At 40.7% G+C, this 72,089-nt stretch overlaps 2 protein-coding genes across 3 annotated transcripts in view; both read left to right on the top strand.

The window, feature by feature from the left end:
- Positions 1–21,874, top strand: part of sobpb (sine oculis binding protein homolog (Drosophila) b) — a 33,321-nt gene extending 11,447 nt beyond the window's left edge. Inside the window, exons 5-7 of one of the 2 annotated variants that reach the window (XM_060902807.1) lie at positions 196–297; positions 6,343–8,173; positions 21,789–21,874. In XM_060902807.1, the coding sequence (XP_060758790.1) occupies positions 196–297; positions 6,343–8,166 (1,926 nt within the window). In that variant the 3' untranslated portion in view covers positions 8,167–8,173; positions 21,789–21,874. Of the gene's footprint in view, positions 1–195; positions 298–6,342; positions 8,174–17,917; positions 17,983–21,788 lie in introns of those variants that run through there. The other variant, XM_060902808.1, reaches the window with a different exon arrangement.
- A 10,446-nt stretch (positions 21,875–32,320) lies between these two features.
- Positions 32,321–61,660, top strand: mapre3b (microtubule-associated protein, RP/EB family, member 3b). The gene is made up of 7 exons (XM_060902806.1): positions 32,321–32,430; positions 41,892–42,019; positions 42,331–42,476; positions 42,839–42,995; positions 43,419–43,564; positions 49,363–49,515; positions 58,220–61,660. Exons 2-7 carry the CDS (start codon positions 41,899–41,901, stop codon positions 58,283–58,285), a joined length of 789 nt encoding a protein of 262 aa, XP_060758789.1. The 5' UTR covers positions 32,321–32,430; positions 41,892–41,898; the 3' UTR covers positions 58,286–61,660.
- Positions 61,661–72,089: the final 10,429 nt, after the last annotated feature.

Genomic DNA, 72,089 nt, shown 5'->3' with positions numbered 1-72,089 from the left:
ATCTGGAGCAGTCACTATACACACTCACAGTAACACACAGTGGGTAGTCACCATCCACACATCTACCCAGAGAGCTGCTTTTCACCAGGAATATTAAAATTCAAGAGCTCTGTATCCACACATTATCACCTATTCCAACTTTAATCATAAGCTCATGAGCTGATGATTTGCTTTTTTAATTTTTATTATTTTCAGGCTCAAAATGAAAATCGGCATGGTGATCAGTCTTCTCCTCCTCCTGGTCAAACAGAGGAAACACCTCCTCAGCTCATGCTTAAGATGAACAGCAACACACGAGTAAGTGCTCATAAACATTATGCATAGCTGCCAACTACTACGAATAAATCGTATTTATTACGATTTGTCGTTTTGATTACGAAAATACGAATTTACTACAATAAAATACGATTTTGCCAATTTTCATGGGTCATTTTCAAAGTCTATCACCGGTGGGATTCGTATTTGAACCCGCTCTGACCAATCAGCGCAACAGTGACTGTGACGTAGTCAGAGCGACAGAAAGCAGTGGGGGAGGGTAAACCATAGACATATAAACATAGACGTCGCATTATGCGTAGAATCATACGTCATCCTCGCCGCCATATTGACTGCGTTTAACTGTACCAACAGGTTTACCGTCCAAATGAGATCACATGGGATTACCTTTCACAGGTGAGACTGGAAAAATACTTTTCAATACTGTTCCTTCAGTTTCCCAGCTCATCTCCACCGGGTAGGTGTATAGTTATAAGCAGTGAGAATTAAATAATACAGTGCCACACTATGATGAGCGTTTTTGAACGTATGATGAATGTTTTTAACCTTTCTGAATGTGAAGGAATCAGTGATGTATTTTGTTTTGGTATGACGTGAGAACCTGGCCGAACTCAGTTTGGCGGTCATTCAGCTCACTTTGTGGCCTCAGGTTTTGGTAGCTTGCTACGGTATGCTGACTGATTAGCTTACCTGAGCTATCTATCACGTATCTGTCGCTAGTTTGCAGTGTACAGGGTATTTCGCACACTATTTATAACCATCACATTAAAAGTTATATATGTTGTTTTGATGCCTGTTTGTTTCCCAAATATATACGTGTGTGTCTTAATGGGTGAATAAAAGGCATCGAGTTAAATATTATTGTAGAAAGGGGCTTTATGAAGTTCAGTCCATTTACTTGCATTGGTTTACGGGGAAGATTTGCCACATCCAATATGGCGGACACTCTGACGTATCCCAGCAACGGGGCCACCAGCTCAGTGCAGCGTCTATGTTTATATGTCTATGGGGTAAACAAACAGCATGTGGAGAGGGACACCACTGGAGCGTCGAGTGTTTTGGTGAAGATTCAGCGATCATGGAATGAGTGGAGAGCCTCTTCCTGCTCATGTTTCAACGAAAACTCCTAATTCTTCTAAAACTGATTCCAAAGTGGAGTCAAACGAGTGCTGTTCAATAGCGCTTTCTCCAGCGTCGCGCAGCCTTGTCGTCACTCCTGCAAAAGCCCGCCCAAAGAATCCAAACAAAAACCTTGCGTTGTGATTGGCGGGTACGATTTGATGCCCGGGGTGTGTTGTTGATTCTGTTCTTTTTGATTTGTAGTCATGTGAAGAAGCAAGTTGAAATTGACACTTTTTTTGAGCTGTTTCACTTTGTGCCAAGCATGTTTTGAGGCATTTTTATGTTTGGTGTTGATTGCAAGAGGTTCCTTTTATGTTTGATCTGTGCCAAATTGCTTTGATGATATGTATTCTAGTTCCAGGTAAATTTGTTTCCATTGTTTAAAAGAACTTTGCAAATTAATGTAAGATGATAGTTTAGTTTGTAGAATAAATTTTGTCAAACTATTTTGTTTTAGTGTGATTTTTCAGGGTAGTTTTGCTAGAAAGCTTTGGCGGCGGGGGGGGCTTCGTCCCCCACCGAGACTCAGTACCCAACCTTGTATTACTATTTACAACTTCAGAATGTTGGCAGCTATGATTATGGTTCCTATACGTAGTAAAAAACCAAACAAAATAAAACAACCCAACAGACATGTAGGAATATTACCAATTTTACAAGAAGAAGAAGCCTTTATTTGTCACATGCACACTCAAGCACAGTGAAATTCATCCTCTGCATGTAACCTGTCCGAAGCAGTGAATACACGTATGCACACACACAAGTGAGCAATGAGTACACGCACATACCCAGGGAGCAGTTGGGGGTTAGCTGCCTTGCTCAAGGGCACTTCAGCCCAAGGCCACCCCATGTTGCATGTCTTTGAACTGTGGGGGAAACCAGAGCACCTGGAGGAAACCCATGCAGACACGGGGAGAACATGCAAACTCCACACAGAAAGGTCCCCGTTGGCCACTGGGCTCGAACCCAGAACCTTTTTGCTTTGAGGCGACAGTGCTAACCACTACACCACCATGCTGCCCAGTACAGTATAGTGCAGTTTTTAATATGCATCATAGACATTGCAAAATGGTGGCACTACTCTGTAGTTGCTGTCATTTTGGGCAGCATTTGCATTCTTGAGTGAAAAGCTATCCTGTTCATAAGGGGAAATAAAGCTCACTGGCCACTTTATGAGGAACACCCATACACCTGCTGTTTAATGCTGGTGGGTTTAATGCTGTTTAAACTTCCGGGGTGTGGCGCCGGTGAGACGGCAGCCTGTTGCAGCAGCTGTGTGTGTAGTGTCTTGATAAGCATTGTGGATTATTGAGTGCTGAACCAAGAACCAATGAGTGGTGGCAAAAGGAGTGGACATTATGTGTCTATTAACCGGGCGAACGGGGCAAACGGCTGTGGTATATACCCGTCAGGAACTGCTAAACATTGGGCATTTCTCAACATACGGGATTAGACATGATATACCAAGGGAATTATTGAAGAGGAGGCATCGGGGAACGCGTGCTGGTGTTAAAAGAAACAAGAGGAGGCTAGCCAGAACATGGAGGGCGACATTTAAACCAGCTGTTCCATCCATCACCATGGGAAATGTTCGTTGCTTAACAAACAAATTAGATGAACTGGAAACCCTTATTAGGAACCAGAAAGAGTACCGGGAGAGTAGTTTAGTATGCCTGACAGAGACATGGCTGACGGACAACACGTCTGATTCTCTGATCAGTTTTGCCGGCTTCAGGACAATACGAGCGGACAGGGACACTAGAGCGAGTGGAAAGCAGAAAGGAGGGGGGCTAATACTGCTCGTCAACAACAACTGGTGTAAACCTAATCATGCTACCATCAAGGTACGTATATGCAATGAAGACATTGAACTTCTAGCGGTTAGTTTAAGACCATATTATTTGCCCAGGGAGTTCAGTGTGGTGGTCGCCATTGTTGTTTACATACCTCCTTTGGCTAATGCAGAAATCGCGTGTGATGTCATTCATACTACTATCGCAGGACTTGAGTCAAAGTACCCAGAGGCATTCATTGCTGTGTCTGGAGATTGCAATCATGTCTCTCTATCTAAGACTTTGCCTACATTTAAGCAGTTTGTTAACTGTACGACAAGAGGTGATAAAACTCTGGACTTGTTGTATGCAAATGTTCAGAATGCATACAAATGCACTGCACTGCCTCCTCTTGGCCGATCAGATCATGACATGATTCACCTTTCTTCCTCTTATATTCCAACTGTTAAAAGGTTACCTGTCATAACCAGGACATCAAGAGGTTGGTGTCCAGAGGCTGAGGAAGCTTTAAGGTGCTGTTTTGAGATAACAGAGTGGGATGTGTTCTGTGAGGAGTATGGAGAGGACATTGACGGTCTAGTTGAATGCATAACCCAATATATCATCTTCTGTTATGACACTGTCATGCCATCAAAGGTAGTTCATTGCTACCCAAATAATAAGCCATGGATTACCAGTAGTTTGAAGGCCTTATTAAATGAGAAGAAAAGGGTGTTTAGGATGGGCGACAGGAACAGATTGAAAGAACTTCAGAGGGAACTGAGGGTGAAGATAAGAGAGGGGAAGGAAGTATATAGGCTTAAGCTAGAACAACAGCTGCAGCAAGATGGAGTAAAGCAGGTTTGGGCTGGAATGCGAAAGATCACAGGCATGGAACAGAAAGGTGGGGCACTGCTTGCTGGTGAACAAGGTCTGGCTGATGATCTTAATAACTTCTTCAACAGGTTTGACTGCACCAAACCAATCCAGTCTCCCCCATCTGGTCAGCGGACAGTCAATGCTTTCTCTTCTTCTTTCCCTCCTCCTGTTACTCTCCCTCTTTCCAACAACTCTGAGATGCCATCTGTACAGAGCCCTCCATTTCTCCACTCACCTGTGACATTGAACACTGCACAGGTCAAGAGGATGCTTAAAGGACTGAAGCCAAGGAAAGCAGCTGGGCCCGATGACATTAGCCCAAGGCTACTGAAGGCCTGCTCCGCAGAGCTGTGTGGCATTTTAACACACTTGTTTAATCTGAGCTTGTGTCTGCAGAAGGTCCCAAGGCTGTGGAAAACATCTTGTCTGGTTCCTGTTCCAAAAAAGTCCCATCCTACTCAGCATAATGATTACAGACCAGTTGCGCTCACCTCACACATAATGAAGACATTTGAGAGGCTGGTCCTCTCTCACATCAGGACTAGTGTGTCAACTTATATGGATCCCTTGCAGTTTGCGTATCAGCCCAACATCAGTGTCGATGATGCTCTCATCTATATGCTGCAGAGAGCATATACACATCTGGACACCTCTGATGCAGCTGTAAGGATTACATTCGTTGACTTCTCAAGTGCATTCAATACCATCCAGCCACAACTCCTTGGTGAAAAGATGGAGAAGATGGAGGTGGATCCATCGCTTGTATGGTGGGTCCTGGACTACCTTCACCTCAGACCACAGTATGTGCGCATGCAGGACAGTGTCTCCAGTACCATCTTGAGCAGCACAGGGGCTCCACAAGGAACTGTGCTGGCTCCATTTCTGTTTACAATATATACAGCAGATTTTCAATGTAATACCAACAGCTGCTTTATGCAGAAATTCTCAGATGACACTGCTGTTGTAGGCCTCATCAAAGGAGGCGATGAGTTGGAGTATAGAGCCACTGTGGATGACTTTGTGGAATGGAGCGCACACAATCACCTCCTGCTGAACACCACAAAAACCAAGGAGATTATTGTGGATTTCAGGAAAGGGAGGAAAAGGACTCAACCAACACCAATCACCATCAGAGGCACTGAGGTGGAGGTGGTTGCCAACCATAGGTACCTGGGAGTGCAGCTGGATGGTGGGCTGGACTGGAGGAGTCATATGGAGACTGTGTATAGGAAGGGCCAAAGCCGACTTTATTTTTTAAGAAGGCTGCGATCTTTTAATATCTGTCAGCCCTTACTATGCAGTGTCTACCATTCAGTGGTGGCAAGTGCCCTCTTCTTTGCTGTTGTTTGTTGGGGTGTGGGAGTCTGTGCTGCTGACAACAAAAGACTGGACAAGCTAATTAGGAAGGCAGGATCAGTGGTAGGGACTGTTTTCCCAACAGTTCAGCAGGTGACAGAGGCTAGATCACTGAGTAAATTGAGGGCAGTTTTGGACAACTCTCAACACCCACTCCATGCCCTGAAATTGGTTAACAATAGCAGTTTTAGTCAGAGACTGATTGCACCAATATGTAAAACAGAGAGATTCAGGAAGTCCTTTATACCAGCTGCTATAAGGTTCTATAATGCACAAAAGTAACTGCACTCCTTCTGCTTTAGTATTTTTTTTAATCTATTTTAACCTATTAATAGTAGTATTCAATTATTAGAGTTATTGGTGAGGTAATGTGTGATGTGATGTCTGAATGTTGTGCTGCTGTGACACTGTAATTTCCTGTAAAGGATTATTAAAGGATCTATCTATCTATCTATCTATCTATCTATCTATCTATCTATCTATCTAATGCAGTTATCTAATCAGCCAATTCCTTGACAGCAGCACATTACACAGATGTTTCTACGCACAGAACTGTTGCTCCACTCACTGTTTTTTTGTTTTTCGCACCATTCTGTGTAAACTCTAGAGACTGTTGTGTTTGAAAACTCCAGGAGATCAGCAGTTTCTAAAATACTCAAACCAGTCCATCTGGCACCAACACCCATGCCACAGTCAAAGTCACAGAGATCACAATTTTTCCCATTCTGGTGTTGGAAGTGAACATTAACTGAAGCTCTTGACTTGTATCTGCAAAATTTTTGCAGACACTTTTTGATGAGAAACTATACAGCTATAACACTGAACTAATATTTGTTAATTTTCTTCTTTTGTGTATGTAATTTAAGCTTTTTTTTTACTTTACACAATGAAATTATTAAAAATAAAAGTGATAACACTTATCTTCCAAACTCTACAGGTATGTGATTGGTGCAAACACGTGCGTCACACCAAGTACCTGGACTTAGGTGCAGGTGATGACAGACTGCAGTTCTGCAGTACCAAGTGCCTTAACCAGTATAAAATGGACATTTTCTACCGAGAGGCCCGGGCTGCACTTACATCTGCCTCTAGTCCAAGCCAACCAGAAAACGAGAACCATCCAGCCGGAGAGAGTGAGACTCTGTTGACACCAGAATCATGGAACAACCCTTCCATGGAGGGAGACAGCAAAGAAACAGTGTCACCCAAACTTTCCACACCTGTGTCATCATCCTCTTCAACATCATCCTCCACGGTTAGAGCATCTGTCTTGGCTCAGCATAAGGAAAGAGAGAGCTCTGCTCCTTCTCAGCTCCAAACTGGCACTCCAAGGCTGTCTACTCCTCCACCTCATGTTGTTGTAGAGCAACCATGGGTGATACAGAAACCCCCATCCTTTAATCGAGGACTAATCCATGCACAGCCCCAAAACCCAGGCTCCAGCCCACACCAGAGACCCTCACACACATCTCCGCAGGTACACACACCCTCGGTTCGCCCAGTTCCCCCACCACAGCTCTTACACCCATACCCACCATCAATGATGCCTTGTGCACCCACCTACCCTCACCCCATTCCATCACTCATACCAACTCTGGGTCTGCCATGTCCACAACCAACTGTCCTTGTGCCATATCCAATTGTTGTTCCTCTCCCTGTTCCTGTGCCAATTCCCATACCAATACCAGTGACCTCAGGGACTTTGGGATATGCTGCGGTTATTCGTAACCACAAAGAGAAAGAGAAGACAGGAAGAGATGCAGCTTCAGTCACTCCTGAAGACGTAGGTAAAGAGCGGATGTCTGAAGATCAGGAGATTATCGATGGCATCTTAGTGGAGCACAAAGTAAAGACTGAGCAGGTTTCATCTCCAGACCCGTATTCTCTTGCTTTCTCATCACACACTTTCCCAAACTTATCTGCTCATCCACAGGTCAGTCCTACCCCTCCTTTGCCAGAAGATCAGAGACACGAAAGTAGGGAGCGACAGGTGATCCAGAGAGCAGTATGCAGAGTGAAACAGGAAGGTGAAACAGACTTCGACCTCAATAAGCAGACAGAGGTTGAACAGGAGAATGGATGGAGCAAGAATGGGGATGAAGATAATTCATTTGCACAACAAAAATCCCCTAAATCTTACACAGGCACTTTAAAGCACACATCCAGTTTAGCCCCTGAAAATGCATCTTCCCCAGTGGACATGCCAAATGCACGGGCTTCATTCACTCTCCAGAAAACACTCAACACAACTTCTGTAGTCACTCCCACAGTGTCTATCCTATTGAACAACACAGTTGCCACTTCCAACTCAAGTCACTCTGTTTACCCCTCAATGTGCGTCACTACAGTTCAGTCTGACCCAGAACAAAGAACAAGCTCCAGCCAAAATTCATCTCCACTTCCTGAATCTGAAGATGTAAAAGAGAATGTCTCAGGAGGGCAGGAACCTGGATTAAACTGCTCAGAGCAAACAGACTGCCAAACAAACCAATCAGAGGAGAGCAGGGGAGGAGCTGTAGACAGTGATGCTGTCACAGCTGATGAACACGCGTATGCACGATCCATCCCACCAAAATTACGAGAAAAGAATGCACACATGATCACGCTGACAACTGCACACACACTTTCTCACATGGTTGCGCACAGCTGGGACAAGAGCTCACACATGCATGTGCCCACTTTCGAGCAAACTGGTGTGCATCCTGAAATAGAGCCAGCTTTGAAGAGGAGATGCCTGAGGATCAGAGACCAGAACAAATGAAGCACAGGTATTCACACGCACACTGTATACAACTGCACAAATGCACCCAGTATGTACAGACTCAGTGTTAAGCACAATGTGGTGATAAATCTACAATCAGGTCCACTGTAAAGAAAATCAAGTATATATGTATGTGTTTTTGATGGGACAAATATTTGTTCACCAACACATTTATTATAAAACATTTTTATCCCAACCACAATGACTGACTGGGCTTGGGAATGTACCATCACAGAATCACAAGGCATTACAGCAAGATATCTGGCTAAACTTTTAATCTTGGTTCATAATGGTTCTCAGGGTAAATTTTCTCATTAGTTTTCCAGTATGGAACAAAATAAAAGAAGCGCATCAATGACTTTTAGCACTAAGGTGCAAAACACTAGTCTACCACATCTCATGAAATATCAGCATGTGCTCCTGAAGGCTGCATTGTTAACTACTTGGAATTAACACATTATGTTATTGAGCTAATTGTTAGGGTTTTGCTGGGATTCGAACCTGGTTCGTTGGTGTGATAATCCAGCAAACCCCCACTAGGCCACCAGGGGGATGACTCAAATGCAGAGGCGTGAGGCGGAAGTAGAAAAAGAATCAAAAGGTTTATTTAAACTATATACACTATATACAGGGCAAAACAAAAGACAAAAAAAAACCAAAGAGTATAATCCAAAAGAAAAGCAAAGTGCAAAAATACAAAAGCTAAGAAGATCAAAAAACACAGTACAAAGGAAACTGGAGATAAACATAACAGCACAAAGACTCCGTGACAAGAGGACTGAACTCAGGGGTATAAATAGACAAACTAATTAAGGACACAGGTGAAGATAATTAGGCAATTAACACAAACACAAAACACAGGAACAGTGGCGGCCTCTAGAGGCCAAAATAAACACGACATGAAAAGGAAATAACAGCGGCCTCTAGAGGCCAAAACAGTCCTAGTCCTAACAGGACCCCCCCCTCTAGGAGCGTCTCCTGACGTTCCCAGGGCGATCCGGATGGGCCGAATGGAAGTCCCGACATAGTTCTTTATCAAGGACATCCCGAGCAGGAACCCAGCAGCGCTCCTCAGGACCATAGCCCTCCCAGTCCACCAGATATTGCAACCCGCCGCGGACCCGGCGGGAGTCAAGCAGGCGATTCACAGTGAACACAGTCTGCCCCTGGAAGATGCGGGGGGGTGGGGGGTTCCTAGGGGCAGGGGCATACGTAGACGTCAGTACGGGCCGTAACAGGGAAACATGGAAAGTGGGGTTGATCCTCAGAGTCCGGGGCAACTGGAGCCGGTAGGAGACAGGGTTCACCCTGCGCACCACCTTGAAGGGGCCAATGTAGCGAGGAGCAAGCTTGCGGTTCTCCACCCGCAGTGGAAGGTCCTTAGTGGACAGCCAAACACGCTGCCCAGGGCGGAAAGCATGGGCAGGTCTTCTATGGCGGTTGGCCTGAGTCTGGTTGGTTCTGGAGGTCTGTATGAGGGTCTTCCTGACCTTGCTCCAGGTCTTGCGACACCGTCTCACATATTGGTTGACCGAGGGCACCCCCGCGTCCTCCTCCTGGTCCGGGAACAGAGGTGGCTGGAACCCGAATTGGCACTGGAATGGCGACAGCTTGGTGGCCGATGACTGCAGGGTGTTGTGGGCGTACTCCGCCCATGGCAGCCAGGTGCTCCACGATGTCGGGTTATCCATAGCCAGGCCTCGCAGGGTGGTTTCCAGGTCCTGGTTGAGCCTCTCCGTCTGACCATTGGACTGTGGGTGAAACCCAGAGGAGAGGCTGGCAGTGGCTCCGATGACCTTGCAGAACCCGTGCCACACTCGGGAGGAGAACTGGGGCCCTCGGTCTGAGACGATGTCCTGTGGAAGACCAAAGACTCGGAAGACATGATTAAACAAAAGTTTCGCAGTTTCAAGAGCAGAGGGGAGTTTGCACAGTGGTATGAAGCGGCAGGCCTTGGAGAATCTGTCAACTAAGACCAAAATGACCGTGTTACCTTGTGACTCAGGGAGACCCGTGATAAAGTCGACTGCCACGTGGGACCAGGGACGCCGGGGAATGGTCAGAGGATGCAGGAGACCCTGGGGACGCTGTCGTGGGTTCTTGGTTCTGGTGCAAACCTCACAGGACAGGACAAATGACCTTACTTCCTTCTCCATGTTAGGCCACCAGAAGCGTCTTTTCAGGAAGTCCAGGGTCCTCCGAGCTCCCGGGTGGGCGGTGAGAGGGGAAGAGTGACCCCACTGGAGAACCTTGGCCCGGGCTTGATGTGGGACGTACAAGAGGCCTGGTGGCCCCGTCCCAGGACCGGGGTCCTGGCGTTGGGCTCGTCGGACAGCCTCCTCAATACCCCAGCGGACAGGGGCCACAATCCGGGACACAGGGATAATAGGCCCGACTTCATTCTCCCTGTTAGTGGCAGAGAACAGTCTGGACAGTGCGTCAGGTTTGGTGTTCTTGGAGCCGGGGCGGTATGAGAGGGTGAAGTCAAACCGACTGAAAAACAGGGCCCACCTAGCCTGTCGAGGGTTCAGTCTCTTGGCTTGCTGGAGGTACTCCAGGTTCTTGTGGTCAGTCCAAACCAGGAATGGATGTTGTGCTCCCTCCAGCCAGTGCCTCCACTCCTCAAGGGCCAGTTTGACCGCTAGCAGTTCTCGATCCCCCACATCGTACCGGGACTCAGCAGGACTCAGGCGGTGGGAGAAGTAAGCGCAGGGGTGCAGCTTTCCTTCCGAACGTTGAGAGAGCACCGCGCCGACACCACTGTCCGAGGCGTCCACCTCCACGATGAATGGTTGGGAGGTGTCCGGGAGAACCAGAATGGGTGCCGTGCAGAAGCGGTCCTTGAGGTCTTTGAACGCCTTTTCTGCCTGAGGAGACCAGCCATAAGATCCACCTGTCCCTTTGGTGAGGTCAGACATGGGTGCTGCCACAGAACTGAAGTTCCTGATGAACTTGCGGTAGAAGTTAGCGAATCCTAAGAACCGCTGAACCTCCTTAACGGACTTGGGAGTAGGCCAATCCCGGACGGCCAGGGTCTTGGCAGGGTCCATTTGGAGTTGGCCTGTCCGTACAATAAATCCCAGAAAGGAGACCTCGGGAACATGAAATTCGCATTTCTGGGCCTTGGCGAACAGATTGTTCTGTAGCAGCCTCTGGAGAACCTGGCGGACATGGTGGCGGTGCTCCTGCACGGTCTTGGAAAAGATAAGGATGTCGTCGAGGTAGACAAAAACGTATAGGTTAATCATGTCCCTTAAGACGTCGTTGATTAGGGCCTGAAAAACAGCTGGTGCGTTGGTGAGTCCGAAGGGCATCACCTGGTATTCGTAGTGCCCAGACGGGGTGTTAAAGGCAGTCTTCCACTCGTCTCCCTGTCGGATACGGATGAGGTGGTATGCGTTCCGTAGGTCCAACTTGGTGAAGACGGTGGCGCCTTGGAGCAGGTCGAAAGCTGTGGACATCAGCGGAAGGGGATATCGGTTGCGCACAGTGATCTTATTCAGGCCCCTGTAATCAATACATGGTCGGAGCCCCCCATCCTTCTTGCCGACAAAGAAGAAGCCGGCTCCAGCAGGTGAAGTGGAGGGTCGAATAAACCCAGAGACCAGGGCATCTTTGAGGTATTCCTCCATAGCCTTGCGTTCTGGCTGAGAGAGTGAAAACAGTCTGCCACGAGGAGGGGTAGTCCCAGGGAGCAAGTCGATGGCACAGTCGTAGGCCCGGTGCGGAGGAAGAACGGCGGCCCTGCTCTTGCTGAATACCTCCTTGAGATCCCAGTACTCTGTGGGAACTTGAGATAACTCGGTGAGATCAGGGGGCTCGGCAGGAGACACAGGAGAGCTAGAGAGCAGACAAGAGGCATGGCATGCAGGGCCCCATTCCACAACCTGGCTTGTTACCCAGTCTATGCGAGGGTTGTGGCGAGTAAGCCAAGGAAGGCCTAGAATAACTGGGAACTCAGGTGAAGGAATCAGGTGCAGGGATATTTCTTCCTTGTGACCTTGAGACTGGAGGAAAACTGGAGAAGTAACTTGGGTGACTCTTCCATCACCTAACGCTTGGCCATCGAGGGCAGACACAGACAGTGGGACTTCAAGAGGTGCAGTCGGAATATTGATGCTTTGGGCGAAGTGAATATCCATAAAGTTCCCAGCCGCCCCTGAGTCTATCAAAGCTTGACAAGAGTGGACAGACTCACCCCAGGAGATGGAGACCGGGATGTAGATTCCTTGGCCAGGGAGTCCGGGAGAGAGGGTAGGCCCCGTCACAACCCTCCCTCGGCTGGACGGGGCGGTCCTTTTCCCAAGAGTTCGGGACATGATGCTCGGAAGTGACCAGGCTTGCCACAGTAGATGCAGCACTTGTCCCTCCTTCTGCGCTCCCTCTCAGATGCGGAGAGGCGAGTACGACCCACTTGCATGGGTTCTGGACAGTCACTGAAGGAGGTAGACGGTCTCCAGGTAGAGGTAGGGAGGCTGGGGGGGCTCAAGGCTTGGTGGCGTTCTCTCATCCTGTTGTCCAGACGAATAGCATGTGAGATGAGGGTTTCGAGGTCACTTGGGCATCCAATAGAGGCCAGACCGTCCTTGATGGGGTCAGACAGACCATGGTGGAAGGCTGACACCAGGGCAGTCTCGTTCCATCCACTTACTGCTGCGAGTGTTCGGAACGAGATGGCGTAATCTGCGACGCTTCCTCCTTGCCGGATGGACATGAGCTTTCGGGCTGCGTCGGTACTGATGTCTGCCTGATCGAAGACCCGAAGCATCTCTTCAGAAAACAGCTGGAAATCAAAGCACTCAGGTCCCTGTCTTTGCCAGATAGCAGTAGCCCAGGCTCGCGCCTTGCCAGCTAATAAGGTGATCACAAAGGCAATCTTGCGGCGATCCGTAGTGTAGGTGGTAGGCTGAAGCTCAAAGGTGAGTTGACACTGGGTAAGGAACTCTCGGCACTCACTGTGCTTGCCGTCATACCTCTGTGGTGCAGGAAGGCTGGGTTCGCGAGGTGAAGAAGGCAGCATTGCAGGAGGCACTGGAGCAGGAGTGGGAGCTGGATCAGGAGCAGGAACTGGATCAGGAGCAGGAGATGCAGGCAGAGATGTCAGCTGTGCCAGGGTTTTCCCAATTTGCTGAAGCAGTTCCTCGTGGCGAGCGAGGGCCTCACGTTGGCTGGTGAGCGTACGTCCATGAGCGTCCATGGTCGCTCCGAAGCGTGTCAAAGCTGCCATAATTCCCTGAAGGTTGGCCGGGTAGACAGTTGAAGCAGCCTCTGCTGAGTCGGTCATGACGGAGTCTTTCAGTTAGGGTTTTGCTGGGATTCGAACCTGGTTCGTTGGTGTGATAATCCAGCAAACCCCCACTAGGCCACCAGGGGGATGACTCAAATGCAGAGGCGTGAGGCGGAAGTAGAAAAAGAATCAAAAGGTTTATTTAAACTATATACACTATATACAGGGCAAAACAAAAGACAAAAAAAAACCAAAGAGTATAATCCAAAAGAAAAGCAAAGTGCAAAAATACAAAAGCTAAGAAGATCAAAAAACACAGTACAAAGGAAACTGGAGATAAACATAACAGCACAAAGACTCCGTGACAAGAGGACTGAACTCAGGGGTATAAATAGACAAACTAATTAAGGACACAGGTGAAGATAATTAGGCAATTAACACAAACACAAAACACAGGAACAGTGGCGGCCTCTAGAGGCCAAAATAAACACGACATGAAAAGGAAATAACAGCGGCCTCTAGAGGCCAAAACAGTCCTAGTCCTAACACTAATTACACCTTGTATCCTCACCCTAATCACTAAGTGCCTATTCAACCACATGTACATTACCTGAAAAGGTAATAAAAGCTTTAATAGATAAGTTAAAACCATAGGCATTAGATTACTTGTGTTAATACTGTAGTATCAATATCAGTTCCAACATAAATTTTGTTATAACTTCTAGAACGTAAACTATACAGTTTGTTCATAATTTTGAAGATCAACTAAAGAGGAAAATGTAGCTAGCAGGCAAAGCCTACATTGTAAAGTTAGTGTAAATTTGTTGCAGTTTGGTAACATAGAAAAATACAAGTTTTATAATATTACCTATCATTTTGTGAGTCTTCATGACCATGTAATTTATTTTAAAAATACTCAAAATAATAAGCATTGAGCGACACACAAAATAGAAAAATTGGAGTAAAAGCTAATGCAAGAACATGCTCAGGGCCGTAGGCAGCATTTTAAAATCACCGAGGTCCGTGATGTGCAAAGTGCGTGCCAAAAAATTTTCGACATATTTAAATGAGAGGGGTGAATTACACGTCACACAAGAGATCTATTCCTGAAATTACTTTTAATGGTGTTTGAACTGAATATCATCAGTTTTGAAAAAAAAAATCATGTATGTGGCAAGAGTAAGAATAATTTAAGCTTGTTTAATGGTTTGATCTGGCCCAAGCAATGAGGACAAAAGATACCGTAACCATGTAGCCTATGTAACTAAGATACATTAACAATCTGGCATCCGTTATGCCTACACAAAAAAAAAAAAAATTCTGGGAAAAAAAATCAGTATACACCACCATGTTTTAGGCAAAGTTATCCAAGGCAAACATAAGTTGAAACTTTCCCCTCTATTGCTTTGGCTTATCGAATGATTTACAACCCCGATTCCAAAAAAGTTGGGACAAAGTACAAATTGTAAATAAAAACGGAATGCAATGATGTGGAAGTTTCAAAATTCCATATTTTATTCAGAATAGAACATAGATGACATATCAAATGTTTAAACTGAGAAAATGTATCATTTAAAGAGAAAAATTAGGTGATTTTAAATTTCATGACAACAACATATCTCAAAAAAGTTGGGACAAGGCCATGTTTACCACTGTGAGACATCCCTTTTTCTCTTTACAACAGTCTGTAAACGTCTGGGGACTGAGGAGACAAGTTGCTCAAGTTTAGGGATAGGAATGTTAACCCATTCTTGTCTAATGTAGGATTCTAGTTGCTCAACTGTCTTAGTTCTTTTTTGTCGTATCTTCCGTTTTATGATGCACCAAATGTTTTCTATGGGTGAAAGATCTGGACTGCAGGCTGGCCAGTTCAGTACCCGGACCCTTCTTCTACGCAGCCATGATGCTGTAATCGATGCAGTATGTGGTTTGGCATTGTCATGTTGGAAAATGCAAGGTCTTCCCTGAAAGAGACGTCATCTGGATGGGAGCATATGTTGCTCTAGAACCTGGATATACCTTTCAGCATTGATGGTGTCTTTCCAGATGTGTAAGCTGCCCATGCCACACGCACTAATGCAACCCCATACCGTCAGAGATGCAGGCTTCTGAACTGAGTGCTGATAACAACTTGGGTCGTCCTTCACCTCTTTAGTCCGAATGACACGGCGTCCCTGATTTCCATAAAGAACTTCAAATTTTGATTCGTCTGACCACAGAACAGTTTTCCACTTTGCCACAGTCCATTTTAAATGAGCCTTGGCCCAGAGAAGATGTCTGCGCTTCTGGATCATGTTTAGATACGGCTTCTTCTTTGAACTATAGAGTTTTAGCTGGCAATGGCGGATGGCACGGTGAATTGTGTTCACAGATAATGTTCTCTGGAAATATTGCTGAGCCCATTTTGTGATTTCCAATACAGAAGCATGCCTGTATGTGATGCAGTGCCATCTAAGGGTCCGAAGATCACGGGCACCCAGTATGGTTTTCCGGCCTTGACCCTTACGCACAGAGATTCTTCCAGATTCTCTGAATCTTTTGATGATATTATGCACTGTAGATGATGATATGTTCAAACTCTTTGCAATTTTACACTGTCAAACTCCTTTCTGATATTGCTCCACTATTTGTCGGCGCAGAATTAGGGGGATTGGTGATCCTCTTCCCATCTTTACTTCTGAGAGCCGCTGCCACTCCAAGATGCTCTTTTTATACCCAGTCATGTTAATGACCTATTGCCAATTGACCTAATGAGTTACAATTTGGTCCTCCAGCTGTTCCTTTTTTGTACCTTTCACTTTTCCAGCCTCTTATTGCCCCTGTCCCAACTTTTTTGAGATGTGTTGCTATCATGAAATTTCAAATGAGCCAATATTTGGCATGAAATTTCAAAATGTCTCACTTTCGACATTTGATATGTTGTCTATGTTCTATTGTGAATACAATATCAGTTCTTGAGATTTGTAAATTATTGCATTCCGTTTTTATTTACAATTTGTACTTTGTCCCAACTTTTTTGGAATCGGGGTTGTATTTTTAAAATCACAAACAAGGTAGGCTACAACTGCGCTGCTTCAAAAATGTAAATTTAACAGCTTCATGAAAGTCGCGCGCTCATTCGCTTTTGTGTTCTTGGTCTCAGAGGCGCGCGCACGAAACAGACACAGAAGACAGAATCAACGTTTAACATAATTAACAATGCACTTTTTACGGAGACATTTTAATGTTATTCTTTTTTTTTTATCCAGTTGAATATTTAGCATACAAATGTATTTTCAGCTCTTAAAAATGACCGAGATCCGGACCTTGGTGGCCTCATAGCTGGCTATGGCCATGAACATGCTAGCACTACCAGATAATACATAGTGGTTGCCCTGGATTATTTCACCTATTTTTCCAAATACTAAGTTCTTTTGTCACTGCTGAAGTAAAACTATGGACATACAGTATTTATTTATCAAAGGAAGATTCTGTGAATGTATAAATTTTGAGAATGTGATCAAGGTGCTTTAGTTTTGTTGCATTTATAATCGAATGCAAGTCTTGTGAAGCTGGAGAGAAAAGTGACGGTGAATATGACCACAGTCAAATGTGTTATAGCTAAACTATCGAGCTGCCAGCCTCAAAATGATTATAAGGGAACTGATAGAATGGTTAATATAAACTCTTTACATGAATATTGCATATACAGACATGCAAATGGTTAAGAGAGGTTCTCTTCTTTTAAGAGAGTCAAGTCAAGGTCCCTCTCACGCCAGAATCTGGTCTTCCCAGGCAGTCTCCTGTCACAGTACTAACCAACTCTTTAAGGCATACGGGTGCAGCACCAATCTCCGTTTCGATAGCCCTCGGCCTCTCGCCTATACAGCTAGGGTTACAGTGGGGGGGGCTAGTCCTGTGGTAACCATGAGAGTTTGACTTCCCCACTCGCATCTATATTGCAGCATGCCTTGCCAGACGATAGTAGGTACCATTTTTATGATGGCCTTTGGTATGACCCGACTGTGAGTAGAACTCACGATCTCCCGGTCGAAAGGCAGACATGCTAACCACTAGGCCAACTCACCTTTATTTGTCACATGTACATTCAAGCACAGTGGAATTCCTCCTCTGCATTTAACCCATCTGAAGTAGCGGACACACACATGTGAGCAATGAGCACACACACACACATACCCAGAGCAGTGGGCAGCTATGCTACAGCGTCCAGGGAGCAGTTGGGGGTTAGGTGCCTTGCTCAAGCCATGATACAGAGGAAGGGAAAGTGTTGTTTATTCACTCAACTGCCTTCACATTTAGGCCATAGCTGCCCCCAGTATAGAGAGATTGTACAATGGCATATTAGGGCCATTGTAGATTTAAAATAAATAAATAAATAAATAAATACTCAGAATTTCTGAAATTAAAGTCATAAATTTATGAGAAAAATTTTCAGGTATTCTCTGAGGTTATAAAGTCATAAATTTGCAAGAAAAAAAACTTGGAACAATAGTGAGTTGTTGTTGTTGTTGTTTTTTTGTCAAGGAACCACATCAATTCACTTTGTGAGGTTGGATCAGCGTCATCACACCACAGACGCCATGGCTGAGCTGAAAGTTATAAGAAATTAAGTCTTTCCATCTCAATTGCACAATATAAAAGAATAAAGCGCTAAAAGATTTTCGATTACATTTCCCTGAATGCACTGCAGCCGGGAAGCATGTGATTGTTGCATATCCTGGATGAAACAGGAGATGATTGTATAAAGTGCACAAGTTTGTTTATCCGTGACCTTGTTTTGTCTTAGCTGTTTATACATGTATAATTATTGTGCAAGAACGGTTTCCTTTTACTGTCAGTGCAGGGATTCCTTTCATTCACCCAAATTTCTTCCTTTGAAACGGTTGAGCCGAGAGTTATAGAAAATGGAGTCTTTCCTCCTCGATCATGCAGTGTAAAAGAATGAAGCAGGAAGAGATTTTCAACTATATTTCCCAGAATGCACTGCAGCCAGGAAGCATGTGATTGTCGTCCCAGAGAATGTCTGATTTTTTTTTTTTTCTTGTAAATTTGTGACTTTTTAATCTTGAAATTGCTGGGCGTTTTTCTCTCAAATGTATTATTGTATAATTTGAGAGAATAGAATGTTTTCTCGTAAATTTACAATTTTAATCTCCAAAATTCAGAGGGTTTTTTGTTTGTTTGTTTTTAATTACCCCCTCCCCAGCCTGAATTTGCGATCGTAGAGACTGTATATACATTTCAAAATATAATATTCTAATCCAGTATGTTTGGGGTCAAATTTTGAATTATGATGCCTCTGTTTCAGGGCTAATACTCCCAACTTACTAATGACTACACAGGAACGTATTCTGACATGAAATCAAGATGCCATTACAGCACATTGTTGATGCCATTTGCCTTTTTTTTTTTTAAACCACTGAAGAAAAGGGTTGGGAATGTGTTGGGAATACGTGAAAATCATTTAAGGAATGTGTTGTCTTACTGCAGTACTCTAGAATCTGGCAACACTGATAATGACTGGGTAAGAAAGAGCTTGTGGAAGTGTCCACAATGATTTTATGATTGCTATTTAATCTATCCCTGTTAGTCACACTCTCTTATTCAGTCATTCTTATTCTCACACACACTACTAACTAAAACTAAATGGTGCCCAATAATGATGCAAAACAGTGAAACAGGTCTTTTTATAGCTCTAAAGTTGCAACAGTAGAGAAAAAATAGCTGAAACAAAATGCATAACTGAAAATCTCTGACATAAGATTGTCTAATAAAGTATACGTGTGAGTGAATAATAGACAGAAAAGGGAGAGATGGGGAAAGTGTGTGTGTGTGTCCAGATGTTGTTGTTGGAGGGCTTTTCTGTGCAATATACTCTCAGGTTACTGCAGAAATAAGGAAGCCATATAGTGTGTGGTATAGTGTATGGTATAAAATGTATATATGTATTGAGCTCTTGTGAGGACCAAAAGGAACCAAAAGTCCCCACAATGATAGGACTGTGTCAAATGTCCTCACAATCACCTGGTCCTCATAAAAATAAGATGTTTTTGCTACAACCCCGATTCCAAAAAAGTTGGGACAAAGTACAAATTGTAAATAAAAATGGAATGCAATGATGTGGAAGTTTCATTGCATTCCATTTTTATTTACAATTTGTACTTTGTCCCAACTTTTTTGGAATCGGGGTTGGCTCATTTGAAATTTCATGACAGCAACACATCTTCTACGCAGCCATCATGCTGTAATTGATGCAGTATGTGGTTTGGCATTGTCATGTTGGAAAATGCAAGGTCTTCCCTGAAAGAGACAACGTCTGGATGGGAGCATATGTTGCTCTGGAACCTGGATATACCTTTCAGCATTGTTGGTGTCTTTCCAGATGTGTAAGCTGCCCATGCCACACGCACTAATGCAACCCCATACCATCAGAGATGCAGGCTTCTGAACTGAGCGCTGATAACAACTTGGGTCGTCCTTCTCCTCTTTAGTCCGAATGATACGGCGTCCCTGATTTCCATACAGAACTTCAAATTTTGATTCGTCTGACCACAGAACAGTTTTCCACTTTGCCACAGTCCATTTTAAATGAGCCTTGGCCCAGAGAAGACGTCTATGCTTCTGGATCATGTTTAGATACGGCTTCTTCTTTGAACTATAGAGTTTTAGCTGGCAACGGCGGATGGCACGGTGAATTGTGTTCACAGATAATGTTCTCTGGAAATATCGCTGAGCCCATTTTGTGATTTCCAATACAGAAGCATGCCTGTATGTGATGCAGTGCCGTCTAAGGGCCCGAAGATCATGGGCACCCAGTATGGTTTTCCGGCCTTGACCCTTACGCGCAGAGATTCTTCCAGATTCTATTTTATTTATTTTTTTTTTTTATTTTACCAACTTTATTCGACTGTTACAAAATAAACAAAAAAAAAAGAAGTAAACATAAAAATAAACATAATAAAAGTAAGTCAGCCCAAAGGGGAGAACGCGAACGGGCGACCCATGCAAGGCGTTTCCCCGAAGGTATAAAAAAAAAAAATCATACAATTAAAATTAGACTAAATTGATCTGTGGCAACCACAGTCACGGTACACAGACCAAGTACATGAAAAGTCCATATTCTCTGAATCTTTTGATGATATTATGCACTGTAGATGATAATATGTTCAAACTCTTTGCAATTTTACACTGTCGAACTCCTTTCTGATATGGCTCCACTATTTGTCGGCGCAGAATTAGGGGGATTGGTGATCCTCTTCCCATCTTTACTTCTGAGAGCCGCTGCCACTCCAAGATGCTCTTTTTATACCCAGTCATGTTAATGACCTATTGCCAATTGACCTAATGAGTTGCAATTTGGTCCTCCAGCTGTTCCTTTTTTGTGCCTTTAACTTTTCCAGCCTCTTCTTGCCCCTGTCCCAACTTTTTTGAGATGTGTTGCTGTCATGAAATTTCAAATGAGCCAATATTTGGCATGAAATTTCAAAATGTCTCACTTTCGACATTTGAGATGTTGTCTATGTTCTATTGTGAATACAATATCAGTTTTTGATTATTGCATTCTGTTTTTATTTACAATTTGTACTTTGTCCCAACTTTTTTGGAATTGGGGTTGTAAAATAAGAGTAAAAATATTTCCATCTAGCTACTATGTTTAAGGGTTTAGGGTTAGGTATAGTATTAATTTGCTACAGTACAGTGAGTGTGTGCATTTGTGCATGTCTGTGTGTGTGTGTGAGAGAGAGAGAGAGAGAGAGAGAGATTACATATGTAGTACCTCTTGGCTATTCATGTTACAATCAGTTTTTGCATTCTATATTAATTCATACACATATAGTATATGTAATATATTTCTAAATTATGCCTGTGTTTACATTCCATTCCTCGGTTATCGGTGTGGTGTTGTTACCGTATCTTGTTTCTTAGCAAAACATAAAGCTTGTGTGTTTGCAGCATTACCTTTCAGAATCATTCTTAGAGCATATGCTTCCAAAGCTGTTACTTTATACTTTAATAACCTCTGCAGTAGGCCTGACCAATATGCTGGGAATAATGTCAACTGGAATTGATAGTGGCGTATTATTTTTCCATGCTGCCATATTGGAATGTTCCATGTAGCAATTCACTGACCTTGCAATTAAAACCAGAAGAGAGAGAGAGTGTGTGTGTATGTGTGTATATATATATATATATATATATATATATATATATATATATATGTAATTTTTTTTAATGTAATCATAATTGTCTTAGCATTCTGCTTGCCACATAATCCCAAATCCAGATGATTTCCTCTATTTATTGTGCTTGCTGTATTTGCTGTCGAACAAGATATTGTCTTGTTACCAAAGATAACTATGGTAATACTAATCTCTCTCTCTCTGTACTGTTTCAGATCATTTGTGTTGTGAACCTCCTTTTTGTGTATCTGAAGTCAGATACAGAATGTAAGCCTCTCCCTTGGTGCTGGAAATGAACAGGGAAATGGAGACGAGTTGAACAATAACCATACTGACTGATAAATTACTGATGTATCCAGATGTTTGTGCAGACCACTGCTATGGAATATCTTCATACCTGAGGCCGAGGGTATATGAATTCTCAGCACAGGCTTGCTGACAGCCATTTTCTATCCAATTATGGTTTATACAGAAGTGAGGATCAATGGTGTGTGTGTGTGTGTGTGTGTGTTCCATATAGACACTTCAGCTATATGTTTATGGTTTTGACCTGCTGTCTACAAAAGCAGGCGCTGTTCCTGTTTGCCAATCTGTAACATTTATGTTCAACCTGCCTTCACATACATACAGTACATGCTATACAGTGTATGGACTCCATACATAATTGCACAATAATTATGAATTTTTTGTACAGAAGGTCAGCTTTAATTTAAGATTATTTACACTTACATTAAATCAATGAGCAAGCACAGCTGTTTGCCTGTGATCCATAGATATCACCAGGTGCTGGATCACTTCCCAGACATTTAAAGTTGAAATTCTACACTTTAACATCATAATCAGTGTCTCATTTCATATCCAATGTGCTGCAGTACAGAGCCAAAAAAAAAAAAAAAAAAAACTACCCAGCATTTACAGATTGCACTCTATTCATGGACACATGCCACTTTCATTAATCTGCCATATTAATTTTGAGTATAGAATTTGTTTTATTTGAATAAAATGTTTACTTGTACCTTATATTAATCATATTCTCTTTTTGGCCTTTTTTTGGGGTTTTAACATTTTGATGATATAAAAATTTAAAATACCTTCTTACAGTGGTGCTTGAAAGTTTGTGAACCCTTTAGAATTTCTATATTTCTGCATAAATATGACCTAAAACATCATCAGATTTTCACACAAGTCCTATAAGTACAGTGGGGCAAAAAAGTATTTAGTCAGTCACCAATTGTGCAAGTTCTCCCACTTAAAAAGATGAGAGAGGCCTGTAATTTTCATCATAGGTATACCTCAACTATGAGAGACAAAATGAGAAAGAAAAAAAAAATCCAGAAAATCACATTGTCTGATTTTTAAAGAATTTATTTGCAAATTATGGTGGAAAATAAGTATTTGGTCAATAACAAAAGTTCATCTGAATACTTTGTTATATACCCTTTTTTGGCAATGACAGAGGTCAAACGTTTTCTGTAAGTCTTCACAAGGTTTTCACACACTGTTGCTGGTATTTTGGCCCATTCCTCCATGCAGATCTCCTCTAGAGCAGTGATGTTTTGGGGCTGTCGCTGGGCAACACGGACTTTCAACTCCCTCCAAAGATTTTCTATGGGGTTGAGATCTGGAGACTGGCTAGGCCACTCCAGGACCTTGAAATGCTTCTTACGAAGCCACTCCTTCGTTGCCCGGGCAGTGTGTTTGGGATCATTGTCATGCTGAAAGACCCAGCCACATTTCATCTTCAATGCCCTTGCTGATGGAAGGAGGTTTTCACTCAAAATCTCACGATACATGGCCCCATTCATTCTTTCCTTTACACGGATCAGTCGTCCTGGTCCCTTTGCAGAAAAACAGCCCCAAAGCATGATGTTTCCACCCCCATGCTTCACAGTAGGTATGGTGTTTTTTGGATGCAACTCAGCATTCTTTCTCCTCCAAACACGACAAGTTGAGTTTTTACCAAAAAGTTCTATTTTGGTTTCATCTGACCATATGACATTCTCCCAGTCCTCTTCTGGATCATCCAAATGTTCTCTAGCAAACTTCAGACGGGCCTGGACGTGTACTGGCTTAAGCAGGGGGACACGTCTGGCACTGCAGGATTTGAGTCCCTGGCGGCGTAGTGTGTTACTGATGGTAGCCTTTGTTACTTTGGTCCCAGCTCTCTGCAGGTCATTCACTAGGTCCCCCCGTGTGGTTCTGGGATTTTTGCTCACCGTTCTTGTGATCATTTTGACCCCACGGGGTGAGATCTTGCATGGAGCCCCAGATCGAGGGAGATTATCAGTGGTCTTGTATGTCTTCCATTTTCTAATAATTGCTCCCACAGTTGATTTCTTCACACCAAGCTGCTTACCTATTGCAGATTCAGTCTTCCCAGCCTGGTGCAGGTCTACAGTTTTGTTTCTGGTGTCCTTTGACAGCTCTTTGGTCTTGGCCATAGTGGAGTTTGGAGTGTGACTGTTTGAGGTTGTGGACAGGTGTCTTTTATACTGATAACGAGTTCAAACAGGTGCCATTAATACAGGTAATGAGTGGAGGACAGAGGAGCCTCTTAAAGAAGTTGTTACAGGTCTGTGAGAGCCATAAATCTTGCTTGTTTGTAGGTGACCAAATACTTATTTTACCGAGGAATTTACGAATTAATTAATTAAAAATCCTACAATGTGATTTCCTGGATTCTTTCCCCCCATTCTGTCTCTAATAGTTGAAGTGTACCTATGATGAAAATTACAGGCCTCTCTCATCTTTTTAAGTGGGAGAACTTGCACAATTGGTGGCTGACTAAATACTTTTTTGCCCCACTGTAGATAAAGAGAATCCAGATAAACAAATGAGACAAAAATATTGTACTTGGTCATTTATTTATTGAGGTAATATTGGATCATTTTCATATCTGTGAGTGGCAAAAGTATGTGAACCTTTGCTTTCAGTATCTGGTGTGACACTCTTGTGCAGCAATAACTGCAACTAAATATTTCCGGTAACTGTTGATCAGTCCTGCACATCGGCTTGGAGGAATTTTAGCCCATTCCTCAGAACAGAACAGCTTCAAGTCCGGGATGTTGGTGGGTTTCCTCACATGAACTGCTCGCTTCAGGTCCTTCCACAACATTTCGAGTGGATTAAGGTCAGGACTTTGACTTGGCCATTCCAAAACATTAACTTTATTCTTCTTTAATCATTCTTTGGTAGAACGACTTGTGTGCTTAGGGTCATTGTCTTGCTGCATGACCCACCTTCTCTTGAGATTCAGTTCGTGGACAGATGTCCTGACATTTTCCTTTAGAATTCGCTGGTATAATTCCGAATTCATTGTTCCATTAATGATGGCAAGGCATCTTGTCCCAGATGCAGCAAAACAAGCCCAAACCATGATATGTGAAATACCACTATGTTTCACAGATAGGATAAGGTTCTTATGCTGGAATGCAGGGTTTTCCTTTCTCCATACATAACACTTCTCATTTAAAAGATCTGTTTTGGTCTCATCCGTCCACAAAACATTTTTCCAATAGCCTTCTGGCTTGTCCACGTGATCTTTAGCAAACTGCAGACGAGCAGCAATGTTCTTTTTGGAGAGCCGTGACTTTCTTCTTGCAACCCTGCCGTGCACACCATTGTTGTTCAGTGTTCTCCTGATGGTGGACTCATGAACATTAACATTAGCCAATGTGAGAGAGGCCTTCAGTTTGTGAGCAGTTACCGAGGGATCCTTTGTGACCTCGCCGACTATTACACGCCTTGCCCTTGGAGTGATCTTTGTTGGTCGACCACTCCTGGGGAGGGTAACAATTGTTTTGAATTTCCTCCATTTGTACACAATCTGTCTGTGGATTGGTGGAGTCCAAACTTTTTAGAGATGGTTTTGTAACCTTTTCCAGCCTGATGAGCATCAACAACACTTTTTCTGAGGTCCTTTGTTCGTGCCATGATATACTTCCACAAATGTGTGTTGTGAAGATCAGACTTTGATGGATCCCTGTTCTTTAAATAAAACGTGGTGCCCACTCACACCTGATTGTCATCCCATTGATTGAAAACACCTGACTCTAATTTCACCTTCAAATTAACTGCTAATCCTAGAGGTTCACATAGTTTTGCCACTCTCAGATATGTAATATTGGATCATTTTCCTCAATAAATAAATGACCAAGTATAATATTTTTGTCTCATTTGTTTAACTGGGTTCTCTTTATCTACTTTTAGGACTTGTGTGAAAATCTGATGATGTTTTAGGTCATATTTATGCAGAAATATAGAAAATTCTAAAGGGTTCACAAACTTTCAAGCACCACTGTGTGTTGCCAAAAAGTCAAATGAACACTTTTCCATTATATACAGTTGTTCAACTTTGCCAAGTCAAGAAGAAATATATTTGTGGATCAGAGGAAAAACGCATGTAATTAGAATTATACAATGATTTCATCATTCTAGGTTTGAGTTTAATAACATTGCATTAGTCATGGCATATCATTATTTTAGCCTTTAAAAGATATAATACTGGTCCCTATTACTACAAAAAAATGCAATAATATAATCTATGGTGTTTAACTTTATTAATGTTTCAGTGTTAAAATTGCCTAAAATGTGTAATTAGTGCACAATGAGGGATTGCAATACAAGTTGTTGGTTAAATTGGAAAAAATAAATTCAGTTTTTAGTAACACTAGGTATAAACACCTTTCCTAGAGACTTGGCAATAAATCCCTTTATTCACTAAGCTTTACTTTACTATATCTCAAGTAAAAGGATATGAATGAGTAAAATTACCTCAGAGCAAATTAGATCACTTTTTCTTCAGAATTTTCTCCTAATGGTGGTTATACATCTCTCCCCATCACATTAACTGCCAACCTGGGAGGGTGATTTACAAATACATGCCTTCCTACAAAGGAGAAATTGGGCCAAAATGAGTCGCTCTGCTGCTGCTTTCACTCTTTGTAGTTGTAAGTATGAGTTTTATAGTCTCTAAGAGCCTTTTGAGGGAACCTTCTGAGTAATCTGACTCCCAATCTTGGTCCCAAATGCTCTCTTACAGTGAAACCTGAGCAGTTCTAAGAATTTTTATGTTGTATTTGAGTTACTGTAGACTTCAGCAGCAGGGAGGAGCCTTTTCTACTTTCAGGACCCATGATTAATATGCAACATGAAAATTTCTAGTGGTTTCAATTAATTAACTAGTGATATTTGGCAGGTTAGTCTCTTGCCTTCTTGTTTTTGGTGTAAATGCATTTTTTGTGTAAACCTTTGTGAATATTTTCAATCTTCCCCATTGGACAACTTCCCTATCTTTTCCAACTACCTAAAGTAGTGCATCATTTTTGGGGGAGAGAAATCTAATTGCTCAATCTGTATAATTTATAAAACATCTGTCATTGTCTCTGCATTAGCTACAAAAACCTGCATCAATATCACAAACTATGTTCCTACCATCCTTCATAAACGTTATCCAAATCTCCCAAGTGTGTATCACTCAAGTGATATCTGCACACCACATCTACATGATGACGATGATTATATTCAAATTAGAGCAGATACTTGAAGTTCATACTGTGATAGATCTGCCAGAAAAAGAAACAACAGGTTTAATGTGTCTGTTTAGTGAATAAACAGCTAAAACAGGGGTGTCACACTCCAGCACTGAGGAGAGAAAATGAGCAACCAGTATCTACTGGATAAGTAAACCTGCCCTGCCACCTAGAGCAAGAAGAATTGCAAAGGGAATGCTGATCAGAATCAGAATCAAGTTTATTGCCAAGTATATTCTCACATACAAGGAATTATTAGCTTTGTTGATTGGTGCTTGAACAGTTAAGATAGAAAAATTTAGCAAAGACAAAAGTAGTTATATGCATAGAATAGAAAATACGAATTATCTAAAATATACAAATTTGAAAATTAGACATATTTAAGGAGTATGTGCATGGGTTTTTTTGAAGTCCAAGCTATACAGCATGTCCCGGAATGTGCAAAAATAGATTATATGATGAAGATGAGATGATGAAGATGAAGAAGAGTCATGACCTGAATGTGTGAGAGGAAGAGAATATGTGCAGTGGGTTAAATAAATAGCCAAGCTGTTCTGTGTGTGCTGGAATTTGCAATAAATGCTCACAGAATGAAGCTGTATGACATGACCTTGAGATATGCAAAATCGCAGTTCAGAGATGACGTGCATTAATGTCACAGATTCGGAGTGTGAGATTAGAGTTTAGACTCAGTGGAGTCTCTGACCTTATTGATGAGGCCAGCTGCAGTGGGGAAAAGGCTGGTTTTATGGCTTGAGGTTTTGGTTCTAATGGACCGCAACCTCCTACCGGAGGGGAGTGATTCAAAAGTTTTGTGTCCAGGGTGAGAGGGGTCGGCCACAATCCTTTCTGCTCTCCTCAGGGTCCTGGACTCGTACTGGTCTTAAAGAGATGGAAGGTTGCAGCCAATTGTCCTCTCAGACACCAAAATTAAGTTAACATTAATGGGTTTTATTCACATGATAAAAGAACATTTATCACCTCACACAAGGACATGCAACTTAGTTCAATGTTTGAGCTAGTTTGTTTTTGTGATTTTTGTTTATGCCTACACATTTACTCCTTGTTCTTACAGGAGTATTGAGGAAAATACCTAAAAATTCCTGGTTGAGGTGTCTAGAATGTTTGTTACAAAAACTCATCTCATTATCTCTAGCCGCTTTATCCTGTTCTACAGGGTCGCAGGCAAGCTGGAGCCTATCCCAGCTGACTACGGGCGAAAGGCGGGGTACACCCTGGACAAGTCGCCAGGTCATCACAGGGCTGACACATAGACACAGACAACCATTCACACCTACGGTCAATTTAGAGTCACCAGTTAACCTAACCTGCATGTCTTTGGACTGTGGGGGAAACCGGAGCACCCGGAGGAAACCCACGCGGACACGGGGAGAACATGCAAACTCCGCACAGAAAGGCCCTCGCCGGCCACGGGGCTCGAACTCGGACCTTCTTGCTGTGAGGCAACAGCGCTAACCACTACACCACCGTGCCGCCCTGTTACAAAAACGAATATTTAATAATAATAATAATAATAACACTGAACCATCAAATTTAAGATTTCAACAGAGCTCTAGACCCAGGCTTGTGCCAGACCTGTGTTCACAGTGTTTTTTGTCCAGTAATGTAGCACATCAGATGAAAAAGACACAATCTGCTGCAAGTCTATAAATCCAATTTTCAAACTGAATTTGAAATCACATACAATCGTGTCTTGAGTGTGAATAGATGTGAGGTTTTTTGTTTGTCTGTTTTTTGTTTGTTTGTTTTTTTTGGGGGGGTCCCTGTAGAAAATATTTTTTCAGCTCAATACACAACCTAGGTCTGAACAGTCAAGTCAGTATTGATGTGACTTTTCCATTAATCAAACTTGACATTTGCCAGTGGTCAATGCCACTAACAAATGCCATTAGTCATCTGAACATTTTGGATAAACTTTGTGCTAGGAAGGTTTCCACATCAGGTCCACCACTCCTGGCTCTGGTCTTATGCTAATGTTTCTCTTCCCTGAAGTAGCCACCATGACTCAACAGAACACCAGCATTAAAATGCTGACCCTCTTTCTCTTTTCCTTATAATGACTTCTCATTATCTCTAGCCGCTTTATCCTTCTACAGGGTCACAGGCAAGCTGGAGCCTATCCCAGCTGACTACGGGCGAAAGGCGGGGTATACCCTGGACAAGTCGCCAGGTCATAACAGGGCTGACACATAGACAACCATTCACACTCACACCTATGGTCAATTTAGAGTCACCAGTTAACCTAACCTGCATGTCTTTGGACTGTGGGGGAAACCGGAGCACCCAGAGGAAACCCACGCGGACATGGGGAGAACATGCAAACTCCGCACAGAAAGGCCCTCGCCGGCCACGGGGCTCGAACCCAGGACCTTCTTGCTGTGAGGCGACAGCGCTAACCACTACACCACCATGCTGCCTCTTATAATGACATGTCTTGTGAAAGATTGTTCTGACAGCAGCACTACCTTGGAGGCTGGAGGATATTAAATGGTTCAAAGAGTTTAGTTTACAAACCACATTTTCATTTCCTGTCTACAGTAGAGGCAATCCTTGGAGTGCTATTTGCTAGCACTCCAACATGGCAAATTTTGTGCTCATTCTTAACTAATTTTGTAAAAAATATAGGTTATTTAGCAAAAAAGTAGTAGATGTTTTATGTGATGTAAGTAAAAAGAAAGCTACCTAGCCTCATAAGATAAATAACCCATAATTATCCTGGATAGCTAGTCCTAGTTAGAAACTTGACTGAGCTGTCCCCATGAACTTTTGGTTTGAATTCACCTTTTAGGTGTTTTATCTACTACAGGACAGATGAATGTTCACTGCAACACCTTGGTTACCACTGTTACCTCACAGCAAGAAGGTTCTGGGTTCGAGCCCCGTGGCCGACTGGGGCCTTTCTGTGTGGAGTTTGCAGGTTCTCCTTGTGCATGCGTGGGTTTCCTCCGGGTGCTCCAGTTTCCTTCCACAGTCCAGAGACATAGAAATTAGTTCAACTGGCTACTTTAACAATTGTCCATAGGTGTGTATGTGAGTGTGAAAGTCTGTCTGTCTCTCTGTGTTGGTCCTGCAATGGATTGGCGACCCGTCCAGGGTATACCCCGCATCTCACCCGATGTCAGCTGGGATTGGCTCCAGCTTCCACGTGACCTGCAATAGATAAGCGGTGTAGAAAATGAATGAATGTTTTGTATTATTAGTAACATTGTTTTTAATAATACATAAACATAATTAATAATAGGTATTAGAAATCTTTTGACAAGGTCCTTTATGCTTAGTTTGCCTAGACTTGGCCTACTGTTTTATAAAGTTTCATGAGCTGATCAAAAGAGGGATTTCTTGTCAAAAATAGTCCAAATAAAGCTCAACGCCATTATTAGAATAAACTGTAACTGCATCTTCTGTCAGTTTGTTTGTTTACATTTTTCTTTGTTAGCTTTTTCCTTGTATTGTACCTGATTTTCTTTAATGTATTTGTGTTTTAGAAAATCATGAAAACCTGGTAAATACACTCACTATATGGCCAAAAGTTTGTGGATGCCTTACCAATGTGCTTATTAAACATCCCATTCCATATTTATTCCTTCTTTCCAGTTGTAATAAGTTCCACTCTTCTGGAAAGGCTTTCTACTAGATTTTGGGGCGTGGCTGTGTGGATTTGTGATCATTCAGCTACAAGAGCATTACTGAGATCAGGCACTGATGTTGAGTGAGGAGGTCTGGGTGCAGTCGACGGTCCAATTCATCCCAAATGTGTTCAGTGGGGTTGAGTTCAGGACTCTGTGCAGGACATTCAAGTTCTTCCACTCCAACCTTGACAAACCATTTTCATGGAGCTCACTTTGTCTTGCTGGAACAGATTTGGACCTCTTAGTTCCAGTGAAGGGGAAGTGTAATTCTACAGCATACAAAGACATTCAAAACAATTGGGTGCTTCCAAGTTTGTGACAACAGTTTGGGGGAAGAACCACAAATGTGTGCGATGGTCAAGTGTCCATAAACTTTTGGCTATATAGTGTATGCTTATTGTAATAGCCAGATTTCCATCCAAGTGGTTTTAATAATATCGCATCTCATTATCTCTAGCCGCTTTATCCTGTTCTACAGGGTCGCAGGCAAGCTGGAGCCTATCTCAGCTGACTACGGGCGAAAGGCGGGGTACACCCTGGACAAGTCGCCAGGTCATCACAGGGCTGACACATAGACACAGACAACCATTCACACTCACATTCACACCTACGGTCAATTTAGAGTCACCAGTTAACCTAACCTGCATGTCTTTGGACTGTGGGGGAAACCGGAGCACCCGGAGGAAACCCACGCAGACACGGGGAGAACATGCAAACTCCGCACAGAAAGGCCCTCGCCGGCCACGGGGCTCGAACCCGGACCTTCTTGCTATGAGGCGACACTAACCACTACACCACCGTGCCGCCCCGGTTTTAATAATATATATATATTAGAAATTATTTGCCATATTATCCATCCATTATCTACACCACTTATCTGTCAGGGTAGCGGTTGAAGCTGAAGCCAATCCCAGCTGATTTCATGCAAGAGGGGAGGTTCACCCTGGACAGGTCGCCAATCTATTGCAGTGCTAACACAGAGACAAGCAATCTTTAACATCTATGGGCAATTTAGAGTAGCCAGTTGACCTAATCCACCATGGCAGGAAACCAGAGCACCCAGAGGAAACCCACACAGGTATGGGGTGAACATGCAAACTCCATTCAGCTGCAAGGTTCAAATCCAGAACCTTCATGCTGTGAGGCCTTGCCAAATCATGTCAAGTTTAATTTGCCGACAATTGGCTTACTGTTAATTGATCCAAAGAGGGATTTCACGGTCATAAACAGACGTAATAAAACTGAATGTGCCATTTTTAGACAGAACTGCAACTATCTTTTGTTTAGATTTCGTTTACATTTCTTTTTCTTTCTTAGTTTTTTTTCTTGTATTGCAAATTGAAAATGTAATACACTTCACTGTAAAATTAATTCACAAATCCTCTTTTTCCTAGTATTACGTACGTGTTTTAAAAAATGGTCAACGCCTGGTATTTTACTTGGAGGAAACAGATACTGCCAGTCTACTTTGCTGGTACTTCGCATCAGGTCCCACCCCCTGTGACGAATGCGGAAGTGAACGCTGGGCTCTTTGGTTGATGAATCTTTTCGCTGTGATTCGTGAGTCGTGTTGCCACAGACAACCAGCTAGCAACAGCGCAGGCGCGGACAGAACACGCAGTAACAACGCACCCAGGGACACCTAACAAGACAAACAAACGCCTCTTTTGAGGATTGTGAGTAAAATAGATATTATTATTTATGTTTATCGTTATGTCGATCAGTGTGAAAATCAAGCGAGTGTTGTAGTACTCGCTAAAGTTGTGATATCCTCATAGTTAGCCGAGGTGCTAACGCTAGGCATAGCTAGATTACTAACGCTATGGAGTTCAGATTAGTGGAGCAATCAGCAGTCACATCACAAGTCTTACAGTGTACAATGCTTTATCAAAATGCATATACATTATAGCTACTCAAGTGTGCAGACATCTATGAATTACTGTTGGCTATTGTGAAGTTTGCAACATTATATTAAAAGGTGTAGTAGCTGAATTTTTAATTCCTTACTTATACAAATAACTTTGGAGACATATAGAATATGATAGACAGTGGATCAAGCAGTTGGCCTTCGCAAAAGTGTGTGAAGTCGTTACAAAAACATTTGCAAACCTGTCTTCCGGTCCGGAATTCTTCTTAGTGTTTGGATGTGCCTCCTGTCAATTGTTTTAAAGACACTACTCTACAGGCACTTTCTATCGTGGGGGCGGAGCTTCGTGATAATGGGCGGGAATTATTCAAATATCAAACCACCTTACTGTTAGAGACTGATGCTGCATTAGTGGTACCCTTTAATTGTGAATCTGCAAGTTGATACATTATTTTCCACCTTGTTGGCACATTGGACTGTGAAGTTGGAAGGAAAAAAAAAACATGGCCACCTGTATGAAAGCATTTCTTTGCACTGCTGGAGCATATAAAGCTCATGAAAAGCTACCACACTTTTACAGTTACAGGCCTCAGTGGTTATTGGTTCTGTTCTTCTACAGTGAACTTTAAACATTCAGGCAACGTTCTGGTATGAAATTCCAGCACCACAACTACAGCAGATAATAGCAAGTAGCTGAGCAACAAACTAGCTTTCCTAAGTAGAGTGATAACTCTAACACTGATGATTTTTCCCAATAGTGTTTAATATGGTTAGTGTTATAGCTTTAATAGGCATCTAACAATTCACACCAATCTAACAATTCACACCAATCTCGATTTGATTTGACTCATGATATTATTTGGGGGAAATGATAGTCAATGAAAATTTTATTACCAAAAACACCATTTATTTTCTTATTCTTTGTCAACTTAAATATTCCTTTTATGTTGGACTGTAGCCTTATTGTTTTATCAGAGCTTTATTACATGTACAACATGCTGTTTATCTAATTATTTTTAATCATTATATATTTTATGCCGGGCGGCACGGTGGTGTAGTAGTTAGCATTGTCGCCTCAGCAAGAAGGTTCTGAGTTCGAGCCCAGTGGCTGACGGGGGCCGTTCTGTGTGGAGTTTGTATGTTTTCCCCGTGTCTGCGTGGGTTTCCTCCGGGTGCTCTGGTTTTCCCCCATAGTCCAAAGACATGCAGGTTAGGTTAACTGGTGGCTCTAAATTGACCGTAGGTGTGAATGTGAGTGTGAATGTTGTTTGTCTCTATGTGTCAGCCCTGCGATAATCTGGCGACTTGTCCAGGGTGTACCCCACCTCTCGCCCATAGTCAGCTGGGATAGGCTCCAGCTTGCCCGTGACCCTGCACAGGATAGGTGGTTACGGATAATGGATGGACGGATGGATGGATATTTTATGCCATGATATAGGCCGAATATGGTATTATGTCACTACTGTTTTTAAGAAATAAAACTTTATTATTAACTTTTTAAATCTATGAAATCTTACTGAAGACATACATGACACTGAAGTTTTTATTCACATGTCAACAGGAAACAGTCTGTGGATGATCTCACCCTCAGTGTTTTTTTTTACAAATAACAGAACCAGTTGCAAATCCTGTTGGTCAGAGTTTTTCTGTCAACATTACCCAAGCATCCTAAAGTTTGATTTCTTAACTTTTTAAATATGTTGAATTTTGAAAAAATTAGTAAAAAATTCATAAGATTTTTTCACTTTAAGTGAACTCAGTCACACCTGATAGAAAATAAGTATTTTATAGTTCCTCAGCAATAATAACTTCTGTTGATAGAGTTGAATCATCTATTAGCAGGTATCCTCATTAACACAAGGCTCGACATTTACAGTAGTCCAACTGTCCAGGATGACCAAATGTTTGGTCTGGACAAGTCAGATCCTCATCTGCCTGTCCGACAGGATGAGTTGAATATTTGCTGAAAATCACCATTTTAATAGAAATTATTCAAGAGTTACATCAATAAAGTTCCAACAAAACCAGTTCAATCCCCTCAGTGATTCTGCCTTGTTATTGTTTATGAAATTCTGGGGAAGCTGAGTACAGCAGGTGTGAGTATAAAAATAACCACGTCATAATATCTAATTATAGATTATTAGACTTTGAATTCATCAAAAATCGGAGAATTGGTGATCAAATACCTCAGTAAAATAACTATCTGTGGTGAATCTTCATTTCATTTGGACAGTCATTGTATTTTTCTTTTGTGTGGTTCACATTAACCATCACAAATGTCGTGAAATATTAAACAGGAATTTTATGACAGTGCCAAACTCCCTTACGGTTTGTTTTCATTTACAACGTGATTCTGTCACCTTTATAATGTCCAACTTGTTTTCCTTCAGTTTAGTTTCTTTAAATTAATTTATACTTAAAGTTTAACTGGATTAATCAAGATTTGACTTTATTTCCTGCAGAAGTTTTAAATTTGGGTGAGTCTAACTCTTAAAACTGCAGATCAGATCATGGGTTATAACAGCCAAGGTTCCCACTGGCGCTTGTCACGCTTGTCGTTGATGAACATAATCCATCAGTGACAAAGAGAAAATTACTAGCAGTCGTCATAGTAATAAATGTATTTGTCATCTTTCTCATAAATCATCTTTTCTAGAAATCCCTCCACAAATCCCTCCATTTGCTGAAATCCAACCTCAGTGAAGAGACGGCGGGAAGCCAGAGTGTAAACAATGAGCATGTGTTTGTGACTAATAAAAATCGACTATGCATAATGACCAAATGGGCGCCAAGCTTTTGACCAATCACAGCGCGTCTTAATCAGCCTGGCGTGGTGGTGTAATTATCTCTGCATGAACCAAACAATGGTACAGTCTCAGCTGATGAAGTTTTTGGGTGGTCTTCTTCAAGCACTGAAGATGATTTCAGGGCTGAACAGCCACAGGGGAGGCACACTCGGAGCCCCGACCGTCCCCTCGCACGTCGGACAGTGTCAGTAATATAGGGGTCGGTAAAAAACGCCAAAGTGAAAGTGCAGTCAGCCGGCAAGCGACTGAAAGGAGCTATGGTTTCGGGGGCATGGTGTGTTGAGTCCCCGTGGCTAACGCATGATGAAAATCGCAGTGTCATGCTGTGTTCGGCTTCTAAATCGACGGGAAATCTGGATTCCTTTACTGTTGTTTGTTCCAAGATTCTTTTTGACTCTGTTCAATTGTAAATGAAGTTTTGTGCTGAAGTAAAGGCTAAAAGGAGTCCGAATACCTCTTTTGAATAATTCCATGCTAAAATAACATTAAGTAAGCGCAAACTAAATAGGTTTATTTGAGCTTGATGGTGCACAGGGTGGCCAGAATCAAGCCTTTCTTATTAGAGCCTGGAATGGAGTCAAAATTTTATATGTAATGGGGAGGCCTGTATCTGTACAAATATTTGAATTGTGCCAGTTTGGTTGGTATAAACCTGTATTAAGTCCACTCTGATCTGGTAAATAAGAAAAAGTGAAGAATACTTATTGGACTTTATTTTTCCAAGGTAAAACGTGGAGAATATTTTTCAGAACCCAGGAAGAACCCTGAACAATACATACGCCATAATAGGGCATTGGATAGTTTTTGTTTATTGTTACAGTTAAAGTTTGAATTTTATTGAAAAATTATAAATCATTAAAGCAAAATGATTATCATATCTGTACCTTCTTTTTGATAAACTTTGTTAACCACTTTCCTTTCATTGAACTAGTAAATACATAGTAATAATAAAAAGGTTATGGTCAGGAAAAGTGAAAAATTTTGCCACTTGTCCAACTGGATGAGTGGATTAAAAAGGTAATGTCGAGCCCTGTAACACCTTAAAGAGCCATCAACAGATCCAGACTTACATCCTTACTCTTGCAGCTACATACCTTTCTCTATTAGTATCACTGTAGTAAATAAATAATTCACAATACACAACAATGAAAAGCATTGTAACAGTTTTGATGGTGGCACAGTGGGTAATGTTGCTGCCTCACTTACATGTATTTATTTACTTAGTTAGTTATTAGAGTTTTTCTTTTATAACATAGCGTATTTACCATTCCTATTGTCATCTATTCTATAGCTTGTTTGTTTTATCTGTAACCGCTTATCCTGTGTGGGGTCGCGGGCTATTCTATAGCTACTGCACATATTCACTCCCTGTAGTCTTGTTATTTATTTACTGTGTATATATATTTACATATTCAACCTGCACTTTTTAATTTGTACAATGCTACTATTTGCATTTCTGTTAGATGCTAAACTGCATTTCGTTGCTAAGTATTTGTACTGTACAATGACAAATATCCATCCTCCCATCACTAGGTCATATGGCACAGTCACTAAAAGGCATCCACATGATTGTCACTACTCCTGTGGTTATCCATTGTTGTAATTTTACATGCGTAACTACAGTGGTGCTTGAAAGTTTGTGAACCCTTTAGAATTTTCTATATTTCTGCATAAATATGACCTAAAACATCATCAGGTTTTCACACAAGTTCTAAAAGTAGATAAAGAGAACCCAGTTAAACAAATGAGACAAAAATATTATACTTGGCCATTTATTTATTGAGGAAAATGATCCAATATTACATATCTGTGAATGGCAAAAGTATGTGAACCTTTGCTTTCAGTATCTGGTGTGACCCCTTTGTGCAGCAATAACTGCAGCTAAACATTTCTGGTAAATGTTGATCAGTCCTGCACACCGGCTTGGAGGAATTTTAGCCCATTGGGTCATTCCGTGCCAACTCACCTAAGGGTCCCCACATCACCGTCTCAGATTTTGCTCAAAAAATTCTATAATCAAGAATCATATGTTTGTACCACACATGCAAAATATTAGCTCCCAATTCATTGTAGTTTTGGAACTACAGGCCTTTGAAATTTTGATGTCAAAATACCACATGACGAAATGGCTCTTTCCCCAACTTCAGAGACCCATAACTTTTTATTGCAGCTATCTAGACAGTTGTGTTTGCAGATTCTTACTGAATGATACCCACTCTTTTCAAATCTGTTGCCACAAAGCCTCTGAAGGACATACGTTTTGCATAATGGGAAGCCAAAAATGACGTTTTGGCCAAAATCACTTAAAATTCATTAAAACTCTAGGGGGCATAGTAGAAATATGAAGCTAGTTAGATTTTTTTCCTCACTACATAGTAATTGTAGGGTTGTTATCTGTTCACAGAAACATATTTTGCCATGAAATTTCAATTCCTGAATTTAAAAAAAAAATTTTAACATCTTACGTCCTTTCCGAGGGGGCTAAAATAGGGCATTTTTGCCATCTTATTTGGTCATGTGGCTAGGGGTTTAGGATCTTCTAATTTTTTGTGAAGATGCTCTCATATAAGATGTAACTACTCCCTGATTTTTTTTAACAAACGCCCCTTGCTTCATATTTTAATAATTTGTTTTGTACATGGACAGTTTCATCATTTTTCACTTTTTTCCACATTCAGAACTCTGTAACTCTAAATTGGAAGATTCCTACTAGCAGCTATTTCAGATTTACATACACTGACACACAAATTTTCATATTTTAGTAGTAGTATGCCCAAGAAATTCATATTTTTCTTTCTATTGGGACCTAAAAACAGCTATTTGGCCAAAAATGACAAAAACGCTGGGCAGCTTTTAATAAACAAGGGAATAATGAAGGGGTGTTTTGCACACAAATTAAGGCTTATAAGAACCTAATCTAGGCATACACATTTCCTGAACAACTTTTACTGTATTGTATAGTATTTTTTGCAATTAGACAATTTTAGGTATAATTGCAATTTTTGTTGAATATCCTTGGAAAATATAGAAAAATAACAACAAAATTCTGGAGTAGTATTTTTAATATACTTCAAGGTTGTGTAAGCACAAAACATTTAGCAATGAGGTTTTATTTACATATTAACACATTCAATGATCCATGATCATGATGTTGAAAAACATCACAAGATTTGTACATAATTTAAAGTCAAATATGGGCATCCGTGATAATGGGTAATTCATTCACAGGCAGTACAGTTTCATGTGATGTGCTAAGACACTCATAAACTGTCATCTAGTAGTACATAAGTTAAAACTTAAGTCTTTCACAAGTTTGAAGTCATCCTCTGTTAGTTGGTATTGGCGTCCCCCACTTTTTGTTTGGGGCCTCTACCACACAAAGGACATGAAGCAAAGGCACCCAACATTCATCTTTCCTGCTTTGTGGTGGCCATGAGAATGTGTTGCCTCGTCCTTGTCTCATGAAATTGACATACACATCATTTTCTTCTTCATTTCTGGTGACAATATTTCCAATGTACCATTTTCTGTCATAAACACAGGCAATATATATTGCTGCCTCTTGTGGTTAACTGTGGAGACCGACCAGTGCTCCATCTGGTGGAGCAAGTCGTAACTATTATGATTTCAAATAACAGGAATGTAAGACACATTTTTCAATTAAAAATCAACATTTGCTAAGGATATCATTGCTAATATATATATATATATATATATATATATATATATATATATATATATATATATATATATATATATATATGGATAGAAAAAGTCACCACATCTTTAATTTATGAGGAAAATAGCCCATTCCCTCCAGAACTTGAAAAATATCAAGTCAACATTTTTGTCATTTTTGGCCAAATAGCTGTTTTTAGGTCCCAATAGAAAGAAAAATATGAATTTCTTGGGCATACTACTACTAAAATATGAAAATTTGTATGTCAGTGTATGTAAATCTGAAATAGCTGCTAGTAGGAATTTTCCAATGTAGAGTTACAGAGTTCTGAATGTGGAAAAAAGTGAAAAATGATGAAACTGTCCATGTACAAAACAAATTATTAAAATATGAAGCAAGGGGCGTTTGTTAAAAAAAATCAGGGAGTAGTTACATCTTATATGAGAGCATCTTCACAAAAAATTAGAAGATCCTAAACCCCTAGCCACATTACCAAATAAGATGGCAAAAATGCCCTATTTTAGCCCCCTCGGAAAGGACGTAAGATGTTAAAAAATTTTTTAAAAATTCAGGAATATAATTTTCATCGCAAAATATGTTTCTGTGAACAGATAACAACCCTACAATTACTATGTAATGAGGAAAAAAATCTAACTAGTTTCATATTTCTACTAGGCCCCTTAGAGTTTTAATGAATTTTAAGCGATTTTGGCCAAAATGCCATTTTTGGCTTCCTATTATGCAAAAAGTATGTCCTTCAGAGGCTTTCTGGCAACAGATTTGAAAAGAGTGGGTATCATTCAGTAAGAATCTGCACACACAACTTTCTAGATAGCTGCAATAAAAAGTTATGGGTCTCTGAAGTTGGGGAAAGAGCCAATTTCGACATGTGGTGTTTTGACATCAATATTTCAAAGGCCTGTAGTTCCAAAACTACAACATAATTGGGGGCTAATATTTTGCATGTGTGGTACAAACATATGATTCTTGATTAGAGAATTTTTTGAGTAAAATCTGAGACGGTGATGTGGGGGAGTTCCTGAAATTTAGGTGAGTTGGCACGGAATGACCCCATTCCTCCATACAGAACAGCTTCAACTCTGGGATGTTGGTGGGTTTCCTCACATGAACTGCTTGCTTCAGGTCCTTCCACAACATTTCGATTAGATTAAGGACTTGGACTTGGCCATTCCTAAACATTAACTATATTCTTCTTTAACTATTCTTTGGTAGAATGACTTGTGTGTTTAGGGTTGTTGTCTTGCTGCATGACCCACCTTCTATTGAGATTCAGTTCATGGACAGATGTCCTGACATTTTCCTTTAGAATTTGCTGGTATAATTCAGAATTCATTGTTCCATTAATGATGGCAAGCCATCCTGGCCCAGATGCAGCAAAACAGGCCCAAACTATGATACTACCACCACCATGTTTCACAGATGGGATAAGGTTCTTATGCTGGAATGCAGTGTTTTCCTTTCTCCAAATATAATGCTTCTCATTTAAACTAAAAAGTTCTATTTTGGTCTCATCCATCCACAAAACATTTTTCCAGTAGCCTTCTGGCTTGTCCAAATGATCTTTAGCAAACTGCAGATGAGCAGCAACGTTCTTTTTGGAGAGCAGTGGCTTTCTCCTTGCAGCCCTGCCATGCACACCATTGTTGTTCAGTGTTCTCCTAATGGTGGACTCATGAACATTAACATTAGCCAATGTGAGAGGCCTTCAGTTGCTTAGCAGTTACCCTGGGGTCCTTTGTGACCTCGCCAACTATTACACACCTTGCTCTTGGAGTGATCTTTGTTGGTCGACCTCTCCTGGGGAGGGAAACAATGGTCTTGAATTTCCTCCATTTGTACACAATCTGTCTGACAGTGGATTGATAGAGTCCAAACTCTTTAGAGATGGTTTTGTAACCTTTTCCAGCCTGATGAGCATCAACAACACTTTTTCTGAGGTCCTCAGAAATCTCCTTTGTTTGTGCCATGGTGCACTTCCACAAACATGTGTTGTGAAGGTCAGACTTTGATAGATCCCTGTTCTTTAAATAAAATGGGGTGCCCAGTCACACCTGATTGTTATCCCACTGATTGAAAACACCTGACTCTAATTTCACCTTCAAATTAACTGCTAATCCTAGAGGTTCACATACTTTTGCCACTCAGAGTTATGTAATATTGGATCATTTTCTTCAATAAATAAATGACCAAGGATAATATTTTTGTCTCATTTGTTTAACTGGGTTCTCTTTATCTACTTTATGACTTGTGTGAAAATCTGATGATGTTTTAGGTCATATTTTTGCAGAAAATTCTACAGGGTTCACAAACTTTCAAGCACCACTGTAGGACTATCCCCTTTCAAGTGCTGTAAAGTGCAGCTTCTTCAATTGTGCTTGACTTGAAAAACTTCATTGAATCATTGTGTGTGTTTACAGAAAACTGATCTCTACGAAGATGATTCACTCTAATCTTTATTGAAAACTACAAACAGCTCGTTTAAGAAATTTACTTGATGGGGGGGCACATGGTGCACAAGCTCAGATTCAACTTAAATAAAATTGGTTCTTGGAAGTGAAATCTGAGACTCCCGCTCTAGTTTATAATCCTGAGCAGGTTTTGTGTCCAAAATTATTGCATATTAAATACTTTGATAAGGATTTTTTTTCACTGTACTTGGTGTTTGGGATCGTCATCTCATTGTGCTGTGAATGACTAACGTAATGACCTTTAGTCTGCAGTGCTTATTCTGCTGATAAATCCTGCCCTGTGTTCTCTCTCCAGCTGGAGAATGGCAGTGAATGTGTACTCCACATCTATGACCATAGAGAACCTGAGCAGACATGACATGCTCGCTTGGGTCAACGATTCTCTGCAGCTCAGCTACACAAAAATAGAGCAGCTCTGCTCAGGTAGGTGAAACTCAGTCACTACATTTAAACCTTAGAACAGTAAAATAAATGAAAGAAAAGTGTGTTTCCAGCGTGCTTTATTTCTTCAAGCTACATGTTAAGCCAGAAAACTAGATTTTCTGAAAGACCTGTTCCTTATACGGTATGTTTCATTTTTTAAAAAAAATAGTACGTTTAGAACGAGAGAAAATACAATTCGCAATTCAGTATATGAAGGAAAGTGACGAGGCCTATTGTTTTGTTGTCTTTCATAATGTCTGTACTGGATTGATGAACTTTTGGCCCATATGGAAATGGATTGTGCTTCTCAGGTGCAGCATATTGCCAGTTTATGGACATGCTGTTCCCCGGGTGTATTCTTCTGAAGAAAGTGAAGTTCCAGGCCAAATTGGAGCATGAGTACATCCACAACTTCAAAGTGCTACAAGCAGCCTTCAAGAGAATGAATGTAGACAAGGTTGAGTACCTTCCACAATAATCTAAAAAAAAAAAAAGGCAGCACGTGAACTTGACCTAACTTCATAGGTCAACTACTAGAATTGTGTAGTGAACTTCTTGATTGCCAAAAAGGGGAGTGCATAAAAGGAAAAGCAGCTGATCCCCACTATAAAATGCCCCGTACTCCAGGGGCTCTTGTGAAGATCTTTTCCACTTAGTACCAGGGCATGGTTGCCACTGCCAGAATGTCAAAGCTTGTCTGTCAGCAGAATTTTGAAATTATAGACTGCTTGAAAATATTTTGTCTGTTTATTAACTGTTGTAAATTGTTCAGCCTCATGCTGGACTGCCATAATGTTATTCACTTATGTTTTGTTGAAGATCATCCCGGTTGAAAAGCTGGTGAAAGGAAAGTTCCAGGATAACTTCGAGTTTGTTCAGTGGTTTAAAAAATTATTTGACGCAAACTACGACGGGAAAGAGTACGACCCTCAAGCAGCACGACAAGGCCAGGAAGTCACGCCTACACCCAACCCAGGTGAAATCATTAATACACAAGTCTAATGCGGGGTTTCTTTCACATGTTTGCAATGAAAACATTGAAGGCAAGTTCAAAAATGTTTCATAGATTTATATTTGAGCAATTGCTTGGCATAATTTTACCATTCCTAATCACCAGGGGTGGTAAGAGGCACTTCAGTCATGAAGCGATTAATGATGTGTGATTATGACACCACCACCACTTTTCCTTTTTCACTGCTAAAATACCACACAAAGACAGTGCTATTTTATTACTATTTATTGAAATGACCTTATTGAAGGTGTTGGCACTGTGTGTCCACAGGTATCTGGGTAGTTCTCATCAGTTCAGGGTTCATAGAACCATAATTTTATGTATTTTTATATCTTGACATACTTCTTGATGTGCTATTTATTAACTGTTAATGCTTGATTGGTGTAGGACCACAGAGGACGTCACCAACAGTACCCAAAAACATGCCAACCCCTCAGCGGCCTATCAGCTCTACCCTGACAAATGTAAAACGGGGCACACATGTGTTACGGAATGGCGGAAGTGATGCAGAGCTTCTGGAACTCAACCAGCAGGTGCACAGGCAACTCTCCCCCACCTACACCTTCCCAAAAAGGACATGCTGGTTAACAAAGCAGAACTTTTTCTCTTAAATTTCCAAACATTTACCAATGCATCTCAAATAATTAGAATATCATTAAAAAGTTCGTTTTTTTTTGTAATTTAATTCAAAAAGGTAAACGTTCATGTATTCTGTATTCATTACATGTAAAGTGAAATATTTCAAGCCTTTTTTTGTTTTATGATTATGGCTTACAGCTCATAAAAATCAGAAATCCAGTGTCTCAAATTATCAGAATATTTCCTAAGATCAATTAAAAAAAAGGATTTACAATACAGAAATGTCCAACTTCTGAAAAGTATGTTCATTTGTACACTCAATATTTGATTGTGGTTCCTTTACCATGAATTACTGCATCAATGCGGCGTGGCATGGAGGCGATCAGCCTGTGGCACTGCTGAGGTGTTTATTGAAGCCCAGGTTGCTTTGATAGTGATCTTCCCTGGTGAAAAACCTCAAAGGATCTTTAAGGATCCATGAGGATTGTCAAAGATCCTTAAAGATAAGGATCTTTATAGGATCCTTAAAGGAGCTTAGAAAGATCTTCGTATGCAGAATCATTGTAAAGATCCTCAAGGATTTGACAAAGATCTTTTAAGGATCCTACGAACATCCTCATAATGATCCCTGCAAAAATCTTTGCAAGGATCCTTTAAGAGCCTCAAGGATTCATCAAGGATCTTTCAAAGATCTTAGAAGGATCCTTCTAAGGATCTTGTTAAGATCTTTGCTAGAATCCTTGAGGATTTGATCAGGATCTTTTAAAAACCTTTGTCAAGATCTTTGCAAGGATCCTTTAAGATCCTCAAGTATTCAACAAGGATCTTTGCGAGGATCTTTGAAGATGTGATCGGGATCTTTTAATTATCTTTGTGAAGATCTTCACAAAAGCTTTGCAAAGTTCCTCCAAGATACTCAAAGATTTAACAAGGATCCTTCAAAGATCTTAAAAGGATCCTTTTCAGGATCTTATAAAGATCTTAACTGGAATCCCGAAGGATTTAATCAGGATCTTGTAAGGATCCTTGTCAAGGTCTTTACGAGATCTTTGTGAGGATCCTTTAAGGTCCTCGAGGATCAAATGAGGATCTTTTTAAATTTTTTAAAAATGATCCTAATTCAACAGAACTGACAAGGATGGAAATAGGTTGAAACTTACATAATTATGATTCATAAGAATTAGATAAGGGTTTCCCAAGGAACCCTGAATAGCCAACATCTTAAAAGGATCTTTGAAAGAATCTTTCATGATTTTTCAAGGTTTCAAAGATCTGGAAAGGATCTTAAAGCATATACACAGAACCATGGCCTCACTTTAGTTTATTTATAGCTTTAGTCTCAAGAATAGTTGAGGCCTCAAGAATGGCACAGGAATAATTTTAAGCATTAACAATAAATCTAATATAGTAATTTTTACGATTAAAGTGATCCATATAGGTAGTGGTCTGAGTGAATGACCGTGACGTCTATAACGTCACAGCAGGAAGTCTATCGGTCTCATCGCCATTTCCGCTATACTAAAACACAGAGCTGACTGCAACTCTGATCCTCCATTTTGAGCTAATTTATTGCCATGCCACGTAGATGTGTTGCTGGCCGGTGCAGTACCAACAATTAAAGGAAAAGAAAACTACAAGAAAAGGAAAGTATGTATGTATTTATTTATTTTTTTTAAAAGGAAAGTAAGTTCAGTTGCACCAGTTCTCCTGGAGTGTGAGCTGAGGGTTGTTGGTAAAACCCGGGACGTAACGGGACTATTATCGCTCGGACAGTGACTTCCCCACGGTTGTTGCTAAAACCGGTGATGTCCCGTCCCAGGTTTTAGTAATTGCCTGAGCCGAGCAGTAATGGCGAAGTACTCCGTATAGAGAAAATGGAGAATGAGTGGACCAGCTGTCTGATTTCTTCACTGGATATTGCTGCCATCTCGCCCTTGCGTGGAAGAAGCGAATGAACGGACAACTGAAAGTCAGATTGTTTCAAAACAATCGGCCACAAGATCGGCCTTCAAGAAGCGAGAACACAGACGAGTAAGCTCCGACTCTCATTTGGATACAAAACAACAAAAACATCACGTTGTTTACCTGCATTTAGATTAATACATGTAACTTGTATTGTATAGTTAAATTACCGGTATAAGATTATTTAATTTGCTTCAGAATGTGATTGTCTCAGTTCATCTGATTATTTAATTAGCCTTTTCCGTTTAATCAGTGAAAATGCATGCATGTACATGTATGTTGCATAAGTTATAATGCCTCTCCTGTTTTAATGAGAGTCAACCCACAATCAATGAAGTCAAATCAGTTTTAGTTGAGCAAGTTGGTAACGGTATTTCTTACTTTCACCATACATTTTTATTTGTATGACTTTGGTCTATAGCTGTCAAAGGCCTCAGCCTTAAAACCGGTTACCGCTGTGACGTCACGCACTCAGGGCTGGCTGGCTTAGTGGGGCAGCTCGAATGCCAGCTTTGCGGTCGATTTTAACTCTCAAAAAATATTTTTTTTTTTTATTCCCATTTATGCAGCATACAAGAATTAAGGATGGACATGCTATCCATTCAGCAATTTATTTAAAAATAAAGGATTTTTTTTTAAATCAATTACGGATTTGGTTAAGTTCTTTTTAGGATATTTTCAAGATCTTCACAAGACCTTTGCAAGCATCTCAAGATGAAGAAAGCAGTGGAAATCAAGTCTATGGAACATGGATCATACAAAATACAGTGGAACCTCTCTGAAGTGAACATCTGGACGCAGTAATGCTTTCCGTAACTGGAGCTATTTGCTTTTGGGGACATGTTCTCATCAGTGATGGCCTAAAAGTGCAAAGTTGGCCTCTCGCAGGAACCTAGCAAACAACAAGATGTGTATAAATACAAAAGAAACTCTGAAATATAGCACAGTAAAATAATTTTGCAATTTGAATGATTAAAATAATACTGAGACTAATCAAACTTCTTTTCAGGCATTCCCTTAAAAACAAAACCATAACCTCCATCTATTTTGGAAATGGCTGCTAACTGCAATGTGAAAAAAGGCCCAACATGCTGGTCATAAGTAACTCTTAATGTCTACTTATGAGTGACAGTCTTAAGAGCTTAAACTGTATTTTGAAAAATCTGCTACAGTTCAGAATCTTAAAAGGCTAACTTTTAAAATTAATTACAAGCGCATTTCCCTGGCTGGCGACTTGTCCAGGGTGTACCCCGCCTTTCGCCCGTAGTCAGCTGGGATAGGCTCCAGCTTGCCTGCGACCCTGTAGAACAGGATAAAGCGGCTAGAGATGATGAGATGAGATGACATTTCCCTGGTGAAAATCTTTCAAGGATCTGTAAAGTTCTTTGTGAGGGTCTGAGGATCCTGTTGAGGATCTCAACAAAGATCCTCAAAAGATCTTCAGGGATCTTCAATTTTCTTGCCAAGATCTTTTCAAGATCCTTGAAGATCTTGGCAAGAATTTTAAAGATCCTTGAAGATCTTTTGAGGATCTTTGTTGATGATGTCCTCAACAGGATCCTCAAAGTCCTTCACAAAGAACTTTATGGCTCCTTGAAGATCCTTGAAAGATTTTCACCAGGGTTTGGCTCATTTTGTATTTTTGGGTTAGGTGTTTCTCATCTTCTCTTGACAATAGCCTGGAGATTCTCTGTGGGGTTCAGGTCAGGCAAGTTGGCTGGCCAATGAAGAACAGTAATCTCATGGTCAGCAAACCATTTGGTAGTACCGTAGTTTTGGCACTGTGGGAAGGTGCTAAGTGCTGCTGGAAAAGGAAATCGGCATCTCTATAAAGCTTATCAGCAGATAGAAGCATAAAGTGGTCTAAAATCTCCTGGTAGACGGCTGTGTTGACTTTGGACTTGATAAAACACAGTGGACCAACACCAGCAGATGACATGGCACCCCAAATCATCATAGACTGTGGAAACATCACACTGGACTTCAAACACCTTGGATTCTGTGCCTCTCCACTCTTCCTCCAGACTCTAGGACCTTTTATTTCCAAATGAAATGCAAAATTTACTTTCTAAAAAGAGGACTTTGGACCACTGAGCAACAGTCCAGTTCTTTCTCTCCTTAGCCCAGGTAAAACGTTTCTGACATTGTCTTTGGTTCAGGAGTAGCTTGATATTAGGAATGCGACAGCCGTAACTTCTTTCCTGAAGACGACTGTGCGTGGTAGCTGTTAATACACCGACACCAGCCTCGGTCCACTCCTTGTGAAACTCTCCCAAGTTCTTGAATCGATTTTTCTTGACAGTCCTCTCAAGGCTGCGGTCATCCCTGTTGCTTGTGCACCTTTTCCAGCCAGCCTTTTCAGCAGTGACCTCCTGTGTCTTACCCTCCTTGTGCCAATGATTGTTTTCTGGACAACTGTCAAGTCAGCAGTCCACATGGTGGAGTCCAAACTCTTGAGAGATAGTTTTGTAACCTTTTCCAGCCTGATGAGCATCAACAACACTTTTTGTGAGGTCCTCAGAAATCTCCTTTGTTCTCATGCCATGATGCACTTCCACAAACATGTGTTGTGAAGGTCAGACTTTGATATATCCTTGTTCTTTAAATAAAATGGGGTGCCCACTCACACCTGATTGTCATCCCATTGATTGAAAACACCTGACTCTAATTTCACCTTCAAATTAACTGCTAATCCTAGAGGTTCACATACTTTTGCCACTCACAGATATGTAATATTGGATCATTTTCCTCAATAAATAAATGATCAAGTATAATATTTTTGTCTCATTTGTTTAACTGGATTCTCTTTATCTACTTTTAGGACTTGTGTGAAAATCTGATGATGTTTTAGGTCATATTTATGCAGAAATATAAGGGTTCACAAACTTTCAAGCACCACTGTAAGTCTACAATATATTCAGTAACTGATGGAAAATCTTGAACTTTTTCATGATATTCTAATTGTTTGAGATGCACTAGTATAAATTAGGAAAAATAAACATAGTAACGAGATCATTTGGTTAAAACTTGAAAACTGCATTTATGAATGTGATGCCAAATGCATGGTACGATGCCTTGGGAAACTTGATATTTGTTTCATGAATTTACAGTTTCGGACAGTAAACAGTTAGAAGAACATAATGACATGCAGTACCAATCAAAAGTTTGGATGCACATAATTCTAATTCAGTGCTTTTTCTTCATTTTTATTAATTAAAAGACACTTCATGTCTTAAAGTAATGATGGATGTCATTTCTCTTTTACTTAGTTGAGCAGTTCTTGACATCATATGGATTACTACGGTTGTGGAATTGGGTGATTTGCTGTATTTTTATTATTTTCTATTTACTGTTTAATCTCGTGCATTAAGAAGGCAAGAAATTCCACTAATTAACTTTTGACGAGGCACAGCTGTTAATTGAAAAGCATTCCAGGTGACTACCTCATGAAGCTGCTTACGATAATGCCAGTAGTGTGCAAAGCCTCATCAAGTAAATGCTGGCTACTTTGAAGAATATAAAATATGAAACATATTTGGGGGGGTTTAACACTTTTTTTTTTTTTATTTACCACATAATTCCATTTTTTTTCCTAACTTGTAGGTTAGGCGTTTTATGAGTTACTGAAATCGTTTCACTAAAGCCAAGTACAAGTATTGATTTGTGTTTGATTTCTGACTATAAAATTATATCTGCTTTAATTGTCGGTTATTGGAATGTTTTCAGCTCTTAAAATCACAATCAGACTCAGAAATGTGGTTTTCCGGTCTGAATTTTCCTCCATATGTAGCTGATGGACCTGAAGGTGACAGTACATGGCCTGGAGAAGGAGAGGGACTTTTACTTTGGCAAACTACGTGATATCGAACTCATCTGCCAGGAACACGAGAGCGAAAACAACCCAGTTCTTGCAAAGATTGTCGACATCCTCTATGCTACTGAGGTATAACGAGTCCTCGACGTGCATTACACAATGTACTGTAACAGATACGTTCAGTATCTGAGAGGAATTGGTGTGGGTTTTTTTGTTTTTGTTTTTTCAGTATTTTGCATTTATTTGGCAGACATTATTATCCAAAGGAAATGATGAGGACCAGAATACAAGTTAAGCTGTTAAAGGAGTTGAACATGTTATGAGTGCCATACATGCAAGGCAAGTTTATTTATATAGCGCATTTCATACACAGTGGCAGTTCAATGTGCTTTACAGAGGTAAAAGCAAAACAGTAAACAATAGAAAATAAAATTACATAAAATAAAGGGGGAAGAAGAGAGAAAAAATAAGAATTAAACAATTAGTAGAAATAAAATAATAAAATGAAGTAAAAGTTCAGTAAAAAACAGCAGAATAAAATAGAATAAAAGTTAAGTTTAAAACGTAAAGATGACAATATTTATCAGTTAGCAGAAAGCATCTGAGAACAGCTTGGTCTTTAGCAGAGATGCCTACTAGTACGGATTGGCCGTATTTTGTACGGAAAAGTTACGTAAATACGATGTTACGGCAAACAGTGTTATTCTGTATGGAATTATTATAAAGTCTTAAAAAATTCCAGTGAGTTGTTTTTAAATGTCCAAGCGACTTTTTCAATCCATGCACGATTCACGGCTGTTTATTTTTATGACAACCACACATGCTGTGTGTGACATGCACAGATACCGCACATGCTGTGTGTGACATGCGCAGATACCGCACATTTGTTCGCGCTATTTTCACAGGTCTCAGGTGTTCCTCCCACGATATACGGTAGAATGGCCGTGCATTACACCCAGTCAAAAGGGCAATGGATACGCGCACTGCAAACTGTGTAGAACTGACATTAACATCACTCATGGTGGTCACGATGACTGCAGGCGGCATGTCAAATACAAAAAAAACATATGGAGTATGCTGAAATGGCGAGTCAGGCGGAAAGTAAATCTGGGGGTATCCAGCAGTTTTTTACGAAATTTGTGGATGAAAAGACACGGAATGTGACACGTGCTGAAGAGGTGATGGTTGACCTGTGCTTGGAGTTGAACTTGCCGATTAGTGCCATGAAATGTGAGTTTAACTTATTCAGTTTCTTTTTACATGTATGATTTTTATTCACTGAAATATCAAACACTGGCTGTACTTCTTTAATTCAAAGTCTTTTCAGTGTTGCAAGTACAAATGTACATGTAGTATGATCAAAAACAGAATTTTATGATTAGTGCTGTTGGGATTGTGGCAAAAAATTGATCATTCCACTGTTTTAAATACAATTATAAATGTCATTTTATTCAATGTCTCTTCTGAAGCATTATGCTGGAGTATTTATATATTGGGACATTATCTTAATGTCGGACTCTCTTTGGCATGAAATAAGAAATGCTTAAAATTTTTTATTAGAATCCATTAACAGGTAGAACATTTTGCCAGGCAATATAATATAATACTTTTGAGGAGTAACATTCAATACCAATGATTGGTAGTCAACCGTAATGTCTACAAACAGGGAACACTATTGTATTTAGAAAAATGTGATATATTGTATGCTCTAGAAATTTGTTGAGTGGAAATTCAATTGAGATGGCTGCTAGTGTTTTGTTTATTCAATTCACACAAAACAGTACTTTTTAGTTTAAATGTTAAACATATTGGTATATACACCTCTTATAATGGAAATGTGCATAAATTAATGTTACTGAAAGTCATTCCAAAATACTGAAAAATGTTTTCAAGAATACTGAAATTCAAAATTTGGGGTAGGCATCTCTGCTTTAGTCTAGATTTGAAGCTGCCAACAGCAGGAGCATTTCTGATGTCCTCTGGGAGTTGGTTCCATAGCTGTACTGCATAGTAGCTAAAAGCTGCTTCACCACACTTTGTTTTAACAACAGGTTTTACCAGTAAATTTTGCTGCTGCGATCTGGTAGATCTGATTGGGTTAGGCCGCTGCAACATATCAGAGAGGTAATTGGGCCCTGTACCATTTAGAGATTTGTACACCAGCAGCAATGCTTTAAAGTCAATTCTGTAGCTTACTGGAAGCCAGTGAAGGGACCTTAGAATTGGAGTAATGTGCTCTCTTCTTTTTGTTCGTGTGAGAACCTTTTGAATCACCTGAAGTCGTTTGATCGTCTTTTTTTGGCAGGCCTGTGAAAAGGCCATTGCAGTAGTCAACCCTACTAGAGATGAAGGCATGTATGTTTTTCCAGATCATTTTTTGACATAAGTCCTCTTAGTTTGGAAATGTTTTTTAGGTGATAAAATGCCGATTTAGTGATTGCTTTCATGTGACTGTCAAAGTTTAGCTCGCTGTCAATGAAAACACCAAGATTTTTAACCATATCTTTTGTTTTAATCCCCTTTGTGTCAAGAATGGTGGTAATCCTGGGTCTTTCATCTTTTTTCCCAAATAGAATTACTTCTGTTTTATCTGTGTTCAGCTGAAGAAAATTTTGTGACATCCAGTTGTTGATTTGGTCGATACACTGGTAGAGACATTCAAGGGGGGCATAATCATTAGGTGATAGAGCAAAATAAATTTGGGTGTCATCTGCATAGCAGTGATACAAAATTGAGTTGTTCTTGATAATTTGTCCAAGTGGGAGCATATAAAGGTTGAATAGTAATGGTCCAAGGATCGACCCCTGGGGGACACCACAGGTCAAGGACATTGATGTTGAGGTACAATTTCCCATGGTAACAAAGAAGCTTCTATCTTTTAAGTATGATTTTAACCAATCGATAACTTTACCAGTCAACCCAACCCAGTGTTCAAGTCGATATAGCAGTATGTTGTGATCAACAGTATCAAAAGCTGCACTGAGGTCCAGTAACACCAGGACCGATGTTTTGCCTGCATCAGTAAGATGCATGTCATTTATAACTTTAATCAGTGCTGTTTCAGTGTTATGATTGGCACGAAATCCTGACTGAAAGTTATCAAAACAGCTGTTTGATATCAAGAAGGCAGTTAATTGACTGAAGACAATTTTTTTTCAAGGATTTTCCCGATGAATGGTAGATTTGATATTGGCCTGTAGTTGTTTAATACTGAAGCATCCAGATTATTCTTTTTAAGTAGGGGCTTTACAACGGCTTTTTTCAGGGACACAGGAACAATGCCAGTCTCTAGGGATGTATTTATGATCTGAAGCGCATCTGTAGTTATGAGGTGAAGAACAGACTTAAAAAGTTGGTGGGCAGAATGTCCAATTCAGATGTTGAGGAACTGAGATTTTGTACAGTTTTTTTCAAAAGTCTCGTAATCAATCAAACAAAATTCTGACATTGTGCTGAAATTGTCTGTCTGTGTCACTGGTGATTGCAGCTTTTCAGTTATTTGCAACTGAGATATATTATGAGCAATATTCTGCCGTATTTTATCAATTTTACCTTTGAAGAAGGATGCAAACTCATTGCATTTATTAACTGAGAGAAGTTCAGATGCTAATTGTGGTGGGGGATTAGTTAGCTTCTCTACTGTTGAAAATAGCACACGGGCATTGTTAATATTCCTGTTGATGATGTTGGGGAAGAAAGACTGTCTTGCTTTACCAATTTCATAATTATATTTACAAAGAATCTCTTTATGGATTTGATAATGGATGTGAAGTTTAGATTTGCGCCATTTTCTTTCAGTCTTCCTACATCCTCTCTTTAGCAATTTAACAGCTGGGTATTGCTTCCATGGTGCTTTCTGCTTGTCATTGACTCTTTTTTGATTTTGAATGGAGCAATATCATCCATAATTTGGGTCATATTTAAATTAAAAATTCCAGTAAGTCGTCTACAGAGTCTGACATTTTAGTTGAGATCCGAGAGAGAGCTTGCTCAAAGAGAACATGTGTTGTCGTTTATGACTGTCCTACCCATAGTCGTTGAGCTGTTCTGAATGTGAGGGGACATAGAAATATCAGAGAAAATACAGAAATTATCAGATAAGGCCAGGTCAACAACAGTAGTAGAAACAGTAAGACCCTTTGTGATAACAAGGTCAAGGGTATGACCACGAGAGTGGGTCGGCCCCTGTACATGTTGTACTAGGTTGAAGTTGTCAATAAGTGCAAGTAGTTCTCTGGCATAAGTGTTTTCAGGATTATCTACATGCAAGTTAAAATCCCCAGATATAATAAGACAGTCAAACTCTAAGCAAATGACTGACAACAGTTCACCAAACTCTTCCAGAAAAACTTTGGCTGAATGTCTCGGAGGCCCGTAAATAGTTAATAACAATATGTTAGGAGAGCATGTAACAAGTGCACATAAGTGTTCAAAGGATGTAAAATCACCAAGTGAGGACTGTTTACATTGAAAAGAGGCTTTGAATATATTTGCGATCCCTCCACCTTTCCCATGTCGGGTAGCGCTCATGAAATTAAAATTTGGGGGAGCTGCTTCAATAAGGGTGGTCGCACTCTTTGCTTGATCCAGCCATTTTTCAGTTAGAAGCAAAAAATCAAGATTGTGTTTGCAAATAAGATCATTAATTAAAAATGACTTGTTTGAAAGTGATCTAACGTTCAGAAGAGCTAGCTTTACAGAAAGTCTAGAAGTAATATCCGCTTGGGCACTCTGATGTTGTTTTGAAACAGGAAGGAGACTAGACTGGTTTACCCCCTGGGTTAAATATGCTCTATGTTTTCTATTTCTTATCAACACAGGAATAGAGAATGGCATAGGCATACTGGGTCCCAGCTTATTTTCAAAACTACACCCAATGCAGGGACCCACAGCACATCATACAAGACTCTCTGTATATTCCATGAGGTTGGGAGGGGGAAGGATTGGAGATGTCATGTATTTTTTAGATGGTGAAAAAGATTGGTAGCCAGCTGAAAGTCCTGGGCGAACACAATTCAGTCTGTTGGTTGATTTTCGATGAACTGGGTACACTGCTTGTCACGAATGATTTGGCTGATTTTACATTTATTTTAGCATCCATCAGTTGGTGAGAAACTAGTGTAAGGTGTAAGATGTCGGAGTAATGAAGTAAAGACAGCAGTTGCAGCAATCCCTCACACAGAAGGATGGGAGTCTGTGTCATTTTTATCCCCCGCTGGCTGAAAGGCTCATCGGGATTATGTCATGGCGATGTCCATCCATTTATTTGTCCGTCCGTCCCGGGGAGGGTACTCACCTACTGAAATCAACTCCTCTCACAATTTTTGGAGGAATTTCATGAAACTTGACAGGATTCTTTGGTATGTGTCGGTAATACAGATATTGCCATTTTGTTCAATTCAGTCGCGTTTTACCAGAGTGATGGCCGTTGATTACCAAACTTGTACTTGGACAATTTCATGAGGGTGCATTAAGCACTTATACAGTGGGGAAAATAAGTATTTGATACACTGCCGATTTTGCAAGTTTTCCCACTTACAAAGAATGGAGAGGTCTGTAATTTTTATCATAGGTATACTTCAACTGTGAGAGACAGAATCTAAAAAAAATCCAGAAAATCACATTGTATGATTTTTAAATTATTAATTTGCATGTTATTGCATGAAATAAGTATTTGATACAATAGAAAAACAGAACGTAATATTTGGCACAGAAACAATTACAGAGGTCAGACGTTTCCTGTAGTTCTTGACCAGGTTTGTGCACACTGCAGCAGGGATTTTGGCCCACTCCTCCATACAGATCTTCTCCAGATCTTTTAGTTTTCGGGGCTGTTGCTGGGGAACACGGAGTTTCAGCTCCCTCCAAAGATTTTCTATTGGGTTCAGGTCTGGAGACTGGCTAGGCCACTCCAGGACCTTGAAATGCTTCTTACGGAGCCACTCCTTAGTTGCCCTAGCTGTGTGTTTCGGGTCATTATCATGCTGGAAGACCCAGCCACGACCCATCTTCAATGCTCTTACTGAGGGAAGGAGGTTGTTGCTCAAAATCTCACGATACATGGCCCCATCCATCCTCCCTCAATACGGTGCAGTCATCCTGTCTCCTTTGCAGAAAAGCACCCCCAAAGTATGATGTTTCCACCCCCATGCTTCAGTTAGGATGGTGTTCTTGGGGTTGTACTCATCCTTCTTCTTCCTCCAAACACGGCGAGTGGAGTTTATACCAAAAAGCTCTATTTGGTCTCCATAGGACCACATGACCTTCTCTCATGCCTCCTCTGGATCATCCAGATGGTCACTGGCAAACTTCAGACGGGCCTGGACATGTGCTGGCTTGAGCAGGGGGATCTTGCGCGCACTGCAGGATTTTAATCCATGACGGCGTAGTGTGTTATTAATGGTAATCTTTGAGACTGTGGTCCCAGCTCTCTTCAGGTCATTGACCAGGTCCTCCCATGTAGTTCTGGGCTGATCCCTCACCTTTCTCATGATCAATTATACCCCATGAGGCAAGATCTTGCATGGAGCCCCAGACCGAGGGAGATTGACAGTCATCTTGAGTTTCTTCCATTTTCTAATAATTGCGCCAACAGTTGTTGCCTTCTCACCAAGCTGCTTGCCTATTGTCCTGTAGTCCATCCCAGCCTTGTGCAGGTCTACAGTTTTGTCCCTGGTGTCCTTAGACAGCTCTTTGGTCTTGCCCATGGTGGAGAGGTTGGAGTCTGATTGATTGAATGTGTGGACAGGTGTCTTTTATACAGGTAACGAGTTCAAACCAGCACAATTAATACAGGTAATGAGTGGAGAATAGGAGGGCTTCTTAAAGAAAAACTAACAGGTCTGTGAGAGCCAGAATTCTTGCTGGTTGGTAGGTGATCAAATACTTACTTATTTCATGCAGTAAAATGCAAATTAATTATTTAAAAATCATACAATGTGATTTTCTGGATTTTTTTTTTTTTAGATTCTGTCTCTCACAGTGGAAGTGTACCCACGATAAAATTACAGACCTCTCCATTCTTTGTAAGTGGGAAAACTTGCAAAATCTGCAGTGTATCAAATACTTATTTTCCCCACTGTAGCATAGATATAGTTGCCAGCGGGGTATATTGTGCTCTCAGAGCACTCTTGTTAAATTTGTGACTGCAGTGTTTACCTCTGGGGGCAGTCATAAAGGTTAGACAAGCAGCCTTGGGCCCAAAGGGTCACCAGTTCTATTCCCTTGACCAGACCCCTCCCATGTATCCATGGCTGAAGTGCCCTTGAGCAAGACACCTAACCCCCAACTGCTGCCCAGGCGCTGTAGCATAGCTGCCCATTGCTCTGGGTATATGTGTGTATGCGCTCATTGCTCACTTGTGCAGGGCTGTACATTAACTTTTGAAACCACTTGTCCTGTCGGGCAAGTTGAAAGGAAATTTACTTGTCCGAATGAGAAGTTGACTTGTCCGAAGAAATATTTGAGAAAAAAAACCCACAAACTATTTGTAACTTGACAATCTTTATTGCATTTGTTTCCAAATTCACAACATATGCATAATATCTATGAATCAAAAGTAATCAATACTTGATATACTGAGGCAAAAGTTAAAAATATAGTAAAACAGACTGATTGATACCATAATTCACCAATTATTATGCTGAAGTTCAGAAGCAATATATTCCAATAGAGTAGAAATTATGAACATAAAATTTTAAGAACAAAATAACTATACTATGAGATCCAGAAACACTAACCATTATTTATATATATATATATATATATATATATATATATATATATATATATATATATATATACACACACACACACACAGAGATCAGTACTCCTGCAGTTCAGTAACAAATATCACAAAAAGTAAACATTATCATAAAATTTATGACTCGATGAGATATCACTAGTTTGGACAAGAGAAACAAATAACAACAATGCTAAATTATATATATTTTCATTTTTAAATTATTAACTTTGAATATATATCCTCCACTGATTAATTGTTGTTGTCTAATTATTCAGTGTGGCTCCTGTATGGTATTTAATGGTCAAAAAAAAGATAATTTAATAAATTTCAAATAATCCATAATTATATCTAAATTATAGAGCCCTATGTTTCAAATCCCTAAACTCCCATTACTAATTAGTTAATTAATACAGCTGGTAACCTAATTAGAAGCCATTTGACAGCTTGGTATTTCATAGATAACTTTCCCCACTCCTACCTCAATCCCTGTCAATCCACACGCATGCAGGCACGTATTCTAAGCCCAGCACACCCCGCCACACACGCTCGGCTATATAATGAACACCATCAACAACAATTCAAAGATTTGGAAATTACCACATACGCAACGTAAATATACAGTTGAATAATGATCCCGCCAACAGAAATGTCAGCAAATCCACATGTATGACACGATTAAAACCAATCATAACGACCGTTTACTTTTCAGCTCAAATACACGAAGCGGTATTGGCCGGTTTCGCAAGTGGAATATTGCGCATGCGCACATCGCTCTTTCCGAATAGAAGTATCCAGCGATTCATCAAAACAATATGTCGAGTGAGATGCTTCGGAAATCGTGTGAATAAACTGATAAATTTGATATGTAACCCAAATATCGGCATATTTTGGCACTTGTCCGATTGGACAAGTAACTGAGACGATGAACTTGTCCGACATAAAGTATCACTTGTCCCGGACAAGCGTTAATGTCGAGCCCTGCTTGTGTGCATGTGTTCACGGCTTCAAATGGGTTAAATGCAGAGGAGGAATTTTCCTGTGCTCTAGTGTACATGTGACAAAATCAAGGCTGCTTCTTCTTCTTTTCAGGATGGTTTTGCTCCTCCAGAGGATGATGAAATTGACGAACAGCCACAAGTCCAGGATGAATACTAAATAGTAAAAACGTATACATCTACTCTGCTTCTTATCTCTTTTCTTCTCCTCCTCTGCCCTCAATCATCCTCACTTTGACCTTTTTATCTTTTGATGATCTTGATTTTTTTTCCTTTCATTTACTCACTCTGAGTATGACTCTTTTTGGTCCATTTCCTTCGAAAGAACCAGCAGGTGACTTACATCATAGCCTTTAACCCATGGGTGTGGTGTGGTGAATTGATTGAGTGGCTAAAAATAGTTTTTGCTTATGTAATTGGTTTTAAATACCATTTGTACTTAATGGTAGAGTTCAGTTTTTATCCATGCTATACCACTGGCCATGAATATTCTTTTGATTCTAAAATGTCTTCATTGTATAGAGCATTGCTACTCAAAGTGATTTTTATAACACTTTAACATGTACACCAGAACATTTATGGTAACATATCTAAAACATCTAAGTCAGAACACTAGGAGAAAGTAAGAATTTCCTACTTGGATATTGTGTACTAATGCAAAGCAAACCATTTTAATAGACAGCAGGATATAAACTAGACCACAGCTTCATCAGACTATGAAATAGATGAATAAAGTGCAACCACATAAACACTCAACGTAATCTTCTACTACTACTACTACTAGCACTACTACTGTACCTGGCTGTTTTAAAACATTTCCTAAAGATCTGCTGTTTGTTTTTTAATGGCTGCTTCATCTGATCGCAAAATGTCCACATGGTTTGCATTTTGCATCTGTGATTTAAATTCTTTTGGTTTTATTGAGGGTGTTTCTACTATAGACCCGTTGTGCATGACCTCACGCCTCATGTGATTTAATTTCTCCTGGGGGACAACCAGACACCGTCTTTCCTGTAAGCAAGGCTTAATCTGTTTTTAAATGGGGTTCATTTTTGCACTGTTTTTTGTTGTTCAAATAGAGAAAAAGATTTAAAGATATTATCGTCTCTCTGGAATTTTGTCTTGAACTTCTGATTTGGGCTTAGGAACTTGGCTTGGGCATTTCTGTAGAAAGGAAAAATCTCTGATCCGGGAATAGTTGTTGGGTTTGTTTGTTTTTTTTCCCCCCCACAGCAGTAGGAAGAACTCAGTAGGCCTTTTTATCTGTAACTCTCAGTGAATCCCTTTGTTTCACTCTAGCTTCGAGCCCACAACAACGATGCTATGTGAGAACCGCTCTCTCCAAGGTCTGCCCTACAGTCGCAATGTGCGGCCACAATCTTGCCATTTTCTTCACTGACAGTCTACAGAGTTAAAGGTTTTTGGTCATTCTTTGCGAGTAATTAACGTAGAATAGAATATAGGTTGTATTCAGTCATGTGACTTTTGCTTGCGAGTTTACTTCAGTGAATGAAGTGGTGGTCAGGCAAACCGATTTGGCTGCCGTTATGCAGAGAGCTAGTGAAACAGTCTCCGAATATTTTTGCAGTTTAGAAGCCAATCCACAGTCAAGATACACTATATTGCCAAAAGTATTTGCTCACCCATCCAAATTATCGGAATCAGGTGTTCCAATCACTTCCATGGCCACAGGTGTATAAAATCAAGCACCTAGGCATGCAGACTGTTTTTACAGTTTGGATCTGGCCCCTTCCTCTTCCAACATGACTGTGCCCCAGTGCACAAAGCAAGGTCCATAAAGACATGGATGACAGAGTCTGGTGTGGATGAACTTGACTGGCCTGCACAGAGTCCTGACCTCAATCCGATAGAACACCTTTGGGATGAATTAGAGCAGAGACTGAGAGCCAGGCCTTCTCGTCCAACATCAGTGTGTGACCTCACAAATGTGCTTCTGGAAGAATGGTCAAAAATTCCCATAAACACACTCCTAAACCTTGTGGACAGCCTTCCCAGAAGAGTTGAAGCTGTTCTAGCTGCAAAGGGTGGACCGACGTCATATTGAACCCTATGGATTAGGAATGGGATGTCACTTAAGCTCATGTGAGTCAAGGCAGGTGAGCAAATACTTTTGGCAATATAGTGTACCTTCAGAAAGTTGCTCTTTGTGATGGGATAGATCCTTACACGCTAGTAAAGAAGAATTTTTCCTATGAGTTGGAAAATTATCCATCCGTTGAGTTCCCTGACATCTCAGACTACCTGGTGCTGCAGACATCGTTCTACACGGACACACACATGAAAACCTGGAAGAGCATGGAGACATACAATATTTTTTTATATATGTGGCTGGGTTAAAGATCTGGAGATCAGGACACTACAAGATACAGGATTTATCATTTTTGCCTGGGTAAGTAGCCTTTTGGGGCTTTTTGTATGTGTCTTTGCGGTGGTTGCTAAGACGCTACAAGTTTTAGTATTGGGTGTAAACAAACCACAGCCACTTGCTTCTCAGTCCTCCCTGCTCTTCTCTTTCAGCAAATGATGAGGTTTTTTGTATATTAAAAGAGAAAATGGAGTGAGAAGGTACATTCCAACATCTGTGTAGGTAACACTAGGTCACAAATCTACATAATTTCTCCAGTCGTTTTGAGGAATTTTGTATGGATCATAACCACTAAAAAAACCTCTAATTTCTGCGTATATCTATCCTTTGCTTCTTTCTGACTAAGATTATCCAATAATACAGTCATAAAGCTTTTTTTAGCTGTAGTTTTCTTTGAACTACAGACATCTGACATCTTCAGTATTGCTTGTCTTCAATATGTAAACAAAGTTTGCTTGTCCCCCAGGACAAGTGTAGCAACGGTTACTAATCTAAGTGTGACATCAGTGCAAGGGGTCTATACAGGAACCAATTTAAATGTGTGAAAAAGAACCAGTGATCAGAGACCCCTTATAAATTTTACAGTTGTGTGAACAAACCTGGATTCTAGCTATGTTTCTTCCCATGCCTTCTCAAATGAAATGGGTTTAGCATCGCAACATGCAAGCATCAACACTACTGAAGCAAGATGAGTGCATGAAGAATTAAAACAGGAAGCTGATCATTCACATCCAAGTAAATATATTTTGGTAGCCTGGGAAAATAAAAGCTATGTTCTCTCTGATGATTGAGTTAGAATTTAGTGTCTGCATTTTGCAGCTGTAGGAATCTAAGATTTATTTATTTATTAAAGATGGCTATTAAATGAGATGCTAAAACCAATCATAACAACTTGGGTTTCATTTTAAAAATTAATATTAGAATAAAAACATGCCAACGTGAGCGGTGGTTATTTGTTACTGACTGAATTCTAAAACTGAGTTTTTAGCTATTATGTCAGTGTTGTATTTTTTTTTTTCATGTTTCACATGCATTGTTGCCATGAAGGTTGATTTTGATTGACAGGATCTGTCTGTAACTCGTTAATTTTGTCCCTCACTTATTTGGAGTTTTACTATGTAAAATAAAGTGTATTCTGACGATGAAAAAGTGCTTTTCTTTTCATTTAAGCACAGTTTTTGTCTCATCAACATAAACATCTTGCATCCTATATTCTATCCTATGTTTTCAGCTTAATATAATTGATTTTGAACCTTATTTGGGTTGTTAATCAGTGAAATTGTGAACTTTGGGTATTTCTTTGACCACCTATGAGAGATTTTTGACTGACATGTTAGACGGACCTTTCCACCACCACCATCAAAGGAATAATTGAGGAAATATCTTTTGGAAGAATGATCTTGGTACATTGATACCAAAGCTCTTTGACGCTGTTTGGGTGGCTAATGGTGGCTCAAAACCCTCCTAAAACATTTTTGTTGGATTTTTCTTTAGTTTATCACTGGTATGTTTACTTGATTAAAATTAGAAATGGATGTAGGTACGTGCACTAAATAAAGTCCCCCTGAGTGACAGCAGTTCCACCTACAAAGCAAATCACAGCTTTATAGTCATGAGCTCATTGTAATAAATTTCTGTTTCTATAGTAACTGAATTCACAGGGGCTGTAATAAACAATGTTTTAAGAAGTACAGTCTTTGATATTGTGAATCTTTCTGTAAGGAATTTCCAGTGTAAGCTCTTTTCTAACGATCACAGGTACAGTTAGGTCCATAAATATTTGGACAGAGACATTTTTCTAATTTTGGTTCTGTACATTACCACAATTAATTTTGAACAAAACAATTCAGATGCAGTTAAAGTTCAGACTTTCATCTTTAATTCAGTGGGTTGAACAAAATGATTGCATAAAAATGTGAGGAACTAAAGCATTTTTTAAACACAATCCCTTCGTTTCAGGGGCTCAAAAGTAATTGGACAAATTAAATAATTGTAAATAAAATGTTCATTTCTAATACTTTGTTGAAAACCCTTTGTTGGCAATGACTGCCTGAAGTCTTGAACTCATGGACATCACCAGATGCTGTGGTTCCTCCTTTTTAATGCTCTGCCAGGCCTTTACTGCAGCGGTTTTCAGTTGCTGTTTGTTTGTGGGCCTTTCTGTCTGAAGTTTAGTCTTTAACAAGTGAAATGCATGCTCAATTGGGTTGAGATCAGGTGACTGACTTGGCCATTCAAGAATATTCCACTTCTTTGCTTTCATAAACTCCTGGGTTGCTTTGGCTTTATGTTTTGGGTCATTGTCCATCTGTATTATGAAACGCCGACCAATCAGTTTGGCTGGATTTGAGCACACAGTACGTCTTTGAATACCTCAGAATTCATCCGGCTGCTTCTGTCCTGTGTCACATCATCAATAAACACTAGTGACCCAGTGCCACTGGCAGCCATGCATGCCCAAGCCATCACACTGCCTCCACCGTGTTTTACAGATGATGTGGTATGCTTTGGATCATGAGCTGTACCACGTCTTTGCCATACTTTTTTTCTTTCCATCATTCTCATAGAGGTTGATCTTGGTTTCATCTGTCCAAAGAATGTTCTTCCAGAACTGTGCTGACTTTTTTAGATGTTTTTTAGCAAAGTCCAATCTAGCCTTTTTATTCTTGAGGCTTATGAGTGGCTTGCACCGTGCAGTGAACCATCTGTATTTACTTTCATGCAGTCTTCTCTTTATGGTAGATTTGGATATTGATATGCCTACTTCCTGGAGAGTGTTGTTCACTTGGTTGGCTGTTGTGAAGGAGTTTCTCTTCACCATGGAAATTATTTTGCGATCATCCACCACTGTTGTCTTCTGTGGGCATCCAGGTCTTTTTGCATTGACGAGTTCACCAGTGCTTTCTTTCTTTCTCAGGATGTACCAAACTGTAGATTTTGCCACTCCTAATATTGTAGCAATTTCTTGGATGGGTTTTTTTCTGTTTTCACAGCTTAAGGATGGCTTGTTTCACCTGCATGGAGAGCTCCTTTGACCACGTTTTCTTCACAGCAAAATCTTCCAAATGCAAGCACCACACCTCAAATCAACTCCAGGCCTTTTATCTGCTTAATTGAGAATGACATAACAAAGGAATTTCCCACACCTGCCCATGAAATAGCCTTTGAGTCAACTGTCCAATTACTTTTGGTCCCTTTAAAAACAGGGTGGCACATGTTAAGGAGCTGAAACTCCTAAACCAGGGGTCTTCAATCCTATCCACAAAGGGCCAGTGTGGCTGCAGGCTTTCATTCCAACCAAGCAGGAGCTACACCTGATTTCACTTGTTTAATCATTTCACCCTCGTCTCCAGTCAACAATCAAGTGAGCCTCCAATTTGGCTGTAATGAAAGCCTGCAGCTACACCGGCCCTTTGCGGATAGGATTGAAGACCCCTGTCCTAAACCCTTCATCCATTTTTAATGTGGATACCCTCAAATGAAAGCTGAAAGTCTGGACTTTATGTCCATGTCCATTATATAACTATAACTTGAATATGTTTCAGTAAACAGGTAAAAAAAGAAAATTTGTGTCAGTGTCCAAATATATATGGACCTAACTGTATGCTATTCCTTCTCTTCAGGAGAGAAGACATTGCCCTTTGTGGTTTTCTTGTCACATTTTTTTTTCTTATTAACAGAAAGTGAGGGAAAGACTTAACATCACTCCTGTAAAGTAAGTGATAACCTGACTTGTGTTGTGGATGTTCAATATTAATGGATCTATAATCAGAAAGTGTATAATGCGTCATTCGAAAGTGAATCATTGTTATGGTTGACAAATTACTGTGGTATCAGTGAAGTAAAACATGTTAGGATGTGCTGTTGTAGGAACTTGTACCAGAGTGTGGTTGAATCTGATTGGACAGAAGGTGTGCATTATTTTTATATAATAGCACAAGTAGTTCTGGCTGTAACATGAAAATTTAATATTAATGTGTAACAGTTTGTACACAAGCACTTGTACAGTGGACATTCCACATAACCTAAATATTTAAAAACGTTGTTTGACAAAGTAATTCTTATATAATTGATGTTTCAAAAAAAAAAAAAACTTCCCCACATTTATGGAAGAAGTCTCACTTGTAAGCGATCACATTTCTTCAGTTTTCTCAGTAAAATGTTTTCTCTGCTGCATTTTGTGTGCGTGTGTGTGAGAGAGAGAGAGGGGTGAAGGAATATTTACTGCAGCTTGAATGTGTAAGAACAGGAACTAATTTGTCTCTTGGACATTCACCAACATTAAATATAACTATTTAATATAGTTATATTTAATGTCGTTAAAATGTGACATTTCATGTATAGAGCATATTACATGGTGGCACAAAGATAGGAAGTTTATCTTCAAGTGGTGAACACTCGAAGACCTTGAATATTGCATTGAAATCAAGCTCATATTTAATTTTAAACAACATAATACTAATGTTTGAACTTAGGATGAGTTCAGAAATCAATATTTGGTGGAATAACCCTGACATTTAATCACAGCTTTCATGCAGCTTGGCATGCTCTCCACCAGTCTTTCACATTGCTCTTGGGTGACTTTATGCCACTCCTGGCACAGAATAATTAAATCTGCTGAGTTTTGTTCGATGGTTTGTGCTCGGCTCAGGCAATTACTAAAACCTGGGATGGGACATCACCGTTTTTAGCAGCAAACGCAGGGAAGTCACTGCCCGAGTGATATGTCTCGTCCCGTTCCATCCCGGGTTTTACCAACAACCCTTGGCTCATGCTCTGGGAGAACTGGTGCAACTGAACTTACTTTCCCTTTAAAATAAATACTTTCCTTTTCTTGTAGTTTTCCTTTAATTGTTGGCACTGCACCCTCTTTCAAGATGGGCTTATAGCCAATGCTCCTCAACAGATCAGAGGTCTCATATGAGTCTTCAGTAAAATGTGCAGAGCAGAGGAAAGACCACTTTGTAGGCACCCAATGTGCCCATGAACTTCTCGCAAAATGCGTCCAAATCTTTGCAGTTTGAATATTCTTGGGCCATGAACGCAATGTAAATCTACCTTCTATTGTGTTGCTGCACTGACCAGCAACACATCTACGTGGCATGGCGATAAATTGGCTCAAAATGGAGGATCGGAGTTGCAGTCAGTTCTGTGTTGCAGTATAGCGGAAATGGCGATGAGACCGATGGACTTCCTGCTGTGACGTCAGGAACGTCAAGGTCATTCACTCAGACTGCAACCTGTATGAATCATTTTAATCGTAAAAATTATATTAGATTTATTGTTAATGCTTAAAACTATTCCTCTGCCATTCGTGAGGTCTCAAGGCATTTATAAACAAAAAGTGAGGCCATGGTTCTGCGTATATGCTTTAAATTAAATGCAGTCAGACACAACAGCGATCCTTACAATCTTCCAAAGAACCAGTGGTGCATGGACCTTGACATGGTCAGGAATCTCTGAACTGTGATGGTTCTGGTAATGAAGAGTCAGTTTATTATTTTTACTTGCCACACTGACATTAATATGGACCTGATTTTGATGCTGTGGAGATACACAAAGTAAAGGCTGAAGGCATACAAGTTAACTGGTTGCTGCTTGTGCACTGTTACCTGGTATGTTTCTAATTCACATTTAACTGAGGAAGCTGTGGCCTAAATGCTTACAGTGGTATGCAAAAGTTTGGGCAACCCTGGTCAAAATTACTGTTACTGTGAGCAGTTAAGCAAGTTGAAGATGAAATGATCTCCAAAAGGCATAAAGTTAAAGATGAAACACACTAACATTTTAAGCAATATTGGTGTATTATTCTGGTTTTGTACAATTTTAGAGTGAAAAAAGGAAAGGAGAAACTTGCAAAAGTATGGGAACCCTAGGAGATTTGAGCACTCAGATCACTCTCAGACCTTAATTAGTTTGTTAGGGTTATGGCTTGTTCACACTCATCATTAGGAAAGGCCAGGTGATGCAAATTTCAAAGCTTTATAAATACCCAGGCTCCTCTAACCTAGTCCCAAAAGTCAGCAGCCATGGGTTCTTCTAAGCAGCTTCCTACCACTCTGAAAATGATTGAGGCCCACAAAGCAGGAGAAGGCTATAAGATAGCAAAATGTTTTCAAGTTGCCATTTCCTCAGTTTGAAATGTAATTAAGAAATGGCAGTTAACAGGAACAGTGGAGGTCAAGATAAGGTCTGGAAGACCAGGAAAAATTTCAGATGCCCCTTTTCCACCAAAGCAGTTCCAGGGCTGGTTCGGGGCCAGTGCTTAGTTTGGAACCGGGTTTTCTGTTTCTACTGACAAAGAACTGGCTCTGGGGCCAGAAAAACCGGTTCCAGGCTAGCACCAACTCTTTGCTGGGCCAGAGGAAAGAACTGCTTACATCAGCGGGGGGGGGGCAGAGTTGAGACCAACAATAGCAAGACCGCAAAAGGTCACCATTTTTAAGTGACGAGAAGCAGCAGCTGTACAAACGTGAAGTCATCCATTATTGTTGTTGCTGCTTCTTCTTCTCCGTGTTGTTGTTGCTTCAATGTGCGTGCCAGGGTTTATGCAAACGCAGCGACGTAACTGACGTATACAGCGACAATGACGTGGCTCCCCTTAGCACCCCGAGCTATGGAAAAGCAAACTGGTTCTCAGCTGGCTCACAAGTTGAACGAGTTGTGCACCAGCACTGGCCCCGAACCAGCCCTGTAACTGATTTGGTGGAAAAGGGGTGAGAGAGAGCTGCTCGTAGGATTGCTAGAAAGGCAAATCAGAACCCCTGCTTGACTGCAAAAGACCTTCAGGAAGATTTAGCAGACTCTGGAGTTGTGGTACATTGTTCTACTGTTCAGCGACACCTGCACAAATATGGCCTTCATGGAAGAGTCATCAGAAGAAAACCTCTCCTGCATCCTCACCACAAAATTCAGCATCAGAAGTTTGCAAAAGAACATCTAAACAAGCCTGATGCATTTTGGAAACAAGTCCTGTGGACCGATGAGGTTAAAATGGAGCTCTGGCAGCAACAAGCAAAGGTATGTTTGGAGAGAAAAAAAAGGGCACAGAATTTCATGAAAACACCTCTCTTTTCACGCCTCACTTTTCAACCTTAGACTTGAAAATAGTGTGGGGAAATAGCCCTATTAAGCCCAATATTCTAAACAGATATATTCCATGTAAAATGTGATGAGTAATAGATGACAAAAAGAATTAACATAGAAAGCACTGTAAAACCTTGGTTTAGAACAGCAATGTAAAGCTTTCACAAATTGGGAATCATTAATTGTGTTTCATCTTCGAGTAAAAAAGATGTTTACTTCTGTGTGTCTCAAATTTCTCAGTTATAATTACATTAATGGCATTTAGCAGACACTCTTATCCAGAGTGACGTACAACATACCCAGAGCAGCCTGGGAAGCAATTGAGGGTTAGGGGCCTTGTTCAAGGGCACTTCAGCTATTCCTACTGGGCCACAGAATTGAACTAGCAACCTGCTTCTCTACAGTGGTATGCAAAATTTTGGGCACCCCTGGTCAAAATTACTGTTACTGTGAACAGTTAAGCAAGTTGAAGATGAAATGATCTCCAAAAGGCATAAAAGTTAAAGATGACTCATTCCCTTTATATTTTAAGCAAAAACAATTTTTTATTTTCATCTTTTACATTTTCAAAATGACAAAAAAGGAAAAGGACCTGAAGCAAAAGTTTGGGCACCCTGCATGGTTAGTACCTAGTAGCACCCCTTTAGCAAGTATAACAGCTTGTAAACGCTTTTTGTAGCCAGCCAAGAGACTTTCAATTCTTGTTTGAGTAATTTATCCATTCTTCCTTGCAAAAGTCTTCCAGTTCTGAGAGATTCCTGGGCCATCTTGCATGCATTGCTCTTTTGAGGTCTATCCAGGGCTCGAAATTAACTTTTTTTTTTCTTTGTGTCCCCCAGTGGTCCCGAATTCTGTGTTGTATTGTCCCGAATGGAAGCAATAGTGTCCCCATTTTTTTCCTCTCTGAAATAACCAGTGGTTAATATTATCATAAGTTACTATTATATTTGTAACTATGCGATTTTTGTGCCTCTAGGTGGAGCGCTAACACAAAATTTAGACCTGCCCGTGCACTCGTAACGTTGCTTTGGAAAAAAATCTACTGGTGGTGGCGGGACGAATACTGATTTGGGATCAATGTAGAATACGAAAGAACAGACTGCAGGGAACGGGCGGCAGCTAATGGGTCTGAAACGCGGGAGAAACCCAGAAAAAGGGGAATGTTGGCAGCTAAGCTGGCAACAAGTGTTTCTTGACAGAATATGACAGACAACACAAGTCAGATCATATTTTATCGGCTAGACTCACGTTTCCTCTCCCATATAATTTTCCCTGACAAATGAACATTGTGCAGACTGTAACTAAGCCGCTTTGAGTACCCAACCTGACTTGACATTTCACGACTTTTCACACTGCCCTAGCAACAGCTCATTGACAAACGTTATACAATCCAACCAGGTATATTCCGAATGACTGTGTGTATGATAGCATCTAATGACGAACGTACCGTGTAGTTTTTTTCACAACCATCAAGTCAGTCTGGATGTACTACTAGTACATCCAGACTGACTTGATGGTTGTGAAAAAAACTAAAATATTCAAAACTGCAGGAGAAAAGTTCTCAGACCCTGGCACATTTGCACTCCTTACACATTTGTACTTTGTATGAAATTTCCATTACCCTGCATTAGTTTTCTGATTTATTAATGCTCATGTTGTTTGGTTGCATTTTGTTGTTATATGAACCCATGCTGCATAACAAATTTCCCTGAGTGGGACAATAAAGACAACCTTGATTTCCCGAAACTAAAAGGCATATGCTTGTTCTGATCTGATCTCAATTACTCTGTCATGAGGTTCATAGTCCTATGCATGCACCTCGTGGTGCAACCTGGACACATTGTCAGTGATGAACCTGGGGTCATTGGATGTTTCGGGTCTTATCATCATACGCCCTCTCCCGGGCGACCCACCCGGGGGTGATCAGGCCCTGACTTGTGTCCAGGTAGCTGAGTTCGCTACACTTCACCCTTCTTAATCCAGAGCCATCGTGAAGCCTTCGCCGCCGCTTCCAAGATGTTTTTGATTGCTCTCTGTCGCTGCTGTCTGACGATTCCCAAGAGTCCCAGGACCCTGTGCAGGGACCGCCCTGCGAGGCCCCTGCAGCCCACTTAGATAGGCTCGCATCTGGCCTTCCACCCCTGTCTTCGGCTCTCTGCCACCAGGGATGCGTACTTGGCTCTCTTCCTCTCCTGGGCCTCCTCCATTCTGTCTTCCTAGGGGACTGTGAGTTCCAGCATCATCACCACTTGCTTAGTAGTCTCTGACACCAGGACCATGTTGGGCCTGAGAGTGGTGGCTGTGATCGTGTCTGGGAACTTCAACTGCCTTCCTAGGTCAACCAGAATGTTCCAATCCCTCGCCGTTGAGAGCAGCCCACCCTGGGACTTTGGTTGGGGGTTGTGGCTTCTCACCAGCCTGCACAAAAGTTAGAAGTATGTAATGTGGATTATCATAAGTAATAGATGACTTTGTTGTTGTTTTCCCCGGTGTATGTTTGCATCTCAGTAAAGGGACCAAGCTGTCACCAACTCGTTAATATTCAATAATGTCTGCATATATATATATTTTAGATACCAGAGACTGTGGCCTACCATAACACAATCTACAAATCTGTTTGGCCCCAAACCTGACAATGTGCACATGAACTAAATACATCCTACAGAGCCTGTTCCTGATGCCGGCTCATTTCTCTCGAGGTTGTCGCTTAGGGTCGTGACCTCTGTTCTCCTTCAAGATCTCCCTTGGCCAAGTTGGGTCAGGAGTTATAAATGTCAGTATGCGAGTAGATTGTTGACCAATAGAAAATCAGGGTATTTCTGTCATATCTAATCACTGTTGCCATATTGAAGAACAAAAAAAATCCAAAAAACAGCCAGCTGAATAACTTTTTAAAAAGCAAGAAAAAAAAAAGTGTGTCAGAGCAGTTAGCACGACAACCTACTCACCAGCGCCATCTTGAAAATTTCCACTACATATACCCCAGTAAACAAAGTCATCCCATGTTCTCAAGTAAGCGCCAGTCAGGCAGAGATAGTGGGCAGCCCGTGGCTTGTCAATACCCCTGCTAAAGTAGTCACTCTCACCTATGACCAACATGATATGGCTACTCCGATGCACATCTGTCCATGTGGGCAGCACAAACTGGGACTTGTTTTTTACAACAGTGGTGTAAAAGTGAATTAAATGTCTGGTTTGCTCACATGCAGGTCACTTATTGGTTCGCTCTCGTGCCTCAGCTTTAAAAGTAGACTGCCTTTCAGATTTTTCAAGTGTAGGTCATAAGAATTTTCCCTGACACCCAATTATTTTTGTTTAGTGGACCGAAAGTGTCAGTGCAGGCACTTACGAATGTATGTGCAGAAGAAGGCGTGAAACAAACTGTAGACAAATCCAAATCGAGAGACAGAAGTCGTGGTCGGTAGCAAGCGAGGGTTGGGTGATCAGCAAACAACGTGGTGGAGGAAAGACAAAGGGTGAAAACATAAGAGAGTAAGCAAAGGTCGAGAGAGACAGTCAGAATAACCACGGCTTGGTATGAGCTGAATGGAGCAGAACGATACTTCGCACTGGAGTGGTGTGCGTGTGTGAGGCTTTAATGGGGAGAGCGGTGATTAGGGAAATGAGTGTCAGCTGAGATCCATAGTCGGGAGACAGAGGGCACTGTGAGACTTGGGGATTGTAATTCGAGGTATCCATGTTTGTAGTCAAAGCATTCTCAGCCAATTTACTGACAGAAAGCTACTGAATTCAAATTAACTGACTTCCAAATTTATTAGGGTTTTTTTTTAATAGAACAATTAATGAATTTAGGGCCATGTGGCCCTAAATTCTCTGCTATTTTTTCCTGCTTCACCATGACCCAATTCAAGATACTACATCATGCATCATGTGGTGGGCTTTCCCCATTCGTGCAAAATATTGTGGGATACAAATTTGAAACAGGAGAGGAAAATGGAAGACATGAGTGTGCGAATGAAACGTGAAAGACCGACTACAGTAACAGAAAGCAAAAAGAAAAGATGTTGTGTTGCGAAGGAATGGAAACACAGGACCAAACTAATAAATATTGCCAGTCAGCGAGCACGTCAGTGTGATCAGCTGTTCGTTTAATGACAAAATTATGTAACTTTCAGTGCTCAGTCAAAGGTAAACCCACGCATGCACACACAGACTTCCTCTGTGTGCTTGACTACGCGAAGCAAGCGATTTCATGCACATTATTTGCTAGGGAATCCCCTCAGATTTGTAGAAGTTATCTCTTCCTGAATAACTGACAGCACAGCATTAGCTACTTCTTGTCGAGGCTCTTTATTTTATTTTTCAGCTCTCCTGTGACACACACACTTCAGTATATCTATATCTTCCCGGAACTACTTTCATAACGGTCCACGTGACATGTGAACCCCAAATCAGTGCACATGTAAACATACACAAAATAGTCCCTGAATACTACACTTACATGACATCTCCCCTCATTTGAGTCGTAGAC

This window comes from Neoarius graeffei, chromosome 21 (genome assembly GCF_027579695.1).
Source record: "Neoarius graeffei isolate fNeoGra1 chromosome 21, fNeoGra1.pri, whole genome shotgun sequence".
In the NCBI taxonomy this organism is placed as follows: Eukaryota; Metazoa; Chordata; class Actinopteri; order Siluriformes; family Ariidae; genus Neoarius; species Neoarius graeffei.
The sequence above is the reverse complement of the archived record's forward strand: the minus strand, read 5'-3'. Positions and strand labels throughout refer to the sequence as shown.

Bases quoted from the DNA above. Each gene is read 5' to 3' on its own strand.
- mapre3b (XM_060902806.1), top strand. From the start codon at position 41,899: ATGGCAGTGAATGTGTACTCCACATCTATGACCATAGAGAACCTGAGC. The intron at 42,020-42,330 runs GTAGGTGAAACT...TGTGCTTCTCAG, and splicing joins AATAGAGCAGCTCTGCTCAG to GTGCAGCATATTGCCAGTTT. The intron at 43,565-49,362 runs GTGCACAGGCAA...CTCCATATGTAG, and splicing joins TTCTGGAACTCAACCAGCAG to CTGATGGACCTGAAGGTGAC.